Raw genomic sequence first — 71,611 nt, 5'->3', positions numbered from 1 at the left:
TGTTCAATGCCTATACTTCGAAAGAAGGAGTTGAGTTTCTCATACTCCCCTCCCCAATCACTTTGGAATGCAAGGATTTTTCTGTCAAATTGATGTTCAACAAGATTTTGGAATTCTTGAAAGATAGCAAAAACTTCAGAATTGTGTTTAAGGAGATATATCCAAGTAAACTTGCTATAATCATCAATGAAGCTAACATAATATTTCTTTCTTCCAAAAGAATCTCTTGCATGACCCCATACATCACTAAATATAAGCTCTAAAGGAGCATGAGAAACACTACTAGACTTCAGATTGGGAATTTGGTGACTCTTGGCACATTGACAAGCTTCACAAACGAACTCTCTATTTTCTCTACCTGACAATGGAAGATTGTCTTTATTAACAACTTGCTCAACTATAACAGAAGACAGATGTCCTAATCTTTGATGCCATCTTGCCAAGGAGGGCTTGATGACAGAGTAGACTTGATGATGATGCTTGCGACTAAAAAACCTTGATGTAATGGGATAGAGACCACCGATGCATCTTCCGTGATGAAGAAGTTCCCTCGTTGGCCGATCCTTGATGAAAAAAAATTGGATGAGTTTCAAAGAAGACATTATTATCAGCTGATAAACGAGACATAGATGCAAGATTTTTGTTAGCTTGAGGAACATGAAGGACATCTTAAAGAACAAGATCATGTTTAGAGGTAGGGGAATTAATGAAAGCACGACCAATATGATGTATGTCCATACCTCCACCGGTTGCAGCAGTATTCACTTGATCATTGACGTAGTATCTTTCATGAGTTGCAAGCTTTTCAAGCTCCCCCGTGATGTGATCGGTTGCTCCAGAGTCAGCGCACCACATGGTCTCTCCTTCTCCTGCTTGTTCTCTGAAGGCAACCATGGAAGTCTTGTAACCATGGAAGTCTTGTAACCATGGAAGTCTTGTAACCATGTTCTTCAAGTTGGAGGTCTTGTAACCATGGAAGTTTGTCCTCCAAGTTGGAGGGCTTCATCTCACTAGGGAAAGATAGATGAGAAAAGCTCTCTCAAAATGTAGTTCAATAATTTGTTAACCCTAGAAAGTGCAATACTTATGAAATATATAGTCGAACCACGAAGGGGTAAGTGGGTGGGGAAACTTACACGGTCAAGTGGCCTATGTGACTACGTGTGGCCAAGCCAGAAGTTCTGGGGTATCCAGAGAGTTTGCACACATTGGTGCCGTCAATGTGGTATGTTCCGTGACTCGCCAAAAGTTCAAAAGGATGAAATTTCCTGGATTTCCAGAATGTTTGACCGGGTTGGCACAACATTGGCCTAGAACTTATGGGGTCTTCAAGATCCTTCTTCTAGGTGCATTCCGGCATTTCCTCGTCCTCCTCTTCTCCTCCAACTCCTTGTTCCATGGTGTGGCTTTTCCTCCAGGCTCGCCATCAAAGCAATTATGCCTAAGCACACATAGAGGATCTCGTCATTGGTCCACTTCGTCTTGACGGTGGGTCCATGGTGATGTCGTTGGAATGGTCTGCATCGGTAACCCTCAAGATTGGGGTTCTCTAAGCATTTCAAAACACATGGATTTCAGAGGAAATAATTTGGCCAAGTTGAGAGGTTTAGGCACTATAAGATCATCTCTAATACCGCCCTATTTTAGGGCACAAAAAGTGAGTATTGTCAAAAAATTTGGACATGAAAAATGATTTTTTAGACACGAGCAAATGCCGCCTCCAACATCCGCCCTATAATATGGCACAACTACTCCAATAGGCCACAATTTGATTATACATGTGTGGTTATACAAAGTACGAATTTGGCTAATAAATTTAACATATGAATTTTTGCACCACAACTATGCAAGATCAGTACACACATAAAAGCAACTACACATGAAATTCAACTTCAAATCCGCATATAAAGTTCAAATGCAAATCACATAGTGCATGATGGGGTGCACGGCGGCCGCTTCACGGCATCTCCTCGAGGCTTTGGTGCGGCGGTGGCCTGCTTCGGTTGTAGCGCATCCTTTGCGATGGCAGCTACTGGTCGTGACACAATAAATCCACCACTACGGGCAGGGGCGACAGCCTTCATGGTGACGACAGAGGGAGTTGTGGCGGTGCTGGATGGGGCGCTGCAAACCATTGGGAGGAGGGTGGAAGCGGCGGGGAACCTTATGGCGTTGGCACTGCGTCAGAGAAGCCAAACATGGCGCGCAGTGCCCGAGGGGCGTGCGGAGGCGCCACGCCACGCGCGGGATTTGCGGTAGTCGTCCAAGTGCTATATATTTGTAGCACTTGGTGCTGCACTTTAGGATTGCCCAATTTTTTTCTCCAAATTTTCGCTTGGGTAGCTGTTGGATGCTTTTTTTACCATGAGTGCCTTAAAAACACTTGACGCCCTAAAATAGGGCAGCTATTGGAGATGCTCTAACTAAGATTATGTTAGAAACTTGGGTGTAAATCCTGTTTGATGGAATGAAATCACTTTCCTGGAAAAGAACACACTTGAATTTTTCTTTACCCAAGAGTCTTTTTTACCATTATTTTTTACCAAAGACTAGAGATGGTTCATTTTTTTACGGAAAACTTTTTTTGTCGTGATTTGACGGGAGACTTGAGGTGGTTCACTGTGTAAAGATGGGAGGAAGCGTTGAACCCTTGGTCTCGGGCCACTGTATATATTGAGAGATTAACGTGGGATACAAGTTTGGAAGGTCGCTAGGACTCTCCAGAGTTACACGAGAGAGAGGTAGAACATTACATCAGAGGGAGAAGAGATAGAAGTTTGAATACAACACATATATCTCTATTTATCTATCTAACATCCTCCCTAAATCTAAACCTATGAAACTCTGTCAAGATTTAGATTGTATATAAACTCGTTCATTCTCCTCGTGGAAAGTGGCTTGGTAAACCCATCAGCAAGTTGATCTCCTATGGGAACAAACCTGATGTCAAGTAGCTTTCGAGCCACCTGTTCTCTGACGAAATGGAAATCAACTTCTATATGTTTTGTTCGTGCATGGAAAACAGCATTTGCTGAAAGATAGGTTGCACCAATGTTGTCACACCATAACATTGCAGCTTGTGGAACTTTTATTCCAAGTTCACATAACAGAGTCTGAATCCACATGACTTCAGCAGTTGCATTTGCCAGTGCTTTATACTCTGCTTCAGTACTAGATCTAGAGACAGTGGCATGTTTTCTTGCACTCGATGATATAAGATTTGATCCTAAGAATACAACAAATCCACCTATGGACCTTCTATCATCAACACACCCTGCCCAATCTGCATCAGAATATGCACTCACTAGCATAGATGGTGACTTAGTAATTTTAACTCCAAGTCCCATTGTATACTTAAGATACCTCACAATCCGCTTAACAGCCGTCTAATGAACTGTACTAGGAGCATGCAAATACTAACATACCTTATTCACAGAATATGGAATATCTGGACGGGTTAAAGTCAAATACTGAAGTGCACCAACAATGCTTCTGTAATTTGTTGCATCCTCTGGACCAAGTACCTCTCCTCCCTCAACTGAAAGTTTTTCTAAAGTTGAGAGTGGTGTACTTACATGCTTACAGTGTTCTAGTCCAATCCTTTTTATAATATCAGTAGTATATTTTTCCTGTGTCAAAAGTATTCCATCTTTCACCTGTTTTACTTCAATGCCAAGGAAATAGTGAAGGTTGCCCAAATACTTTAATGCAAACTCCATATTAAGATCCTGAAGAAGACTTGTAGTAGCATCTGGATTGGAACTAGCAACAATTATGTCATCAACATAAACAAGAACAAATATTGTTGTACTGCCTTTGTTATAGAAGAATAGTGAGGTATCTGCCTTTGATGGAGTAAACCCAAGTTGTTGTAACTAAGTACTTAACCTTGAGTACCAAGCTCTAGGCGCCTGCTTTAATCCATACAAAGCTTTATCTAACCTGCAAACATGATGTGGTGTGCTTTTGTTTTCATACCATGGTGGTTGCCGCATGAACACTTCTTCCTCAAGAACATCATGAAGAAACGTGTTCTGTGCGTGCAAGGCCCTGACGAATCTACTCGTGATTACCTCACGCGTTGGGCCGAGCTCCGAAACTCCTGCGAGGGCGTGCACGAGGTGCAAGCTATTGAGTACTTTACGGCCGGGTGTAGAGAAGGCACCCTCCTCAAGCACAAGCTCCTTTGCGACGAGCCAGAAACCCTCGACGAGCTGCTGATCATAGCGGACAAGTATGCCACGGCCGACTCCTCCATGAAGGCGGATATTCAAATCAGCACAACTGGCAAAGTGGCTCCTCAAGCTCCAAGAACTTCGGCGGCAGACGCCGGCCGGCGACAACAGCAGGGCGACAACAAGTGCAAGGCCCCGCAGCCGGCTTCCAACAGCCGGCAGGTCGCGACCGTTGAAGCCTAGCAGCCAGAAGAGCAGCCCCCGCCCAAGCGACAGAAAGGCGGCAAGCCAAACTGGTTGCCGGCCTTCTCCTATGAGCAGACCTTGGATGGACCTTGCAAGTTCCACAGTGGCGCAAAGCCGTCGAATCACACCACCCGGAAGTGCCACTGGCTCACCAGGATCGCCAAGGGAGACGGCCTCCTGCCTCCCCCGCCTGCTGGGCAGCCACCTCCGCCTCCGCCCCAGCAGCCGGCTGTCAGGCCAGTTGGCGCAGTACAAGACGAATACCCTGAAGAGCATGGAGCCTATGTGGTGTTCACCAGTGTGGCTAATGATCGACGCAGCAGGCGGCTGCAGCGACAAGCAGTGAACACGGTAGCGTCAGAGACGCCAGAGTTCATGCACTGGTCTGAGAAGCCCATCAGCTGGAGCAGGGCTGACCACCTAGAGGTGATGCCGAGTCCGGGCTCCTACGCCTTGGTCCTGGACGCCACCTTTGCTACGGACAAACGAGCCACGCGTTTCTCGCGAGTTCTGATAGATGGGGGCAGAAGCATCAATATCCTGTACAAGGACGCCATGGAGAAGTTAGGAATCAAGCAAAGACAGCTTCAGAACAGCCGAACTGTGTTCCACGGCATTGTTCCTGGGCTTTCCTGCTCGCCAATCGGCAAGATCCTGGTGGACGTCCTCTTTGGGGACAAAGATCACTTCCGTAGAGAGCCCGTTTGGTTTGAGGTGGTGGATCTTGAGAGCCCATACCATGCGCTGCTTGGCCGACCTGCCTTGGCCAAGTTCATGGCGGTCCCCCACTACGCCTACCTCAAGATGAAGATGCCCAGTTCCAAGGGAATTCTGACTGTGGCTGGCGACTACCGAAAGTCGTCCGCTTGCACAGCAGAGAGCAGTCGGCTGGCCGAATCCTTGGTAATTGCAGCTGAGAAGCGGCTCCTTGAGCGAGTTGTGGCGATGGCCGGCAAGCAGCCTGAGGTGTCGCCCAACCCAAAAGAGTCGGAGACTGAGGGTTCGTTCAAGCCAGTGAAAGAGACAAAGAAGATACCATTGGACGCGGAGCACCCAGAGAGGTACGCCGTCGTAGGTGCAAACCTCGACAGCAAATAGGAAGGCGAGCTCGTCGATTTCCTCCGTGAGAATCGAGACATCTTTGCATGGTCCCCCAAGGACATGCCAGGTGTACCGACGGAATTCGCCGAGCACAAGTTACATGTCCGATCTGATGCAAAGCCGGTCAGACAGCCCCTGCGTCGCTTATCAGAAGAGAAGAGAAGAGTTGTCGGAGAAGAGATAGCCCGACTCCTAGCAGTCGGCTTCATTATGGAAGTGTTCTTTCCAGAATGGCTAGCAAATCCGGTCCTGGTACTAAAGAAGAACAAGCAGTGGTGAATGTGTATTGACTACATGAGCCTCAACAAGGCCTGTCCCAAGGACCCATTTGCTTTACCAAGAATCGATCAGGTGATAGACTCCACAGCCGGATGCGAGCTGTTGAGTTTTTTGGATGCATATTCAGGATATCACCAGATCAAGCTAAACCCGGCTGACAGACTGAAAACCGCCTTCATCACGCCATTTGGGGCCTTCTGCTACCTCACCATGACGTTCGGCTTAAGGAACACCAGCGCCACCTTTCAGCGTTGCATGCAGAAGTGCCTCCTCAAGCAACTCGGCAGGAACGCCCACGTTTACGTGGACGACGTGGTGGTGAAGACGGAAAAGCGTGGGACACTGCTGGAAGACCTCAAGGAGACCTTTGAGAACATGCGCCGGTTCCAGATCAAGCTCAACCCCGAGAAGTGTGTCTTCGGAGTACCAGCCGGCCAGCTCCTTGGCTTCCTGGTCTCTGAATGCGGCATAGAATGCAACCCAGTAAAAATCAAGGCCATTGAGAGAATGGAGGTACCCAGCCGACTACTGGATGTGCAGAAGTTCACCGGCTGCTTAGCGTCCATCAGCCGATTCATCAGTCGGCTGGGCGAGAAAGCTCTCCCCTTGTACCAACTCATGAAGAAGACCACTTTTTTCGAGTGGAACCATAAGGCGGACGAAGCTTTTCACCAGTTGAAGAAGATGTTGACTACTCCACCTGTCCTGGCGGCTCCGACTCCCAAGGAACCTATGCTCCTGTACATCGCCGCCACCAGCCGAGTAGTCAGCACGGTCATTGTAGTGGAGCGCAAGGAGGAAGGCAAGGCGCTGCCTGTCCAGAGACCGGTATATTACCTGAGCGAGGTACTGTCGACCTCCAAGCAGAACTAGCCCCACTACCAGAAGATGTGCTATGGCGTACACTTTGCTGCCAAGAAATTGAAGCCTTACTTTCAAGAGCATCCAATCACGATGGTCTGCACGGCCCCACTTGCCGAGATCATTGGTAGCCAAGATGGTTCTGGCCGAGTGGCCAAGTGGGCCATAGAGCTGGCTCCTTACACCATCCACTACCAGCCCCGCACCGCCATCAAGTCACAAGCACTGGCCGACTTCCTCGTCGACTGGGCCGAGACCCAGTACCTACCTCCAGCACCTGACTCCACCCATTGGCGGATGCATTTCGACGGCTCCAAGATGCACACTGGCTTGGGATCTGGCGTCGTCCTCACCTCTCCCAAAGGCGACAAGCTCAAGTATGCGCTGCAAATCCACTTCGCCGCCTCCAATAACGTCGCCGAGTACGAGGCGCTCATTCACGGGCTCCGCCTTGCCAAAGAGCTTGGCATCCGCCGGATCTTGTGTTATGGCAACTCGGACTTAGTGGTCCAGCAATTATCTGGCGACTGGGACGCGAAAGATGCAAACATGGCGAGCTACCGTTTCCTCGTGCAGCAACTCAGTGGGTATTTCGAAGGGTGCGAGTTTCTCCATGTCCCAAGAAACGACAACGACCAAGCAGATGCCTTAGCACGAATAGGCTCTACCCGACAAGCAATACCATCTGGCGTCGCCCTTCAACGCCTCCTTAAGCCGTCTATCAAGCCTTCACCAGAATCAGACTCCATTTTTGTGCCGGCTCCTCCCGAAGACGGCGGATCCGACTCCAGAGCTCCGGCAGTCAGAACGAGGATTTTTGCGGAAGACCCAAAAGCCGCCACAGCCAAACCCGGCCCGGGGACTGCGGTGGCAGACTCGAAGACTCCAGAACTCGGCCCAAGAACCACGCCAGTCGGCCTGGGGACTTCAACAACCCAGCAAGCAGCTGTTGACTCCACCCCGCCGGCTCCCAGCCCAACCGCCCTCGTCCAAGTCGCAGTTCTGGCAGTCGAAGAAGTAGAAGCAACCTCATGGGCCATCCCATCCTCAAATTTCTGGTGAACAAAGAGCTGCCGACCGATGAAACTTCAGCTCGGCAAATACAACGCCAGGCGGCAGCCTACACCATAGTCAACAGAGAGCTAGTCAGGCGCAGCGTCACTGGTGTCTACCAGCGTTGCGTAGAGCCAGAGCAAGGCCAAGCAATTCTCAAAGACATCCATCAAGGCGAGTGCGGCCACCATGCGGCTTCAAGAGCACTCGTCGCCAAAGCCTTTCGGCACGGTTTCTTCTGGCCAACTGCCTTGGAAGAGGCCAAGGAGCTGGTCCAAAGATGCAAAGGGTGTCAGAAGTTCAGCTCCAAGCCGCACCAGCCAGCTTCTGCACTCAAGACCATCCCCATTGCCTGGCCTTTCGCAGTTTGGGGTCTAGACATGGTGGGACCATTCAAAACAGCACGAGGTGGTTTACATCACTTACTTGTCGCAGTGGACAAGTTCACCAAGTGGATAGAAGCAAAGCCAATCAAGAAGCTAAACTGTCTGACTACCATAACTTTCATCTCCGATATCACAATTCGGTACGGCATACCACACAGCATCATCACCGACAACGGCACAAATTTCGCCAAAGGCGCCTTGGCCCGTTTCTGCACAACACAGGCCATCCGACTGGACCTAGCGTCCGTCGCCCACCCGCAGTCAAACGGCCAAGTGGAGCGAGCAAACGGCCTCATCCTGTCCGGCATCAAGCCTCGGTTGATCGAGCCTCTAGAGCGCTCGGCTGGCTGTTGGCTCAATGAGCTGCCAGCCGTCCTCTGGAGTCTGCGCACGACTCCAAACAAGTCAACCGGCTTCACGCCCTTCTTCCTCGTCTAAGGTGCCGAAGCCGTCATCCCAACAGACATAGAGTTCGACTCCCCACGAGTCACCATGTACACCGAGGAGGAAGCAGAAGAAGCACGACAAGACAGTGTCGATCTGCTGGAAGAGGGCCGGCTGTTGACACTCAGCCGGTCCAGCATCTACCAGCAGATCCTGCACTGATACCACAACAGGAAGGTCAGGCCAAGATCTTTCCAAGAAGGCGACCTTGTGCTCCGGCTGATCCAGCAAACAGCCGGCCAGCACAAGCTGTCGGTGCCTTGGGAAGGCCCATTTATCATCAGCAAAGTACTGGGCAACGATTCCTACTACCTGATCGACGCTTAGAAGCCCCGAGCAGGCAAGAGGGACGACTCTAGCAAGGAGACAGAGCGTCCATGGAATGCAAATCTCCTCCGAAGATTTTACAGTTGATGCAGTATGTACCACGCTACCTTTTGCATTAAAGTACCAAGACTTCGGGGCCCCCGAGGCGAGCTCGGGGACTGCCCTCTTTTGTCTATAAGATAAGAATTATGACTGCGAGTATGTTACTCCTTTTTATGCCGTTTGGCACCGGGCTTGACAAGTCGGCCAGGGGACTTGCCGCCTTGCACTATGAAATGCTTCGTGCAGTCGGACAAGTAGTGTGTAAACGCCTAAACCGTCTCCTGTCAGAAGCCGCAGCTCGTAGGGCGACTGTACGGTGGGCAGCAGTAAGGTAGAATGGGCATTCGCATGAAAAATGGCTAAGGACTCAAAGCATAAAACATAGCTCAAGACAGCTTCCAGCCTTTCTCGCAAACCGACTCTCGGATAGTCGGATTGCCGTCTTCTATCTATCTTGCTCAAAAAATCTTGAAAACGGCTAAGTACTTGCTTTCCCAAAGTAGCCTAGCACTTGATCCAGCGACAGTCTGCAGACCGGCTGTCCGATTGGCAAGGAAGGCAACTAAGAGAAAGCGGCAAAGAAAAAAAAGCCAAAAGAGCAATGAGCAAGAAAAGATATATATATATATATATATATTTACATAACATAGGCCCTTGGCCGAATTGTCGAGTAGAGGTTCAAAATACACCCCGCGGGTGGAATTGTGTGAATTAACAAAGTTATTCAAAGACTACTGAAGCAGAAAAAAAACAAAGATACAGCGGCAGCTTAGGAAGCAACAGACGGACTCGGAGGGTCGGAGGAGGCGCCAGCGCCAGGCGTCGGGGCGGCCGGCTGGCTAGTCTCAGCTTGATCGCCTCCGGCAGCAGTCGGGTAGGTTGCACGCGGCTCGTTGCTAGAAGCACGGTCGAGCTGAGGCTGGCCGTCTGCTCCGTCTTCTGGTGCCTCCGCCTCGCCTCCGTCCTCCGCCTCGCCCTCTTCCTCGACGCTGGAGCCAATCACCTCCGCCGAGTCCTCGCCGTAGTCTGGGTTCATCCCAAACCACTCCGGCGGTACCTCCTCGCCATCTTCAGACCGCTCGGGGACGAAGATGCTGGTGTCGGTGTACTCGGCGATCGCCGCAGCACGCTTGACGAGGGCGTCTTCCACGGCCGCCAGCTCCGGCTGGGCCTCCGACCGAAGCGTGGCCAGCCGGTCTAGGTCCAGCCCCGGATACCATGCCTTGACGAACTCCAAGGCCCGGCGCGCTCCAGCTCGGGCCGAAGAGCCCTTCCAGGCCTCAAGACGACTAGTCGCGACCTCCAGCCAGTCGGCCGTCAGGCTGGGGGTGCGCGGAGCCTGCATATCCGGCCACAGGGCGGCAATCGCCTGGGCACCGACACGCTGAAGCCAGCGCAGCATCCGGTGAGCCGGCCGGAGGCGAGCCTCGATGCTCACGATGTGCTCGTCAAGAGTTCAGGGGGCATCGGCGGCAATCTCTGCGCCCTCCGCCCTTCGACCTTCACGGTTAGCCTCGATGGCTTGGATGGCGGCCTGCGACTGCCCAGGGAAGAAGTCTGCAAAGACGCAAAGAAACGAAGAAGCTAGTCAAAAACCAGGAGTCAGCGCGACTTAAATCGGCAGCTCGAAGAAAGAAAATAAAGAGACTCACCATCAACGATGTCTTCAATCTCGTGGAAGCCGGAGGACAGCAGCACCTCCTTGTCAGACCAGGAGGAGCGCTCGCTCGTGAACTCGGCCAAGAGGGCGGTTTCCGTCTCCTCCGCCTCCCTCTGCGACTTCACAAGCAGCTCCTTCTGCTCGGCCAATTGAGTGGCCAGCAGATCGCGCTCCGTGGCGAGCTTGCTGCACTCCTCCTCTTTGGCGCGCAAAGAGGAATTCGCATCGCTCAGCTGCTGTTGAAGAGCAGCATTGGCCCCTGAGAAGAAGAAAGAAAGAAGGCCTCAAGCCACCAGTAAAGAAGGTTGCCGGGGAGATCCGGCCCGACTGCTCAGCAGTCGGCCCAAATCTCGGGGACTACAGCCCGCGGGTGCGCCAGCGCGCCCCCGCGAAGAAGGAAAAGGACTTACTCCGGCTCTCTGACAGATCGGCGGTCCGCTTGCCCAGCTCTTCAACGTTACGGTTGAAGGTAGTGATGCGGAGGTTGTGGTAATCCTGCGACGAACATTTCAGACAAAAAGTTAATACCCAAAGTTCATCAATTGGAGTTCCGGGCTGCCTGCTCAGCAGCCAGCCCGAAACTCGGGGACTACACCCAGTGGGTGCGCTGGCGCGCCCCCACAGAGAGGAACAAGAAAAACAAAGGCCAAAAGGAAAAACATACTCGGACGGCTGCCCGCGACGCCAGGTACGCCTTGGTGCAATTTTGGACAGCGTCGCCCTCGGCACGAAGCTTCGCCTGGACGTCCAGAAGCGCCTGGTTCAGCGGCCCTGTGCCGCCTCCTCGCACCCACCCAATGGGCGCGGCGCTCGTCGCCTCGGCGTCTGGGATCGCCGAGCTGGCAGCGCTGGTTTCCAGGGGACGGGGCGCCGAAGTCGCCTTCTCCAGACGGCGGCGCGTTGGCGAGCCAACATGGAGGAGTAGCCTCGCCACGGCCTCGTCTTCAATCGGCGGCACCGGAGGGCCCGCCGGCTGCTCGCCCTACGCACCTTCAGACGGCGGCGGAGGCGGCGGCGGAACATTCGCATCCGGCGTACAGGGGTCGCCGCCCTTCCCCTCCACGACGGGGTTCTCCCCGCCGGCTTCCCCAGTCTGCCCCGTGAACTCTGGAGGCGGCGGCGCAGAGTTCAATGGGGTGACGAGCACTGCTGACTGGCGGCGTGCGGCTTCCTCAGCCTGCTGCTTCGCCGCGGCGGCGGCTTCGGCCTCCGCTAGTCTTTTCTTAGTGGAGGCCTCCGCCCTGTCGGCCTCCGCCTTCTCCAGGCGGAGGGCCTCTTCTTCGTTGCGCTTCTCCTGCGCATTCCGCTCCGTCGTCTCCCGAAGGTCAGCAGCGGGGTCAATCCGCCGAGTGGTGGCGGACGTCTCCGCTGACCCCATGACGGAGGCGGCATTGACCCTCTCAAGAGAGAGGGGAGCCCTGAAGCAAGAGGGGCAAGCAAAGACTCAGACAAATCACGAAGAAAGAATAAAACTTTGAAGACAGAATACTTACACGGAGACCAACGGCGGCTTCTTCACTTCCTTACGGAAGCGGATGGCCTTCGCGGCCGCCTCGTCCCGCCGGGTCGCCGCAGCCGAACCCTTGGGCTTCTTCGGCCGACTGCCGAAAAAGGTCGGCACGGCCCTGCGCTTCTTCCCGCCGCCTAGAGCACCCGGCGCGACAGAAGAACCCGCGCCAGGCTGGCTGGCTCCTGGCCGATGGCGAGGGGCGACTTCTCCCTCGGCGTCGTCGTCAGGCCAGTCGGCGAAAGTGGCCGAAGGCCTGAAGTCGCCCGCTGTTCCTCCTCCGCCCTCGGCATCATATTCCAGAGCCGCCGCCCCCAGATCGGGGTCGTCGACGTCGCTCTCCGCCCGGTCGGCGAGGAACTCACGGGCCGGCCCCGAGGTGTCGGCTGGTGGGTGAAGGAGGGGATTCTAACCAAAGCCGACTGGTCAAAACAAAACTCGGCAAGAAGAAGACAATCCAAAGAAAGAAAAGAAAGGCGACTCACCATGGGCGGGGGGTTGGCGCGGGAATACGGCTCCTTGCCGAATCGCCAGTCCTCCAGGAGCCTGCTGTCCGAGAGATAGTTCACCATGAAGGCCACCTCTTCGTGACGCATGTCCTTGGTGCACATCCGACTCGGGTCGCGGTGCCCGCTCATCTGGCACATCATATGAGGGCGGCCTTGGAGTGGGAGAACTCGGCGCGAAACGAAGGCGGCCAGCAGATCCGGACCAGACAGACCCTCTGACTGCGTCAGCACTCAGAGTCGCGTGATGGCGCCGGCTCCCGCAGGCGTCAGCGACTTGGCCCGGTACGACCAGTTGGGCAGTCGCCCAGCCGGCGGGCCGGCTTCGAAAGCCGGCAAGTTGACCCAGTCTCCCCTCGCGGAGGCGTTCTTGACGTAGAAGTAGGATCTCTGCCACATCTTCATCGACTTGATCAGCGAGATGGAAGGGAAGGGATTATCAGCCCCCGACCTTCGCATGACGATGAAAGCGCCGCACTGAGCCGGCACGCCCGCGGCCTGGTTGCCGAGCTTGGAGAAGAAGAACTCCCCCCAGAGCTCGAGGGTGGGGAGGACTCCGAGGAAGCCTTCTCACATGGCCACGAAGGCGGACAGCAGCACCACTGCGTTGGGGGTGAGGTGGTGTGGCTGGAGGCCGTAGAACTCCAGGAAGGACCGAAAGAAACTGCTCGCCGGCAGCCCCAGCCCGCGCAGGCAGTGCAAGCGGAAGATGACCCGCTCGCCCTCCTGCGGTGCGGGGGAAATCTCCCCCTTCGGCGCAAGACGCACCTGCACGCGATCCTCGCCAGGAAGCCGACGGGTCCGGCGGAGCAACTCAATGTGGTCTTCATGAACTTCGGAGCCGTCCCAGGTGCCGGAGCGCACTGGGGGAGGCGCGGCGGCGGAGGAAGAACTCATCGCGAGCTATTGCTGCAGCATTCGCCGGAGCTTGGGCGTGCGGCGGAGCGAAGAAGAGAAGAGGAAGGAGGAGAGCGAGGAGCAGCAAGGAGGAAGAGAACGAGGAGTAGTGGGAAGGAGGGGCGCGCGTGCCCCCCTCTTCCCCCTACTTATAGCCTCGTGGGCTGCGAAGCCGAGGGGGCGGACGTGGGGATTTACTGCGCCCACAACCCCACGACCCCCATGATCCACGATAAAGTTACTGCGTGCAGTAACTCCACGGGAATCCCAACCGTCCACCGGGGCCGCAGCGGATCGGCTCGGGCGCCGAGGCACGGTAGTGGCGGGCCCCGCCTATGGGCCTGTCCCGTCGCGCGCGTAGGCTGGCAGGACGGCCTAGCCACGTGCCCTCGCGTGACAGGCCAAAAATGGGCGGCGGTCTGGAGGCTTAGCTAGCACGCCACTTAAAGCCCGCCGCGACGTTCGAAATACTGAGCGAGTCGGAATTGAGTGAGTCCGAGTTGAGCAAGTCCGACTACTTCTAGTTAGCCCGGCAGAAGTCAATCAAAGACCATGTGTTGAGCACCCGAAAAGAGAAATTGCTGAGGCTTCTCGGCCGATCGTCTGCGGCGCCTCACCAGCTTCGGGGACTACTATCGGAGTAATGGGCCACGGGTAGGCCAAGCCAAGTCCCATAACCTTTCAAGACATCGGGGCAGGCTGCGCCCCTCAAGACCCCAGGACGAAGAGCCGCCTCCTGAGGAGTCGACGGCAAGGCGGCCGACTGCCCGCTCACGGCCGAGTCCCAAGGACGACTTCCAGAGAAGCCGGCTTTGGGGAGTCAGCCTGTGACACCAACAAACCCCATGACCTCATCAAAGGGGACGGGGCAGGGGCGTGGCTACAGCAAAGCCCACCCCCGCCCCTCACCAAGGGCAGGCATGGCCACAGCACGCCGTACCCCGGAAGATCTCCGTGCGGCGTGGCACTGTTGCATGCCGGCCCTGACATCAGCACCGCAGGGCCGAATCCTGCACCCACGAGGGTTTGTCCGTACGGCCTGGAGGCAGCAAGGCCCACCAGTTAGTGAGACCTCGGGAGACGGCGGGAGAACCACCAGTCGGACCCGTCGGGAGTCGGCCCGGGGGAGTCGGCCGAGCCCTCCCCCAGGGCCCACGCGCCATTAATCAAGATGAGATGGGGAGTGGCAACAGTGATCGCCCGCCAGGCGGCGGGGCTGTTGCCACGACCTCATGGTCAAGCCCGCGTCATCAGAAGTACGGCTACAGTAATCAGCAGCCGGCAAGACCCGCCCGCGGCGGACGTGGCTTGTCGGCTCCGTACCCGGCCAGTCGGCGGGGCCTGCCAGTCGGTGGGCCCCAGCGGTCAGCAGAGAAGACGGAGGCCAAAGACACTGACGGCTAGGCCCGCGCCCAGCCGGATTACCATTGTACCCCTGGGGGTAGGCCTATATAAACCCCCAGGGCACCCATGCAAAGGGTGGGAACCCATTAGCTCTAGACCAGATCATATAGAAGGGAGAGAGCTAGCCTTGCCCTCTCCTACCACCAGAAAACAGCTCAAGGAGCAACCGTGTAAGCACTTTGCCATAGTGCTCATGCGGAGACCCCACAGAGCAGCAGTAGGGGTATTATCTCCCCGGAGAGCCCCGAAGCTGGGTAAGATTCGCCGGCGTGCATGTCTTCGCCTCATCCCATTTCCAGGCACCGGCGACGTTCTACTCGCCCCCACCATGATAAGCCATCCGTTGGCATATGTCGCACCAAACCCCCGACAGCACACATAAAATCATGCATGGAAACTATATTGTTGTCATTAGATGCACTGTTTTCATCCGAATTTTTTCTGTTGGACTTATCTCATGATCAGTGTCAATTAATTCACCCCCATGATCAGGAGAAGTCAAAGGATCAGAGATAAGTGAGATTTCTGCACGAAGAAGAGCGCCTGCATTGGGATGAAGTTGAGCAAACAGAAAAAGAGTTTCATCAAAAACAACATCACGAGAGATATAGGCTCGTCCCGTGGAAACTTCAAGACACTTGTAGCCTTTGTGAAGATTACTATAGCCAATGAAAACACACTGAGTTGACCGAAACTCGAGTTTGTGATGATTGTATGGTTGAAGATTGGCATAACAAGCACACCCAAATATTTTTCGGGAGTTGTAATCTGGTTTTTGATGATACAGATGCTTTAGAGGAGTTGAATTACTAATGACTTTGCTAGGGAGATGATTGATAAGATATGTGGCAGCAATAAAAGCCTCATCCCAATATTTGAGAGGCATAGAAGCATGAGCAAGTGGAGACAACCCTACTTCGACAATGTGACGGTGTTTGCGCTCGGCAAAACCATTCTGTTGATGGGCATGAGGACAAGAGACATGATGTTCAATGCCTATACTTCGAAAGAAGGAGTTGAGTTTCTCATACTCCCCTCCCCAATCACTTTGGACTGCAAGGATTTTTCTGTCAAATTGACGTTCAACAAGATTTTGGAATTCTTGAAAGACAGCAAAAACTTCAGATTTGTGTTTAAGGAGATATATCCAAGTAAACTTGCTATAATCATCAATGAAGCTAACATAATATTTCTTTCTTCCAAAAGAATCTCTTGCATGACCTGACCCCATACATCACTAAATATAAGCTCTAAAGGAGCATGAGAAACACTACTAGACTTCAGATAGGGAAGTTGGTGACTCTTGGCACATTGACAAGCTTCACAAACAAACTCGCTATTTTCTCTACCTGACAATGGAAGATTGTCTTTATTAACTACTTGCTCAACTATAACAGAAGACAGATGTCCTAATCTTTGATACCATCTTGCCAAGGAGGGCTTGATGACAGAGTAGACTTGACGATGATGCTTGCGACTAAAAAACCTTGATGTAATGGGATAGAGACCACCGATGCATCTACCGTGATGAAGAAGTTCCCTCGTTGGCCGATCCTTGATGAAAAAAAATTGGATGAGTTTCAAAGAAGACATTATTATCAGCTGATAAACGAGACATAGATGCAAGATTTTTGTTAGCTTGAGGAACATGAAGGACATCTTCAAGAACAAGATCATGTTTAGAGGTAGGGGAATTAATGAAAGCACGACCAATATGATGTATGTCCATACCTCCACCGGTTGCAGCAGTATTCACTTGATCGTTGACGTAGTATCTTTCACGAGTTGCAAGCTTTTCCAGCTCCCCCGTGATGTGATCGGTTGCTCCAGAGTCAGCGCACCACATGGTCTCTCCTTCTCCTGCTTGTTCTCTGAAGGCAACAAGGACATGGCGCTCTTCAGGCACATAGTCCTCATCATACCTATGCCAACACTCAAGCACTTCATGACCAGGTTTCTTGCAGAGCTGGCATCGGGGTCGAGGCCGTCCACCAGGTCGGCCGCCATTGTTGTTGTTGAAGGGGCATGCCCGATCTTCATAAACTAAAGGAACATGGTAAAACAACGAGGAAACATGCAAAGAGGAACGCTCAAGGACAAGATATACAAAGAAGTGCATTTTGCATCAAAAACAGTAAGGGAAACAAAGGAAACAAATGGATAGTTCTTCGCAAATCTCTAGGAAAGATGGGGTCTTGAGAGATAGTCTTCTCCAAATCCAAAAGGATGAGGAGGACTTTAATTGATAGAGGAATGTTCTTCAAGTTGGAGGTCTTGTAACCATGGAAGTTTGTCCTCCAAGTTGGAGGGCTTCATCTCACTAGGGAAAGATAGATGAGAAAAGCTCTCTCAAAATGTAGTTCAATAATTTGTTAACCCTAGAAAGTGCAATACGTATGAAATATATAGTCGAACCACGAAGGGGTAAGTGGGTGGGGAAACTTACACGGTCAAGTGGCCTATGTGACTACGCGTGGCCAAGCCAGAAGTTCCGGGGTATCCAGAGAGTTTGCACACATTGGTGCCGTCAATGTGGTATGTTCCGTGACTCGCCAAAAGTTCAAAAGGATGAAATTTCCTGGATTTCCAGAATGTTTGACCGGGTTGGCACAACATTGGCCTAGAACTTATGGGGTCATCAATATCCTTCTTCTAGGTGCATTCCGGCATTTCCTCGTCCTCCTCTTCTCCTCCAACTCCTTGTTCCATGGTGTGGCTTTTCCTCCAGGCTCGCCATCAAAGCAATTATGCCTAAGCACACATAGAGGATCTCGTCATTGGTCCACTTCGTCTTGACGGTGGGTCCATGGTGATGTCGTTGGAATGGTCTGCATCGGTAACCCTCAAGATTGGGGTTCTCTAAGCATTTCGAAACACATGGATTTCAGAGGAAATAATTTGGCCAAGTTGAGAGGTTTAGGCACTATAAGATCATCTCTAATACCGCCCTATTTTAGGGCACAAAAAGTGAGTATTGTCAAAAAAATTGGACATGAAAAATGATTTTTTAGACATGAGCAAATGCCGCCTCCAACATCCGCCCTATAATATGGCACAACTACTCCAATAGGCCACAATTTGATTATACATGTGTGGTTATACAAAGTACGAATTTGGCTAATAAATTTAACATATGAATTTTTGCACCACAACTATGCAAGATCAGTACACACATAAAAGCAACTACACATGAAATTCAACTTCAAATCCGCATATAAAGTTCAAATGCAAATCACATAGTGCATGATGGGGTGCACGGCGGCCGCTTCACGGCGTCTCCTCGAGGCTTTGGTGCGGCGGTGGCCTGCTTCGGTTGTAGCGCATCCTTTGCAATGGCAGCTACTGGTCGTGACGCAATAAATCCACCACTACGGGCAGGGGCGACAGCCTTCATGGTGACGACAGAGGGAGTTGTGGCGGTGCTGGATGGGGCGCTGCAAACCATTGGGAGGAGGGTGGAAGCGGCGGCGAACCTTATGGCGTCGGCACTGCGTCAGAGAAGCCAATCGTGGCGCAGTGCCCGAGGGGCATGCGGAGGCGCCACGCCACGCGCGGGATTTGCGGTAGTCGTCCAAGTGCTATATATTTGTAGCACTTGGTGCTGCACTTTAGGATTGCCCAATGTTTTTCTCCAAATTTTCGCTTGGGTAGCTGTTGGATGCTTTTTTTTACCATGAGTGCCTTAAAAACACTTGACGCCCTAAAATAGGGCAGCTATTGGAGATGCTCTAACTAAGATTATGTTAGAAACTTGGGTGTAAATCCTGTTTGATGGAATGAAATCACTTTCCTGGAAAAGAACACACTTGAATTTTTCTTTACCCAAGACTCTTTTTTACCATTATTTTTTACCGAAGACTAGAGATGGTTCATTTTTTTACGGAAAACTTTTTTGTCGTGATTTGACGGGAGACTTGAGGTGGTTCACTGTGTAAAGATTGGAGGAAGCGTTGAACCCTTTGGTCTCGGGCCGCTGTATATATTGAGAGATTAACGTGGGATACAAGTTTGGGAGGTCGCTAGGACTCTCCAGAGTTACACGAGAGAGAGGTAGAACATTACACAAGAGGGAGAAGAGATAGAAGTTTGAATACAACACATATATCTCTATTTATCTATCTAACATCCTCCCTAAATCTAAACCTATGAAACTCTGTCAAGATTTAGATTGTATATAAACTCGTTAATTCTCCTCGTGGAAAGTGGCTTGGTAAACGCATCAGCAAGTTGATCTCCTATGGGAACAAACCTGATGTCAAGTAGCTTTCGAGCCACCTGTTCTCTGACGAAATGGAAATCAACTTCTATATGTTTTGTTCGTGCATGGAAAACAGCATTTGCTGAAAGATAGGTTGCACCAATGTTGTCACACCATAACATTGCAGCTTGTGGAACTTTTATTCCAAGTTCACATAGCAGAGTCTGAATCCACATGACTTCAGCAGTTGCATTTGCCAGTGCTTTATACTCTGCTTCAGTACTAGATCTAGAGACAGTAGCATGTTTTCTTGCACTCGATGATATAAGATTTGATCCCAAGAATACAACAAATCCACCTATGGACCTTCTATCATCAACACACCCTGCCCAATCTGCATCAGAATATGCACTCACTAGCATAGATGGTGACTTGGTAATTTTAACTCCAAGTCCCATTGTATACTTAAGATACCTCACAATCCGCTTAACAGTCGTCTAATGAACTGTACTAGGAGCATGCAAATACTAACATACCTTATTCACAGAATATGGAATATCTGGACGGGTTAAAGTCAAATACTGAAGTGCACCAACAATGCTTCTGTAATTTGTTGCATCCTCTGGACCAAGTACCTCTCCTCCCTCAACTGAAAGTTTTTCTAAAGTTGAGAGTGGTGTACTTACATGCTTACAGTGTTCCAGTCCAATCCTTTTTATAGTATCAGTAGTATATTTTTCCTGTGTCAAAAGTATTCCATCTTTCACCTGTTTTACTTCAATGCCAAGGAAATAGTGAAGGTTGCCCAAATACTTTAATGCAAACTCCATATTAAGATTCTGAAGAAGACTTGTAGTAGCATCTGGATTGGAACTAGCAAAAATTATGTCATCAACATAAACAAGAACAAATATTGTTGTACTGCCTTTGTTATAGAAGAATAGTGAGGTATCTGCCTTTGATGGAGTAAACCCAAGTTGTTGTAACTAAGTACTTAACCTTGAGTACCAAGCTCTAGGCGCCTGCTTTAATCCATACAAAGCTTTATCTAACCTGCAAACATGATGTGGTGTGCTTTTGTTTTCATAGCATGGTGGTTGCCGCATGAACACTTCTTCCTCAAGAACACCATGAAGAAACGCGTTCTATACATCTAGTTGTCGTAAACTCCAACCTATAGAAATAGCAATAGGCAATACAAGTCTGATGTTAGCTGATTTAATAACAGGACTGAATGTGTCCTCATAATCAATCCCAAATATTTGTTTAAACCCCTTTGCAACTAGTCTAGCCTTGTATCTGTCTATGCTTCCATCTGCCTTTCTTTTGATCTTGTAAACCCATTTGCATTCAATCAAAATTTTTACCTTTTCCTAGTAGAACTAAGTGCCAAGTTTTATTTTTCATAAGTGCTTGATATTCTCTATCCATAGCTTCTTTCCACTCTTTATGTGCTAGTGCATCACTAAGACTTTCTGGTTCACCAATACTAGTGAGAAAAGCATGCTTGCGTTTGTCATACCTTATGGTGCCATATTTGTATTCCTTCGGCTTGAATATCCCAGACTGAGATCTGGTAGTTCTCTGAGACACCTCAGGTACGCTACCAGACGTTTTTGACACATCAACTATAGCAGAAGAATTGTTATTTTCGGAGACACACACCTCAGATGTAGCAAATTCTTGGATAGTAGGGTGAGCCACAGAAGATCCAGGCACATTACTCGGAGAGGATCGGCTGCCCTGGCGCTCCAGATCTGAGGAATCCAGGCCGGCAGAGGTGACCAACCTCGTACCGGGCGATCCAACCAGGGAGCTCTGTGTGGCATCCACCGAAAACGCCCGCTCTGGTGTGCGGCAGGTCACCTCGTGCGTGGGCCCCGCCTTGGTTGGCTTGTCCCCCGTGAGCCTGGCCAGCCCACGCGTGGCGGCTAGAGAGTCGTGAAGGCCGTCCACATCCAGGCCCGCGCATGCGCTAGCGGGGCCACCTGTTGCTGACGCTACTGCAGGATACTCCTCGGATCATGCGTCCTGGAGACTGCTGTTCTGGAGCAAATCTTCATGGGATCCAGTGCCGTTTTCGTCCTGTTCCGCACATGTCGGAGTAATGGGCCACGGGTAGGCCAACCCAAGTCCCATAGCCTTTCAAGACATCGGGGCAGGCTGCGCCCCTCAAGACCCCAGGACGAAGAGCCGCCTCCTGAGGAGTCGACGGCAAGGCGGCCGACTGCCCGCTCACGGCCGAGTCCCAGGGACGACTTCTAGAGAAGCCGGCTTTGGGGAGTTGGCCTATGACTCCAACAAACCCCATGACCTCATCAAAGGGGACGGGGCAGGGGCATGGCTATAGCAAAGCCCACCCCCGCCCCTCACCAAGGGCAGGCATGGCCACAGCACGCCGTACCCCGGAAGATCTCCGTGCAGCGTGGCACTGTTGCCATGCCGGCCCTGACATCAGCACCGCAGGGCCGAATCCTGCACCCATGATGGTTTGTCTGTACGGCCTGGAGGCAGCAGGGCCCACCAGTCAGTGAGACCTCGGGAGACGGCGGGAGAACCACCAGTCGGACCCGTAGGGAGTCGGCCCGGGGGAGTCGGCCGAGCCCTCCCCCAAGGCCCACGCGCCATTAATCAAGATGAGATGGGGAGTGGCAACAGTGATCGCCCACCAGGCGGCGGGGCTGTTGCCACGACCTCATGGTCAAGCCCGCGTCATCAGAAGTACGGCTACAGTAATCAGCAGCCGGCAAGACCCGCCCGCGGCGAACGCGGCCTGTCGGCTTCGTACCCGGCCAGTCGGCGGGCCCCAGCGGTCAGCAGAGAAGACGGAGGCTAGAGACACTGACGACTGGGCCCGCGCCCAGCCGGATTACCATTGTACCCCTGGGGGTAGGCCTATATAAACCCCCTAGGGCACCCATGCAAAGGGTGGGAACCCATTAGCTCTAGACCAGATCATATAGAAGGGAGAGAGCTAGCCTTGCCCTCTCCTACCACCAGAAAACAGCTCAAGGAGCAACCGTGTAAGCACTTTGCCATAGTGATCATGCGGAGACCCCGCAGAGCAGCGGTAGGGGTATTATCTCCCCCGAGAGCCCCGAAGCTGGGTAAGATTCGTCGGCATGCATGTCTTCGCCTCATCCCGTTTCCAGGCACCAGCGACGTTCTACTCGCCCCCACCAGGATAAGCCATCCGTTGGCATATGTCGCACCAAACCCCCGACATTTGGCGCCCACCGTGGGGCCTGGTGCACCGCCGTCCGGAGATCTGTTCTAGACGGGAACCCTTTTCCTCCCTGGCGAGCGCAGCCAGCCAGGCACGCCTGATGGAGTTTGGCCGATGCGCTAAGCGGCGTTGAGATTGCCTGCGCGGTCAGCTCCTTGGCCGAACTCGTCAGCGAGGTCTGCCTCTCTGACGAACCTGCATCCAACGCAGGCACGGACGACCCTAAGAACCTCCTCGCGGGCCTCCTCGATCAACTCCACGTTTTCGGCGAGCCTGGCGTAGTCTTGGAGTCCGTAGGCTCCACCGACCCGATGCTGGTCGACTCCGACATCGCGTCGCTCGACGCGTTCCCCACCAACATGGTGGTCTACGACGAACCTCTCCCCCACGCAGAGAGAGACAGAAGCACCGTCACTGAGGTGCTAGTCATCAGTCATGACGAGTTCCCCGGCGGAGGAGCGCCCGACTCACTCGGCGCGGCGCTGCAAGACCTAACCGCGCCCATTCCGGAAGACGCTGACGCAGAGATGTTGGAGGTGTGCCGCCTTTAGCTCGTTGAAGGCGCGAAGAAGCTGGCCAGCATGAGGCACTTGTTAGAATCCTACCAACGGGAGATGGATCGCGCCGTCGGCGGCTCGCCGGCCCCGGCGGAGCCCAGCCGCCTTGGCGCAGTCCGGCAGCACGGCGTAGCCATCGCCAACCTGTTTGGGGCAAGCCGCCCTGTGTACGCTACACCAGCAGAGAACATCCAAGCCGCCCAGGCAGCGGTGGACGAGCTGGACAATTTCGAGGGCGAAGAACGCCGCCTCATGATGGAGCGAGTCCAACGGCTTCTCGACGCGGTCGCCGCGCAAAACGAGGCCGGCTGCCGCGCGGAGGCGCCTCAACGGCCCAACGACGACCCTCACCGAGACCAAGGTGCGACATCTCGGACACCGACTGGCGGCGGCCGAGGAAGAAAAGACAAGGAGCCGACTGTCAGCCACAGTCGGACTCGCATTACCATAGAGCGCGACCGAGACGGCCGCCCAAGGGCAGTGGAACGACGGGACGACTGTCCGCCCCCCCCCCTTCCCGCAAGGAGAGGCGAGTCTCCCCGCCGCCTGTTGACCATCCGACTCTCGGTGACCGCCTTGGCCGCCGAGAGGGAGTTGGAGAGAACGACGCCCGCCATCGGATCGACCGACTCCATCGATCCTTAGCACTGGTAGAAGAAGACGAGCTGGGTCCGCCTTGTTTCGGGTCCCGCATTCGGGACGAGCCCTTTCCCAGAGGGTTCACGCTCCCAAGAGACACACCCAAGTATACCGGCTCCGTGAAGCCGGAAGACTGGCTAGTCGACTACTCCACGGCTGTCAGCATAGCAAACGGCAATAAGCGTGTCGCCGTAAAGTACGTTCCGCTCATGCTCCAGGGCACGGCCCGGACATGGCTGAACAGCCTAAAGCCCCGCAGCATCAACAGCTGGGTCGACTTCACCGAAGCGTTCGTCCACAACTTCACCAGCACGTACAAGCGTCCTCCCAAGCCTCGTCAGCTCTCCTTGTGTGTGCAAGGCCCTGACGAGTCTACTCGTGATTACCTCACGCGTTGGGCCGAGCTCCGAAACTCCTGCGAGGGCGTGCATGAGGTGCAGGCTATCGAGTACTTTACGGCCGGGTGCAGAGAAGGCACCCTCCTCAAGCACAAGCTCCTTTGCGACGAGCCAGAAACCCTCGACGAGCTGCTGATCATAGCGGACAAGTACGCCACGGCCGACTCCTCCATGAAGGCGGATATTCAAATCAGCACAACTGGCAAAGTGGCTCCTCAAGCTCCAAGAACTTCGGCGGCAGACGCCGGCCGGCGACAACAGCAGGGCGACAACAAGCGCAAGGCCCCGCAGCCGGCTTCCAGCAGCCGGCAGGTCACGACCGTTGAAGCCTAGCAGCCAGAAGAGCAGCCCCCACCCAAGCGACAGAAAGGCAGCAAGCCAAACTGGTTGCCAGCCTTCTCCTATGAGCAGACCTTGGATGGACCTTGCAAGTTCCACAGCGGCGCAAAGCCGTCGAATCACACCACCCGGAAGTGCCACTGGCTCACCAGGATCGCCAAGGGAGACGGCCTCCTGCCTCCCCCGCCTGCTGGGCAGCCACCTCCGCCTCCGCCCCAGCAGCCGGCTGTCAGGCCAGTCGGCGCAGTACAAGACGAATACCCTGAAGAGCATGGAGCCTATGTGGTGTTCACCAGTGTGGCTGATGATCGACGCAGCAGGCGGCTGCAGCGACAAGCAGTGAACACGGTAGCGTCAGAGACGCCAGAGTTCATGCACTGGTCTGAGAAGCCCATCAGCTGGAGCAGGGCTGACCACCTAGAGGTGATGCCGAGTCCGGGCTCCTACGCCTTGGTCCTGGACGCCACCTTTGCTACGGACAAACGAGCCACGCGTTTCTCGCGAGTTCTGATAGATGGGGGCAGCAGCATCAATATCCTGTACAAGGACGCCATGGAGAAGTTAGGAATCAAGCAAAGACAGCTTCAGAACAGCCGAACTGTGTTCCACGGCATTGTTCCTGGGCTTTCCTGCTCGCCAATCGGCAAGATCCTGGTGGACGTCCTCTTTGGGGACAAAGATCACTTCCGTAGAGAGCCCGTTTGGTTTGAGGTGGTGGATCTTGAGAGCCCATACCATGCGCTGCTTGGCCGACCTGCCTTGGCCAAGTTCATGGCGGTCCCCCACTACGCCTACCTCAAGATGAAGATGCCCAGTTCCAAGGGAATTCTGACTGTGGCTGGCGACTACCGGAAGTCGTCCGCTTGCACAGCAGAGAGCAGTCGGCTGGCCGAATCCTTGGTAATCGCAGCTGAGAAGCGGCTCCTTGAGCGAGTTGTGGCGATGGCCGGCAAGCAGCCTGAGGTGTCTCCCAACCCAAAAGAGTCGGAGACTGAGGGTTCGTTCAAGCCAGTGAAAGAGACAAAGAAGATACCATTGGACGCGGAGCACCCAGAGAGGTACGCCGTCGTAGGTGCAAACCTCGACAGCAAATAGGAAGGCGAGCTCGTCGATTTCCTCCGTGAGAATCGAGACATCTTTGCATGGTCCCCCAAGGACATGCCAGGTGTACCGACGGAATTCGCCGAGCACAAGTTACATGTCCGATCTGATGCAAAGCCGGTCAGACAGCCCCTGCGTCGCTTATCAGAAGAGAAGAGAAGAGTTGTCGGAGAAGAGATAGCCCGACTCCTAGCAGCCGGCTTCATTATGGAAGTGTTCTTTCCAGAATGGCTAGCAAATCCGGTCCTGGTACTAAAGAAGAACAAGCAGTGGCGAATGTGTATTGACTACACGAGCCTCAACAAGGCCTGTCCCAAGGACCCATTTGCTTTACCAAGAATCGATCAGGTGATAGACTCCACAGCCGGATGCGAGCTGTTGAGTTTTTTGGATGCATATTCAGGATATCACCAGATCAAGCTAAACCCGGCTGACAGACTGAAAACCGCCTTCATCACGCCGTTTGGGGCCTTCTGCTACCTCACCATGACGTTCGGCTTAAGGAACACCGGCGCCACCTTTCAGCGTTGCATGCAGAAGTGCCTCCTCAAGCAACTCGGCAGGAACGCCCACGTTTACGTGGACGACGTGGTGGTGAAGACGGAAAAGCGTGGGACACTGCTGGAAGACCTCAAGGAGACCTTTGAGAACCTGCGCCGGTTCCAGATCAAGCTCAACCCCGAGAAGTGTGTCTTCGGAGTACCAGCCGGCCAGCTCCTTGGCTTCCTGGTCTCTGAACACGGCATAGAATGCAACCCAGTAAAAATCAAGGCCATTGAGAGAGTGGAGGTACCCAGCCGACTGCTGGATGTGCAGAAGTTCACCGGCTGCTTAGCGTCTGTCAGCCGATTCATCAGTCGGCTGGGCGAGAAAGCTCTCCCCCTGTACCAACTCATGAAGAAGACCACTTTTTTCGAGTGGAACCATAAGGCGGACGAAGATTTTCACCAGTTGAAGAAGATGTTGACTACTCCACCTGTCCTGGCGGCTCCGACTCCCAAGGAACCTATGCTCCTGTACATCGCCGCCACCAGCCGAGTAGTCAGCACGGTCATTGTAGTGGAGCGCAAGGAGGAAGGTAAGGCGCTGCCTGTCCAGAGACCGGTATATTACCTGAGCGAGGTACTGTCGACCTCCAAGCAGAACTACCCCCACTACCAGAAGAAGTGCTATGGCGTACACTTTGCTGCCAAGAAATTGAAGCCTTACTCTCAAGAGCATCCAATCACGGTGGTCTGCACGGCCCCACTTGCCGAGATCATTGGTAGCCAAGATGGTTCTGGCCGAGTGGCCAAGTGGGCCATAGAGCTGGCTCCTTACACCATCCACTACCAGCCCCGCACCGCCATCAAGTCACAAGCACTGGCCGACTTCCTCGTCGACTGGGCCGAGACCCAGTACCTACCTCCAGCACCTGATTCCACCCATTGGCGGATGCATTTCGACGGCTCCAAGATGCGCACTGGCTTGGGATCTGGCGTCGTCCTTACCTCTCCCAAAGGCGACAAGCTCAAGTATGCGCTGCAAATCCACTTCGCCGCCTCCAATAACGTCGCCGAGTACGAGGCGCTCTTCACGGGCTCCAGCTTGCCAAAGAGCTTGGCATCCGCCGGATCTTGTGTTATGGCGACTCGGACTTAGTGGTCCAGCAATTATCTGGCGACTGGGACGCGAAAGATGCAAACATGGCGAGCTACCGTTTCCTCGTGCAGCAACTCAGTGGGTATTTCGAAGGGTGCGAGTTTCTCCATGTCCTAATAAACGACAACGACCAAGCAGATGCCTTGGCACGAATAGGCTCTACCTGACAAGCAATACCATCTGGTGTCGCCCTTCAACGCCTCCTTAAGCCGTCTATCAAGCCTTCACCAGAATTAGACTCCATTTTTGTGCCGGCTCCTCCCGAAGACGGTGGATCCGACTCCAGAGCTCCGGCAGTCGGAGCCAGGATTTTTGCGGAAGACCCAAAAGCCGCCACAGCCAAACCCGGCCCAAGGACTGCGGTGGCGGACTCGAAGACTCCAGAACTCGGCCCAAGAACCGCGCCAGTCGGCCTGGGGACTTCAACAACCCAGCAAGCAGCTGTTGACTCCACCCCGCCGCCTCCCAGCCCAACCGCCCTCATCCAAGTCGCAGTTCTGGCAGTCGAAGAAGTAGAAGCACCCTCATGGGCCCATCCCATCCTCAAATTCCTGGTGAACAAAGAGCTGCCGACCGATGAAACTTCAGCTCGGCAAATACAACGACGGGCGGCAGCCTACACCATAGTCAACAGAGAGCTGGTCAGGCGCAGCGTCACTGGTGTCTACCAGCGTTGCGTAGAGCCAGAGCAAGGCCAAGCAATTCTCAAAGACATCCATCAAGGCGAGTGCGGCCACCATGCGGCTTCAAGAGCACTCGTCGCCAAAGCCTTTCGGCACGGTTTCTTCTGGCCAACTGCCTTGGAAGAGGCCAAGGAGCTGGTCCAAAGATGCAAAGGGTGTCAGAAGTTCAGCTCCAAGCCGCACCAGCCAGCTTCTGCACTCAAGACCATCCCCATTGCCTGGCCTTTCGCAGTTTGGGGTCTAGACATGGTGGGACCATTCAAAACAGCACGAGGTGGTTTCCATCACTTACTTGTCGCAGTGGACAAGTTCACCAAGTGGATAGAAGCAAAGCCAATCAAGAAGCTGAACTGTCTGACTACCATAACTTTCATCTCCGATATCACAATTCGGTACGGCATACCACACAGCATCATCACCGACAACGGCACAAATTTCGCCAAAGGCGCCTTGGCCCGTTTCTGCACAACACAGGGCATCCGATTGGACCTAGCGTCCGTCGCCCACCCGCAGTCAAACGGCCAAGTGGAGCGAGCAAACGGCCTCATCCTGTCCGGCATCAAGCCTCGGTTGATCGAGCCTCTAGAGCGCTCGGCTGGCTGTTGGCTCAATGAGCTGCCAGCCGTCCTCTGGAGTCTGCGCACGACTCCAAACAAGTCAACCGGCTTCACGCCCTTCTTCCTCGTCTAAGGTGCCGAAGCCGTCATCCCAACAGACATAGAGTTCGACTCCCCACGAGTCACCATGTACACCGAGGAGGAAGCAGAAGAAGCACGACAAGACGGTGTCGATCTGTTGGAAGAGGGCCGGCTGTTGGCACTCAGCCGGTCCAGCATCTACCAGCAGATCTTGCGCCGATACCACAACAGGAAGGTCAGGCCAAGATCTTTCCAAGAAGGCGACCTTGTGCTCTGGCTGATCCAGCAAACAGCCGGCCAGCACAAGCTGTCGACGCCTTGGGAAGGCCCTTTTATCATCAGCAAAGTACTGGGCAACGATTCCTACTACCTGATCGACGCTCAGAAGCCCCGAGCAGGCAAGAGGGACGACTCCGGCAAGGAGACAGAGCGGCCATGGAATGCAAATCTCCTCCGAAGATTTTACAGTTGATGCAGTATGTACCATGCTACCTTTTGTATTAAAGTACCAAGACTTCGGGCCCCTCGAGGCGAGCTCGGGGACTGCCCTCTTTTGTCTATAAGATAAGAATTATGACTGCGAGTATGTTACTCCTTTTTATGCCGTTTGGCACCGGGCTCAACAAGTCGGCCCGGGGACTTGCCGCCTTGCACTATGAAATGCTTCCTACAGTCGGACAAGTAGTGTGTAAACGCCTAAATCGTCTCCTGTCAGAAGCCGCAGCTCGCAGAGCGACTGTACGGTGGGCAACAGTAAGGTAGAATGGGCATTCGCATGAAAAATGGCTAAGGACTCAAAGCATAAAACATAGCTCAAGACAGCTTCCAGCCTTTCTCGCAAACCGACTCTCGGATAGTCGGATTGCCGTCTTCTATCTAACTTGCTCAAAAAATCTTGAAAACGGCTAAGTACTTGCTTTCCCAAAGTAGCCTAGCACTTGATCCAGCGACAGTCTGCAGAGCGGCTGTCCGATTGGCAAGGCAGGTAACTAAGAGAAAGCGGCAAAGAAAAAAAGCCAAAAGAGCAATGAGCAAGAAAAGATATATATATATATATATTTACATAACATAGGCCCTTGGCCGAATTGTCGAGTAGAGGTTCAAAATACACCCCGCGGGTGGAATTGTGCGAATTAACAAAGTTATTCAAAGACTACTGAAGCAGAAAAAAAACAAAGATACAGCGGCAGCTTAGGAAGCAGCAGACGGACTCGGAGGGTCGGAGGAGGCGCCAGCGCCAGGCGTCGGGGCGGCCGGCTGGCTAGTCTTAGCTTGATCGCCTCCGGCAGCAGTCGGGTCGGTTGCACGCGGCTCGTTGCTAGAAGCACGGTCGAGCTGAGGCTGGCCGTCTGCTCCGTCTTCTGGTGCCTCCGCCTCGCCTCCGTCCTCCGCCTCGCCCTCTTCCTCGACGCTGGAGCCAATCACCTCCGCCGAGTCCTCGCCGTAGTCTGGGTTCATCCCAAACCACTCCGGCGGTACCTCCTCGCCATCTTCAGACCGCTCGGGGACGAAGATGCTGGTGTCGGTGTACTCGGCGATCGCCGCAGCACGCTTGACGAGGGCGTCTTCCACGGCCGCCAGCTCCGGCTGGGCCTCCGACCGAAGCGTGGCCAGCCGGTCTAGGTCCAGCCCCGGATACCATGCCTTGACGAACTCCAAGGCCCGGCGCGCTCCAGCTCGGGCCGAAGAGCCCTTCCAGGCCTCAAGACGACTAGTCGCGACCTCAAGCCAGTCGGCTGGGGGTGCGCGGAGCCTGCATATCCGTCCACAGGGCGGCAATCGACTGGGCACCGACACGCTGAAGCCGGCGCAGCATCCGGTGAGCCGGCCGAAGGCGAGCCTCGTTGCTCAGGATGTGCTCGTCAAGAGTTTAGGGGGCATCGGCGGCAATCTCTGCGCCCTCCGCCCTCCGACCTTCACGGTTAGCCTCGATGGCTTGGATGGCGGCCTGCGACTGCCCAGGGAAGAAGTCTGCAAAGACGCAAAGAAACGAAGAAGCTAGTCAAAAACCAGGAGTCGGCGCGACTTAAATCGGCAGCTCGAAGAAAGAAAATAAAGAGACTCACCATCAATGATGTCTTCAATCTCGTGGAAGCCGGAGGACAGCAGCACCTCCTTGTCAGACCAGGAGGAGCGCTCGCTCGTGAACTCGGCCAAGAGGGCGGTTTCCGTCTCCTCCGCCTCCCTCTGCGACTTCACAAGCAGCTCCTTCTGCTCTGCCAATTGAGTGGCCAGCAGATCGCGCTCCGTGGCGAGCTTGCTGCACTCCTCCTCTTTGGCGCGCAAAGTGGAATTGGCATCGCTCAGCTGCTGTTGAAGAGCAACATTGGCCCCTGAGAAGAAGAAATAAAGAAGCCGTCAAGCCACCAGTAAAGAAGGTCGCCGGGGAGATCCGGCCCGACTGCTCAGCAGTCGGCCCGAATCTCGGGGACTACAGCCCGCGGGTGCGCCAGCGCGCCCCCGCGAAGAAGGAAAAGGACTTACTCCGGCTCTCCGACAGATCGGCGGTCCGCTTGCCCAGCTCTTCAACGTTACGGTTGAAGGCAGTGACGCGGAGGTTGTGGTAATCCTACGACGAACATTTCAGACAAAAAGTTAATACCCAAAGTTCATCAATTGGAGTTCCGGGCTGCCTGCTCAGCAGCCAGCCCGAAACTCGGGGACTACACCCAGTGGGTGCGCTGGCGCGCCCCCACAGAGAGGAACAAGAAAAACAAAGGCCAAAAGGAAAAACATACTCGGACGGCGGCCCGCGACGCCAGGTACGCCTTGGTGCAATTTTGGAGAGCGTCGCCCTCGGCACGAAGCTTCGCCTGGACGTCCAGAAGCGCTTGGTTCAGCGGCCCTGTGCCGCCTCCTCACACCCACCCAATGGGCGCGGCGCTCGTCGCCTTGGCGTCTGGGATCGCCGAGCTGGCAGCGCCGGTTTCCAGGGGACGGGGTGCCGAAGTCGCCTTCTCCAAACGGCGGCGCGTTGGCGAGCCAACTTGGAGGAGTAGCCTCGCCACGGCCTCGTCTTCGATCGGCGGCACCGGAGGGCCCGCCGGCTGCTCGCCCTGCGCACCTTCAGACGGCGGCGGAGGCGGCGGCGGAACATTCGCATCCGGCGTACAGGGGTCGCCGCCCTCCCCCTCCACGACGGGATTCTCCCCGCCGGCTTCCCCAGTCTGCCCCGTGAACTCTGGAGGCGGCGGCGCAGAGTTCAATGGGGTGACGAGCACTGCTGACTGGCGGCGTGCGGCTTCCTCAGCCTGCTGCTTCACCGCGGCGGCGGCTTCGGCCTCCGCTAGTTTTTTCTTAGTGGAGGCCTCCGCCCTGTCGGCCTTCGCCTTCTCCAGGCAGAGGGCCTCTTCTTCGTTGCTCTTCTCCTGCGCATTCCTCTCCGTCGCCTCCCGAAGGTCAGCAGCGGGGTCAATTCGTCGAGTGGTGGCGGACGTCTCCGCTGACCCCATGACGGAGGCGGCATTGACCCTCTCAAGAGAGAGGGGAGCCCTAAAGCAAGAGGGGCAAGCAAAGACTCAGACAAATCACGAAGAAAGAATAAAACTTTGAAGACAGAATACTTACGCGGAGACCAACGGCGGCTTCTTCACTTCCTTACGGAAGCGGATGGCCTTCGAGGCCGCCTCGTCCCGCCGGGTCGCCGCAGCCGAACCCTTGGGCTTCTTCGGCCGACTGCCGAAAAAGGTCGGCACGGCCCTGCGCTTCTTCCCGCCGCCTGGAGCACCCGGCGCGACAGAAGAACCCGCGCCAGGCTGGCTGGCTCCTGGCCGATGGCGAGGGGCGACTTCTCCCTCGGCGTCGTCGTCAGGCCAGTCGGCGAAAGTGGCCGAAGGCCTGAAGTCGCCCGCTGTTCCTCCTCCGCCCTCGGCGTCATATTCCAGAGCCGCCGTCCCCAGATCAGGGTCGTCGACGTCGCTCTCCGCCCGGTCAGCGAGGAACTCACGGGCCGGCCCCGAGGTGTCGGCTGGTGGGTGAAGGAGGGGATTCTAACCAAAGCCGACTGGTCAAAACAAAACTCGGCAAGAAGAAGACAATCCAAAGAAAGAAGAGAAAGGCGACTCACCATGGGCGGGGGGTTGGCGCGGGAATACGGCTCCTTGCCGAATCGCCAGTCCTCCAGGAGCCTGCTGTCCGAGAGATAGTTCACCATGAAGGCCACCTCTTCGTGACGCATGTCCTTGGTGCACATCCGACTCGGGTCGCGGTGCCCGCTCATCTGGCACATCATATGAGGGCGGCCTTGGAGTGGGAGAACTCGGTGTGAAACGAAGGCGGCCAGCAGATCCAGACCAGTCAGACCCTCTGACTGCGTCAGCACTCGGAGTCGCGTGATGGCGCCGGCTCCCGCAGGCGTCAGCGACTTGGCCCGGTACGACCAGTTGGGCAGTCGCCCAGCCGGCGGGCCGGCTTCGAAAGACGGCAAGTTGACCCAGTCTCCCCTCGCGGAGGCGTTCTTGACATAGAAGTAGGATCTCTGCCACATCTTCACCGACTTGATCAGTGAGATGGAGGGGAAGGGATTGTCGGCCCCCGACCTTCGCACGACGATGAAAGCGCCGCACTGAGCCGGCACGCCCGCGGCCTGGGTGCCGAGCTTGGAGAAGAAGAACTCCCCCCAGAGCTCGAGGGTGGGGAGGACTCCGAGGAAGCCTTCGCACATGGCCACGAAGGCGGACAGCAGCGCCACTGCGTTGGGGGTGAGGTGGTGTGGCTGGAGGCCGTAGAACTCCAGGAAGGACCGAAAGAAACTGCTCGCCGGCAGCCCCAGCCCGCGCAGGCAGTGCGAGCGGAAGATGACCCGCTCGCCCTCCTGTGGTGCGGGGGAAATCTCCCCCTTCGGCGCAAGACGCACCTGCACGCAATCCTCGCCAGGAAGCCGACGGGTCCGGCGGAGGAACTCAATGTGGTCTTCATGAACTTCGGAGCCGTCCCAGGTGCCGGAGCGCACTCGGGGAGGCGCGGCGGCGGAGGAAGAACTCATCGCGAGCTATTGCTACAGCGTTCGCCGGAGCTTGGGCGTGCGGCGGAGCGAAGAAGAGAAGAGGAAGGAGGAGAGCAAGGAGCAGCAAGGAGGAAGAGAACGAGGACTAATGGGAAGGAGGGGCGCGCGTGCCCCCCTCTTCCCCCTACTTATAGCCTCGTGGGCTGCGAAGCCGAGGGGGCGGACGTGGGGATTTACTGCGCCCACAACCCCACGATCCACGATAAAGTTACTGCGCGCAGTAACTCCACGGGAATCCCAACCGTCCACCGGGGTCGCAGCGGATCGGCTCGGGCGCCGAGGCACGGTAGTGGCGGGCCCCGCCTATGGGCCTGTCCCGTCGCGTGCGTAGGCTGGCAGGACGGCCTAGCCACGTGCCCTCGCGTGACAGGCCAAAAATGGGTGGCGGCCTGGAGGCTTAGCTAGCACGCCACTTAAAGCCCGCCGCGACGTTCGAAATACTGAGCGAGTCGGAATTGAGTGAGTCCGAGTTGAGCAAGTCCTACTACTTCTAGTCAACCCGGCAGAAGTCAATCAAAGACCATGTGTTGAGCACCCAGAAAGAGAAACTGCTGAGGCTTCTCGGCCAATCGTCCGCGGCGCCTCACCAGCTTCGGGGACTACTGTCGGAGTAATGGGTCACGGATAGGCCAAGCCAAGTCCCATAACCTTTCAAGACATCGGGGCAGGCTGCGCCCCTCAAGACCCCAGGACGAAGAGCCGCCTCCTGAGGAGTCGACGGCAAGGCGGCCGACTGCCCGCTCACGGCCGAGTCCCAGGGACGACTTCCAGAGAAACCGGCTTTGGGGAGTCGGCCTGTGACACCAACAAACCCCATGACCTCATCAAAGGGGACGGGGCAGGGGTGTGGCTACAGCAAAGCCCACCCCCGCCCCTCACCAAGGGCAGGCATGGCCACAGCACGCCGTACCCCGGAAGATCTCCGTGCGGCGTGGCACTGTTGCCATGCCGGCCCTGACATCAGCACCGCAGGGCCGAATCCTGCACCCACGAGGGTTTGTCTGTATGGCCTGGAAGCAGCAAGGCCCACCAGTCAGTGAGACCTCGGGAGACGGCGGGAGAACCACCAGTCGGACCCGTTGGGAGTCGGCCCGGGGGAGTCGGCCGAGCCCTCCCCCAGGGCCCACGCGCCATTAATCAAGATGAGATGGGGAGTGGCAACAGTGATCGTCCGCCAGGTGGCGGGGCTGTTGCCACGACCTCATGGTTAAGCCCGCGTCATCAGAAGTACGGCTACAGTAATCAGCAGCCGGCAAGGCCCGCCCGCGGCAGACGCGGCCTGTCGGCTCCGTACCCGGCCAGTCGGCGGGCCCCAGCGGTCAGCAGAGAAGACGGAGGCCAGAGACACTGACGGCTGGGCCCGTGCCCAGCCGGATTACCATTGTACCCCTGGGGGGTAGGCCTATATAAACCCCGCAGGGCACCCATGCAAAGGGTGGGAACCCATTAGCTCTAGACCAGATCATATAGAAGGGAGAGAGCTAGCCTTGCCCTCTCCTACCACCAGAAAACAGCTCAAGGAGCAACCGTGTAAGCACTTTGCCATAGTGATCATGCGGAGACCCCGCAGAGCAACAGTAGGGGTATTATCTCCCCGGAGAGCCCCGAAACTGGGTAAGATTCGCCGGCGTGCATGTCTTCGCCTCATCCCGTTTCCAGGCAACGTTCTACTCGCCCCCACCATGATAAGCCATCCGTTGGCATATGTCGCAACAAACCCCCGACAGCACACATAAAATCATGCATGGAAACTATATTGTTGTCATTAGATGCACTGTTTTCATCCGAATTTTTTTCTGTTGGACTTATCTCATGATCAGTGTCAATTAATTCACCCCCATGATCAGGAGAAGTCAAAGGATCAGAGAGAAGTGAGATTTCTGCACGAAGAAGAGCGCCTGCATTGGGATGAAGTTGAGCAAACGGAAAAAGAGTTTCATCAAAAACAACATCACGAGAGATATAGACTCGTCCCGTGGAAACTTCACAACACTTGTAGCCTTTGTGAAGATTACTATAGCCAATGAAAACACACTGAGTTGGCCGAAACTCGAGTTTGTGACGATTGTATGGTCGAAGATTGGCATAACAAGCACACCCAAATATTTTTCGGGAGTTGTAATCTGGTTTTTGATGATACAGACGCTCTAGAGGAGTTGAATTACTAATGACTTTGCTAAGGAGACGATTGATAAGATATGTGGCAATAATAAAAGCCTCATCCCAATATTTGAGAGGCATAGAAGCATGAGCAAGTGGAGATAACCCTACTTCGACAATGTGACGGTGTTTGCGCTCGGCAGAACCATTCTGTTGATGGGCATGAGGACAAGAGACATGATGTTCAATGCCTATACTTCGAAAGAAGGAGTTGAGTTTCTCATACTCCCCTCCCCAATCACTTTGGACTGCAAGGATTTTTCTATCAAATTGATGTTCAACAAGATTTTGGAATTCTTGAAAGACAGCAAAAACTTTAGATTTGTGTTTAAGGAGATATATCCAAGTAAACTTGCTATAATCATCAATGAAGCTAACATAATATTTCTTTCTTCCAAAAGAATCTCTTGCATGACCCCATACATCACTAAGTATAAGCTCTAAAGGAGAATGAGAAACACTACTAGACTTCAGATAGGGAAGTTGGTGACTCTTGGCACATTGACAAGCTTCACAAACGAACTCGCTATTTTCTCTACCTAACAATGGAAGATTGTCTTTATTAACTACTTGCTCAACTATAACAGAAGACAGATGTCCTAATCTTTGATGCCATCTTGCCACGGAGGGCTTGATGACAGAGTAGACTTGACGATGATGCTTGCGACTAAAAAACCTTGATGTAATGGGATAGAGACCACCGATGCATCTACCGTGATGAAGAAGTTCCCTCGTTGCCCGATCCTTGATGAAAAAAATTGGATGAGTTTCAAAGAAGACATTATTATCAGCTGATAAACGAGACATAGATGCAAGATTTTTGTTAGCTTGAGGAACATGAAGGACATCTTCAAGAACAAGATCATGTTTAGAGGTAGGGGAATTAATGAAAGCACGACCAATATGATGTATGTCCATACCTCCACCGGTTGCAGCAGTATTCACTTGATCGTTGACGTAGTATCTTTCACGAGTTGCAAGCTTTTCAAGATCCCCCGTGATGTGATCGGTTGCTCCAGAGTCAGCGCACCACATGGTCTCTCCTTCTCCTGCTTGTTCTCTCAAGGCAACAAGGACATGGCGCTCTTTAGGCACATAGTCCTCATCATACCTATGCCAACACTCAAGCACTTCATGACCAGGTTTCTTGCAGAGCTGGCATCGGGGTCGAGGCCGTCCACCAGGTCAGCCGCCATTGTTGTTGTTGAAGGGTCATGCACCATTGTTGTTGTTGGAGCGTCCACGTCTGTTGTTGCTGTTGCTGCCTCGGCCCCGCCCTTGTTGGCCTTGGTGACCATGACCTCGGCCACCATAGCCATGGCCATGAGTCAAGGCTTTTACCGAAGATTGACGCAGATTTCCTTGTTGCAGCAATTGATGCGGGCTTCAAAACTAAGAAGCTGGTTGTAGAGCTCGGCGACGGTGACAGGCTCGACGCGGGCGGAGAGGGCCGAGACAACCGAGTTATACTCCATGTCCAGGCCCTTCAGAACGAAGGAGACGATCTCGCCATCGCCGAGCGGAGATCCGGTGCAGGCGATCTCGTCCGTCAGGGCTTTGATCTTGGCGAGGTACTCTGGCATCCCCATGTTGCCCTTCTGAAGATTAGCAAGGGCGATACGAGTATTGACGAGCTGCGACTGTGTTTGCGCAGCGAAGAAGGCGTGGATGGCGCTCCACACCTCGGTCGGCGTCTGGAGAGTTACGACCTATGGAAGAACCTCACGTGATAGAGATCCCATAAGGTAACCTTGTACATGTTGCCTCTGGGCGTACCAGATCGTCCTGGCATAGTTGAAGACCTGCTCTTCCTTCCCATCCTTGGTGATGGTGATGGTGGCAGGGGGCGCCTTGTTTGCGGCATCCAGGAAGTGCTCCATCTAGGCCCCCTTGATCTGGGGTATCACGATGGCTTTCCAGAGAAGAAAATTCGTCCTCGTTAGCTTCTCTAACGGAGGCAACCCGAGGGAGCTAGCGCCGTTGCTGGAGGTGGAAGAAGATGCGTAGGAGGAACCGGCGAACTGGGTAGTCAGGGCGCTCATGGTGGATGTGGTGAGGGTGGAGACGGTAGAGGCGGCGATGGATGCATCGGTTCCTGCCGTGGCTTTGATCTACATCGAATACAACAGCTAGGTTGGTTTCCTCTCGGGCTAATGGCTTTCTCTTAGGTTGCTAGATGCGATGAGGATAGGCTTTGATGATCATGTAAAGATTGGAGGAAGCGTTGAACTCTTTGATCTCGGACCGCTGTATACATTGAGAGATTAACGTGGGATACAAGTTTGGGAGGTCGCTAGGACTCTTCAGAATTACACGAGAGAGACAGAAGATTACACGAGAGGGAAGAGATAGAAGTTTGAATACAACACATATATCTCTATTTATATATCTAACACACTGTATAAAGAGGTTTTGAGTCCCACCAAGTGGTTTGCTTAGTAGGCAATACAAAAGGGGTTTTGAGACCCAATTATTTTTTCTTTTTTAAGATTAAAAAAACTACGTACTCGCTCTGTGAAAGAATATAAACGCTAGTTTGTATTTCTTTAGGGAGGGAGTATCATTTAGTACAACATTTTACTTTCTTGAGCCTCAGTTACATCACAAAGCCGTTTTGCCCCCATCGAAATAACATCTGGATGATGTCAGAAATATAAAAAATCGAAATAGCATCTGGAGCGCCGCTCCCTGCCTCCGCACCTCCAGTCCAGCGAAACGGCGGCCGGCGACCGAGGCGCGGCTTCCTTTCCTGGCGCACGGCCATCCCCCCATCCGCTCTCCACTCCGGGAACGGCACAGGTAGCGATCCCTATCGCTCCTTGTTTCCTCCTATGCATGGCGGAACTTGTTCTTGTGTCGGGAGAAGTGGAAAATGACGGCTAGATGCTGGAGGTCAGCGGCGATGAGGGGTCGGAGATGCGGTGAGCCGCGCGGCGTGGGATTTGGGATGGTGAAGGCCTAGTTTTTTTTCCTTCTCTCTAGACCATAAGACCCATCTTGCGTGGATCGCTTTACAATGGAACCCCGACTAGAATATCCTTCTTCTGCAATATATCTCAGGCTTCTCAGCTGACCCCAATCTTTCTGGCTCATCATACGATGGCAGGAATGCCCTCCGATTCCCATGTATCTCGGTGCAATTCCCATGGAGTAGTTTATATTTAAAGAAAATTTGGGGCTTCAGCCGAACCCACATCCACATGCCCCTCAAGCCATTCCCCCATTGTTCGTTTGAGCTGGCACCACGGGATTTTGTTTTTTGTTCCCGGGACTATGTCAGGTGTCGATGCATCTATTTCCTAATTGCAGGCATTTCAGATGTTAGGATACTGTGCTAGGCTGCTAAGGTACTAGCTGTCTTTATCATGTTAAAGAAGAACATGGAAGGTGGCCTGACAGCACACTTTTAAGTTCAATTACTACTATGATCCATTCACAATTATCTTTCATATAGTATGGCTGTTCGATCGATGACAACTTATTTTGTTTGATAAGTTTGTGTTAGAATCGGATCGAACACTTACTGCAACTTGCAAACAAACCTTGTAGTTGACATGTCCAAGGACAAACCCTTGATAGATTCAGATAAGAAAAATCTAGGGTGCGATGGTGTACTCTCATCGGCTTCAATGTGTTTTCATTGCATCACGTTAGGCTAAAACTAGTCATGTAATCTTTCTTCTTCCTGTGAACTGTGGCCATTTTTAGTGGCAGGAAACAATCTGAATCAAGGCAAGGATTTTTGTCGTGATGTCCTTCCTGAGACTGTTACCTCAAAGGTTGCCCCAGTTTGTTAGGTACTTGCATCCCACCTTTAAAATTTGAGCAAGTTTGTGCTATATCGCAAATATCCCAGATTATCGTGGAATGTCATATCTGTTTTAATTTGATTTCTTGATGATCATGCACAGTCAGGTGGAGCGAGATGTTGAGACTGTAATCAATGTTCTGCAGCCAGGTCCAACAGGAATCGTGGAGCATAAATTCACTGATGCAGAGATCCGCGAGGCGAAAGGCACAGTAAGGAGCGCAGTCCAGAACTGGCGAAGGAACTGGAATTTGGAGAGAAATCTTGCCACTGGTTCTTTTGGTAAATCGAAGTAACTCTCTGCATCATGACTTGGTGCAGCACCAACACTGAAAATGAAAGTGTGTCGTGGTTGCAACTGTTGGCCTTGGTGTAGTTGGTATGTTTTTCTGTCAGTGGACCCATGCAATTGATGGTGATATCCTTCCATGATCTATTATCAGTGAAAGTACACGTTGTTTTGAGTTTCCTAAATTGTTCCTCTAACATCTGAGGTTCTTAGTAAATTGGTTTAGCCTGGAAAGGACTGCTGAACATCTCTGTAAAAGAAGGCGGTCAAGTGGTTCAGGGAGCAGTTTGCACCTGTTTATATCACAGTTGAATTCCGTTTGTTGAAAATGAGTAAGCTGTCTTGCCACTCGGATGTTGTAGTCCGAACCAGAGAATAATTGATTGATTCACATGTGTGCTTTCGCCCTAGGGTATTTTCCATTTCGTTCCAACTATTTTTCTGGAATACGTCTGAGTCAGCTTATCATCATCATTATCATCTATTAAGAGAGGAAAAACTAAGCGGCCATTACGTTCAAACGTAAAAATATTCGAGTGCATAGTTCAAAAGTTGGATGATTTTCGGCGTGGATCCACATATGCTCCGTAAGACCAATGAGTAGTTGCACGTGCACATGGGTATCTCCATGTTGTCGATGCATCTCTAGGAAGTTCACAACATGTGTTGCATTTTGCTCTGGGAGTCAGACATGTACTTCCGGGCTTCTCAAAATCATGGGTGCGGGCAATCCATCGCCCTCATCCTTTATAATCATGTTATGCAAGATTACACATGACATGTACTTCCGGGCTTCTCAAAATCATGGGTGCGGGCAACCCATCGCCCTCATCCTTCATAATCATGTTATGCAAGATTACACAACATGTCATCACTTGCCACAATGTCTCTGGATCCCACATCTTAGCACCTCCACGAACAATACCCAAACGAGTTTGCAGAACTCCAAATGCCCTGTATACATCATTCCTAGCAGTTTGTTGCATTTGTGCAAGGAGCTTGCATTTGTTACCTCGGGGATCGGGTTTAGTCTTCACATACGCCTCACACTGATGATAGATAGCATCAGCGCCATGGTGTAGTTGTGCCTGTGGACGGTGTACTCGCATGCCGGAGCATCGCCATCACAAAGTCTCTTGAACAACGGAGATCCCTGAAGCACACTGATGTCGTCGTCAGAACTTGGCATGACAAAGAAAAGGCAAATCCACAAGTCATTTGATGTCATTGTTTTAAGTATGATGATGGCCTTTTTGGTGTGACCATTGCCTGCGCAAAAATGTGAGGCAGTTCTTTCATTGCTAATGCACACAATGGATTGAACCGAGCATACTGGGAAACCTCTTACTCTCCAATTGCCAATAACTTTTATATATCCTCAGCATTTGGGTCTCTCAAGCATTCCGGTCCAAACAGGCAAACACCTTCACCATGGTGTAGAAAAATTACACCATGGCCTCAATGTATGTGCCCTCTCCCCATCCGGACGACCTCACCAACGGCGTCTTCGGTTGTACCATATGCAAGCATCCTCGGAGTAGAGACATGTGTTTCTGCATGGGAGAGAACAATAGTTGTCCGCAACAATCCTTCCTTAGCGTGAAGTAAGGATAATATGCTTTCACACCATTCACTATACACGAGAACAAATGACCACTCCATATGCGACGCCAAAAAGAATTCTCATGGAATACCGAGTTGGGTTTGAACTAGTCGTCGTAGAGATTCCGCTGGCCTTTTATCGCGGGCAACAACTATCCTGCCCGACATCTGAACCCTTGAAGTTAAGAACATGCTCCTTCTTTCTTATCCATTTCTTCAAGGATGCTCATCATCACCAACATGTCATCGTCTTCATCGTGATCGATGTACGAATCCAATAAATCAATGAACTCCTTTGGGGAAGCAAACTCATCGTCCGGTGAATCCATTGCCTGCCTACAAATGAGAAAAAGAATCTAAAAACAGCTATAACATTTCGTCATACACATGGCAGGTGAGGTGTATGTTCAACGGAGTAGGATCTATCGGGGTCAGCGTGCGGGGCGGCAAGGACGTTCGGGAGGGATGAGGGTCGATGGCGGCGGCGCATCGGGCTAGGGATGACAACATAGCTAGGGTGGGGACAACGACGGAGCTAGGCAAGGGGCGACGTGAACAAGGACAAAAGTGGATGTAGAGGGCAGGTCGGGTGAGGGTGGAGGTCAATTTGGGAGCATTTGATTTAGGCCAGACATGTCGGATCTGACATGGCAAACGCGTCCAAACGGCCTCAAATTCACTCCACATATGGGTTGGGTTCAAGGGTTGCTAGGAAACTGTGACATCCCGACTTAATAGGAATGATAGACTACTCATACCAACAAGGAATTTCTTCTTTTTCGGGAGCCCATCCGAAAGAAACCTTAAAGTTAAGCGTGCTTGGCTTGGAGCAATTTGAGGATGGGTGATAAACTGGAAAGTTGATCCCGTGTGCGCACGAGTGAGGACATAGTATGCAGGAAAGACTATAGTGTTGGTATGTGGGGCCAGTCTAGATCCTAGTTGGCAGTCAGGCGCAACGAGTAGGAACTGGTGGGTGAACCACTAGATTTGTCCGAGGCGCTACATTTGGTATCAGAGCCGACCCTTGCAGTTACACGGGTGTCGCGGGTCAGGGGTACTGGACACACAGATGTGTACCAAAAGGGAATGTTTCTGTGGGCTGACGAGGATGTATGTTTCTTTGAGTGGGGGTGTATGTGATATCCTAACTTAATAGACATGATAGACTACTAATATCAACAAGGAATTTGAGGACCATCAAATTTATGGGTGCTTGGCTTGTAGCAATTTGAGGACGGGTGACTGATTGAGAAGTTGATTCTGGGTACGCACAAGTAAGACTAGTGTTGGTCTATGAGACCAGTCTAGACACCCGACGATGGTATGGCTGGTGTGCTACAGCAACTCGACCTTATGGGCTAGGTTTGGGGGGAGGGTCCGATTGGATGACCTTTTTTTTGGCCCGGACAGTGTCCAGGCCATCCATCGGACATATGGGGGCAGAGTGGGGTTCCGGTTGGAGATGCTCTTAGATGATGTAAATATTTCTTTCTCAACCACATCTGGGAGTGCGTTTGTGCATTAATAGGTCGACGCAATGTTACAATCTAAAAGCATTCTATTGTAAATGTATGTTTTCTGTTGCTGCTACCGGTTCTATCTCTTTCTATATTTGGAACTAGTGGGTCGGCTTGCACATTTGCACCTCTAGATTGTTACTTTTTTTATCTTAGAAAACTATTTCCTCTTGATATTTGGGTGTTCATTTTTTGGGCGTTGAAATCACATTTTTTTTTTGCGAATAACATTGAAATCACAATTGTTGATCATTAAATATCGTTACACTGATTGTCCTTTTATATTTCTTTAAAAGCTTTTATTTTGGCATGTAAGTAATATGAATATGTCTTTTAAAATCTACCTTCTATGTACTATCTCAGGCTGGGGCAACTTTTGCATGAGGGTTATTTCACCAACTACTCCCTTTATCGCGTCTTTTGGGAATTTGGGTTATAATCTGAAATAGATTTGATAATTATAAAAATCCACCTAGAGGATGAAGATGCATTTTGAATCTCTCCCTTTTTGCTACTTGATGACAACATAGCTCAAAGCTTTGCATGTGATATAAAATATGAGTATGAGACTTTGAAAATCATATGATACAGAAGAGCTCCCCCTAAATTTGTGCCTTATTAGGAATTTGCTTTTGAAATGGCACTATCATTTGGGCGCACGAGGAACTCTACTATATCACATGGATCCGCTGGATGTGTAAATGAATTTAACTATGCTCTCTACTAATGATATCGAAAGATAGGTTATGGACGGCCGATAGACTTCAGCATTAGGGTTCGCCAAATTATGGGTTTTGCCCTCTTTGCAACCAAGTCCAAAAACGCAAAAACTGGCAGCGCATCTCCTTTACCAATACTGATACACGACTAGAGTGGTATGATATCAAGGCTTGGTTCGGGCTCAATTACATCGTGCCTAGTGATTGTGCCAATATGACTTTGGTGAAGGACCAAAGTCATATTGGCACAATCCTTACAAAATCACAAGGTACAAGGATGTCGCTTCTTTAATGATGCTCATCTCTTGGAAAGTTTGGAATGAGCGAGCGAACCGCAACACCGCCGCCCCATGATGAGGACGTGCACAAGATCAAAGAGTGCCAAGCAACGGAAGTAATTACTTTTCATTTCCCGCTCTGTGTGTTATATTTTTAATCAATGAAAATGGAAATCTTTTTGCCTTGTTTCAAAATAATAATACTAAAAGATAAAACAGAGCATCATGCCGGATAGAAACATCAGGGAATATCATGAGTGGCAGTTTAGTTTCCGACCACCAGAATCCATACAATGATATATAAAAAGACAGGCAAATCGATTGCCCACTCAATAACAAAACCGAGTAGCTGATAAATCAAGATCGATCAGGTTAAGATCGATCAGGTTGCCTAGATGGCAAGCAAATCAAATCTCCAATCTCCTCGCTCCATGGCGAAGGCCCAACTCCCAAGACAGCAGCAACAACTAGAACTGGGACTTGTCGAGGCTGTCGAAGTAGGGATGGTCCATTGCCGCTTTAGCTGAGATCCTGTTCGCTGGATCAAACTGAAGCATTTTCTGCAGTTCACCGAAGCAAGAAACTATTAGCTCAGATACAAACATCCTCAAGGACAGACATACGAAATTGGCGTCTTATGTTTCCCTTAATTTACCCCTAACAGGTCGAGTCCTTCAGGCTCCAGTGTTGGAACTGCACGTGACAAATGTTGTGGCTTCCACTGTGGATAGTCATGCCAGTCTCTCAGAGCACATACTCCAGGCCACTTCTCTTCATTAGGAGTCCCCAACAACCTTTTCAGAAGCAGGTTTCAGTCAAATGATTAGATGCATACAGAATGAAATAAACTGTCAGATGTTGTAGTAATAAGTACTTCAATCGACTTCCCAAGTCAGAAGTTATTTATCCATTGGAACAAGGAATAATGGACAGAACAAGAACACTTCACTAGGATCAGGCATACTAATACACCATCCCATCAACCAACCAGACAAAGTACTGCATATTGGTGGTGCTCATGCAAATAAGAAAATAAAGTACCTGAAAATGTGAAGCAGCTGTTGCAACTCAGAGTCGCCAGGAAAAAGAGCTTGTTTTCTGACCATTTCAGCTGCATTAGAAAGTTACAATATCAAAATGGGAAGACCTTGGCAATCTCAGAATAGTGTCAAGTCAAAGAAAGCAAGGGAAGAACTTGAAGCACAATATGGTGTGTTTAGTTCAGATAACACAAGGACTGTGGAAAACTGGAGCTTATTTCTTTTCTAACAAAAGCATCTAGTACAATGTTTATCAAATGCTTCTTTGAAATGGTATCCTTGACAAGATGAGGCCTCTAAAATTAGTGCTACAGATCATGCTAAATCTTTTGTTTGATGTAAGATAAACTATACTTTTGTTTCTGCTTAACTGATTGTGATCAAGTGTGGCAAGTCATATGCTATTGTATTTTGCTTGGGAAGTTGAACGTAGATTGCATTCAGTATAAAAATAAGACATACAGTAATCATGAAATTAGATCAATTAGCAAACGCTTTCTGTAGTAAATTGCACTGCTTCATAAGATGCATGAAAAAAAATACTATTTTTTGTCTTGATGCAAGATAAAACGTATGCTCTCTTTTACTGGAGTACTTCTAGTAAATTGTGCTGCTTCATAAGATGCATGGAAGTATCAAACTTTTTTGTGTTTGATGCAAGATAAACTATTTATTCTCTTTTACTGATTATTGCACAAGTGTGACGATTTATCTGCTAATGCATTTTCGTTATGGAGGTTGTACATGGATTGTACTATTTGTTCTGAATACAAGGATAAGGCATTTCATACCAAAGATGCAACCGATGGACCAAATGTCAACACCAGTTGAGTAATGTGTGGCTCCAAGTAAAACTTCAGGAGCTCTATACCAGAGTGTCACAATCTACAACACAAAACAGACGACATGATGAGGAACTTACTAGAGCATGTTCAGTAAAATCGTATGAACTTTGTTGCTAAGCGGTACCTCATGGGTGTAACTTTTCATGGGAACAGTAAAAGCTCTGCTTAGCCCAAGATCAGCAATTTTCAGTACCCCTTTCTCCTTGTCGATCAACAAGTTTTGTGGCTTTAAATCCCTATGAAATCAAGCAGAATAGGATTAACCACATAGCTGCAAATGTAAATGTTGTATCGAGCTGACAATTCCAGCAACAAAGACCACACAACAAAGGTCTGACCTGTGAAGGACGCCATGGCCATGGCAATGCGCAGTTCCTTTGCATAACTGGTACAAGAAACTCTGCAAGAGGACAAAGAAAGTTACTTTGTCATTTTCATTCCGAAGTAATCAGGCGCATGGTCACGCGCAATAGAAGCTAATGGCGAGAATCAAAATATGAAACGGAGAATTCCATGCAGTTCCGATCCTGTGACGACTGTGGATCCAAACTGAATTGCGCGTGAAGAAAATTTACTGCAGAGACAAGTACAAGGTTTGTATGGAAACAACAATGGTGGATTGATGGTGCGTTATCTGTTTCCAAAGCAAGCTCAGCGTTCTTTCACTTTAGGAATGAGACAGATTTCTCTATTCGATCTCAAAATAGAAACTGAGTGATCATCACCAGCAAGGTACTGTAAATGCTGACAGGTTACATTCCTAATTTGTCGTTGCAACTATATATGCACGAATTTACGAAAAATTAGGCCTTTCTAGTTACAAGCATGAGGCCTTAGGTTGACGCGTTGATCTGATTCTTGTACGATCTGTCCGTCCTCCACAGCACCATCAATCAGTGCTTCAAATTACTTGTTGTCCACTTACGATTCACACCGTCATCATTTGACACGATTATAATACTGTAAATCGAGATGCACGGATCGGTTGGTTTTGATCGCAAAGCCGCCGCGCTTCAAGGTAGCAGATTTCCGTGGGGAGGTAACTATAGGAATCGGTACGCAAGAAGATGGTAGTACAGTATACTGAAGAAAAAGGTCGTGGTTGCGAAGGAGATGGTAGATAGATATACCTTGACGACCTGGGTGGGGAGCGGCCTGGGCGAGGGCCCCTTGCGGAAGCCGTCGACGAACTTCTTGAGGTCGGTGTCGAGGAACTCGAAGACGAGGTAGAGGACGGTCTTGCCGCAGGGCTTGGTGACCTGCTCCACGGAGAGGAGGCGGACGACGTAGAGGGAGGCGGAGAGGAGGCGGAGGAGGGAGATCTCGCGCAGCGCCGTGGGCGGGATCCCCTCCTCGTCCATCTCGAGGCGGGTCTTCTTGAGCGCCACCAGCTGCCCCGTCGCCGCCACCCGCGCCTTGTACACCTTGCCGTAGGTGCCCTCCCCCACCTTCTCCAGCTTCTCGTACTTCTCCATGGATCGCCGCCGCCGGATCGGGTGGTCCTTGGGGTGTGGTGTGGTAGGGGGGTGGGTTTGAAATGGGGGGAGGGAGGGAGGAGGCCGAGGCGGCGAGGGTGGGAAGAAGAAGGGAACGCGAATGCGGGGCTGGCCGCGGGAGCGTGCTGGGCAACGGTCGAATTGACGAGGGGCGCGGGGCGGAATTGTTTAGCGGCGGCGGTGGCGAATGATGGGCGGGGCCCGGGCGCACATGGCAGGGTGTAAAGTGCGGTGCGATGCGGCGCGGCGCGTGTGTGCTGGCCTTGGCAACGGCTAGGCGACCGATCGTCACTCACTGGCCTGGATCTCAGGGAAATGAAGGTCCGATTCTCAAGATTTTAGAACAATCGGCAAAAAAAAATCATCTTTGATTTCGTCCCATTGCTTTGTTTAGTACTCCGTAATGCTCTTATATTTCTTTACGAAGGGAGTAATAATTAGGATCGAGATATTTTAGTTCAGCGACTATCCCTTTGCCGGACAAAGATAACGAGTCTTTTTGAGGCAAACAATTACAACTTGCTCAAAAAGATCCATGGTCGATGGGTGGAGACAACTGGCGAAAGAGCGGTTGGAGATGGTATGGTCTGGCATCTTCAGTTATCGGCCACATAAGGACTACTCACTTGACGGTGACTGCTGGCACACGAGGATTCATGATCAATTACCAAGTACAACGGGCAAAAGAACGGTTAAAGATGGTGTCGTTTTGCGTACATTGATGTGCCATAAATTGGCCTCCAACTCTCAGCCAGTGTGATTCCAGCAATGTGCACCTCTCGACTGGACGCACGCATCAATTAGGGGCCACTCAAAGCACGGAAGCTTCAAGTGGACGGAACACTTCCACTGGCTCATAGCCGGACAAAACACTCCAGCTATGAGACAGTCAAAGTTGGTGTCGTTTTGCATCTCCATTGATGCACCACAAATTGGCCTCCAGCTATGAGCTAGTGTGATTTCAGTAAAGTGCACTCCTCGATTGGGTACATGTTTCAATTAGGAGTCACTCAAAGGACCGAACCTTCCAGTGATGAAACAACCCCAAGCAGTGGCAGAGCTTGGGCCGAAAACCTAGGGGGGTGGGGATGAGCTGAGGGGCGACTAATGGACTTTGGTGTTATTTTATCTAGAAATTGAGGCCTCATACTAAGGGATATAAAGCAAATTTCTTATGGGTCAGGGTTGAGGGGGGGGGCATGGCCTAGGTTGGCCCATGAGAAACTTCGCCGCTACTCCCATGTAAGGAAGGCATCCTATTTCATGTGTAGATTGGAGGAAAGCAAACACACGCCCACGCCCCTCCTGCACGCGCACACTTTGGATTGACCCATCACTATTAGGGAAAAGCCTAGCAGTAGAGCGGGTATAAGGCGCTACAGCTAACGTTTAGCAGTAGCGCTTTCAATACCAGCACTACTGCTAAGTGTTTTAGCAGTAACATTTTCCTGTCCAGCACTAAAGAGCGCTACTACTATATTTTCTCATATCTTTTTTTTTGCTATGTATTTGTGATGTTTTTGTACAGGTTTCATATCGTATTCTAATCATATCATAAACATGCAATATGCTCATCATATCATACATATAATAGTCTCATCATATCATCCAACATAAATTATGTCGTCACATCATAATCACGATATAGCTATACAAGTTACATGACATGTCTCATCATACATGATGTAGTACTTCTTGAGGCGTCGGTTCATATCCATCTCTCGCACTAGCGTGAACCTAAGCTAACTACTGGCTGTCGCTTGGAAACCGGAAACTGGTACACCTAGGCCTGACACTCCGGCCACTTGCCGTATACTCCTGGCGTAGCACTTCTTGGTCATCGATGATCTATGCACCTGCATCGTCACATGAGTTGATGATATGCAACATATATAGTTGAGCAACAGAAAGAGATAGACTTGGCAAAAATAGAAGCAACATATCATAAGCATAAATAACAAAGTTCATCGTACCCAAAATGCCCTAACTAGAGTGATATTCGCTAGTTGAGGAGGACGGTTTAATTACATCACAAATAAAGTTTCGTCGTGCATAACTCAAAGTTTCTTCATAGAGAAAGTATGGACTAAACGGACACATTGTCATATATCGTCAATCACTCCAACATGTCATGCCATCCATCCAAGTCAGGGAGACAGTCCCCGAGCGAAGTGAAAGGCTTCAGATCGAGACGCTGAGTGGCTACGCGTGTTCGGACGTCTTCCCGTGACATTTGCCCTTCTTCATAGAACATTCCTGTTTTTTCGAGGACCTCCTTCATGATGATTTGGGCAAGTTCATGTTGGATGTGATAGAACTCAACTCAGAGTCGATGATCCGGGATATCTCCTAGGTTCTTTGCCCATTGCAGAATATGGGCATCGCCGGATCTAGGTGACATGCGAAGGTTCTGCTGATCTCGTCTGTACTCCAGCATGTGGTGGAGGACATAGAATCCATCACTGAGAGTACCACTTGGTTGCTGGATGCAGCAGAAGTCAGTCTTATGGCCGAAGTAGGGCGCGCGGTTCCTTGTCTTCCTAAGCGTGATCTCTCCACCCCATATGTCATATGTAAAGATAGCAATGTCGAGAACAGACTTGATGTGGGTGTAATCCTTTTTCTTCATGTTCTTCGACGAGTCCAAGTAAAGAGTGTGGGAGAATCCAGGGTAAAGGATGATGAGGACGGCGCGCCGGTCGCTGCGCAAAATAAGTACACCTCAAATTAGCCTCCACGCATGCAAATAAAATGATTGAAATCGAATGAAGGATATCCGCGCGGATGACTTACATGGGATGATAAGGAACGAGAGTCGTTTTCTTGTCCTTATTGTCGACCATGAAATCGGCGATGTAGTTACTCGCGTATTCACGGTGCTTTTCACAGTATGCCAAGAAGCTCCCGTGCATGAAGTACGGGTCAGCGACACAGATATAAGGTATCTTCTCAATTCGGATGATGTAGTTCATGTACAAGGCAAAAAGGCGGACAAACGTAAAATCCATCTTTTTGAAGTGAAACATGTTAAAGATGTAATCGAATCGAAGGAATAACTTTTCCGCGGGGAATGTGTCGACGTACAACCTTTGCTGCGGCACGTTAACCACGTAGAGCGGGTATCCTGGATTTTGCGAGGCGATCAGGCTTTTCTCTCTTCGCAATACATCGTCATGAAGTCTCCTGAGATCGCCGTATATGGCCTCTACAGCTGCCTTAGGTAGGACTGGTTCACCGGGGATATGGTATTTCGCCGGACGCATGACAGGTATACGGTTTTGAACCCGAGGCTGCGGAGGCGGCTGGATCATAGAAGCAGCTTTGTTGCCTTTCCTCGCTCTCTTCCTATGCTTCTTTGCTACTAGAAGGTCGTCTATAATACGTTCAGCCTTCGGTAATTCAAGCACCGACTCATGACGCTCAAACTCTGAGTACACATACTGCTGAGCCATCAATCCTCGTTGTCATAGGCGCAAGTATTGAGATACTGTAGAGTGTCATCGTCATCCTCATCGATGGCATTGATATCATGGATTGCTTCTTCGACGATGGCGACGTCATCAGAGACTAATGGAGCCTCTTCCTTACCCCATTCGCTATCACCCAGCATGACAGGCGACGCTAATTGGGTAGGTGGGGTGTTGATGTTCATACCTTGCTGAGGCTGCGTGGTCGTGGACTCTTTGGCCACAATAGGCACTACAAAAAAATACACTTCCGTGATAATACGTGTTTGTTACAGTAGGTCACGTTTTCCTTCATGCATGTACATCTATGACAAATTTATGACAGAATCAAGATAGTCATACTTGTGTTGTCGTAGAAGTGTTCCATGACATTACCAAAATTACCATCACGGAAGTTTCCACTTCCATGACGATAAATCGCGCGTCACAGAAGTGCTTTCATCAAGGGTGACCGACACGTGGCATCCACCGTAACGGAACACCATTAAGCTATCGGGTCCGGTTTTGGATCCGATAACCCGTTAACAGCCCTGACCAATGGGGATTTTCCACGTTTAAAATCATCATTGGCTGAAGGGAACATGTGTCGGTTCGCCGCTGGGACAGATGTTATCCACTCATTGGACCCAAAGCGCCTATGATACATCGACGCGTGGCACGGCCCAACAGAGGCCCATTCCTGTGAAAAGGCCGGCCCGTTTGACTTGGTCAAAAGGTGGCGGCCCGGCCCATGGCAAGCCTGTTAACGGCCTGTTCGCATATAGCCCATTTACAACCCGCTAACCCAGGGCCCGTTTACAGCCTATCCAAATTAGGCCCAGTAGCGTCATCTGGGTCGTCCAATATAATTCCAGCCCGTTTTAACTTCCGGCCCATGTATGACCCATGACGTCTCTTGGCCCATATGAGGCCCTTAGTAACCCTCGACCCATTAACGGCCCGTGGTAAAACTGGCCCGTTATGAACAGTGTATCACTTTATACCCATTAACGGCCCATTATACCGTTGGGCCGTTTCCAGCCCATGTTATCTTTCGGCCTTCTCAGGGCCCATTTATTCTTGGGCTCAATTCGAGCATTCATTTACTTTCGGCCCATTACTGTCATTTTCTGCTTGTGGGCCAAATTCAGCCCGTGGTTACAGTCGGCCCGTTTGTGGCCTGTTAATACATTGGGCCATTTTCATAGCGTCATCAAATACGGCCGATTAACGACGGCCCGTTATGGTCGGCCCATGAATGGGCGATTTCAACTCTAGCCCATTTACGGCCATAATGTGGTCTGTTATTGGCCCATGTTTGGCCAACCGATCATACGGCTCGTAGAAGACCCATTGATGATACGGCCCGTAGAAGGCCCATTGTGTCTACGGCCCGTATAAGGCCCATTGTTTCTATGCCCCGTAGAAGGCCCATTGTTTCTACGGCCCTTAGAAGGCCCATTGTTTCTACAGCCCGTAGGAGGCCCATGTTAACTACAGTAAATATGTAGCCCATGGTTAATGTGGCTTAGTTTTTAAAAGTAGGCTATTGCGGCCACTAGCAAACTGTGGAAAAAGAACTGCACTGACTACAAGAAAACAAACAAACAAGACAATAAGGAAATAAATAGGCAAGCAACTTACGCTAGGCTATCACGGCTATTACACATATTACATCCACTGGGCATCAAAGTTCGCCACGAGTGCAAATATAGGGAACAAAGCAGCATATAAACGCCGCAGCAAAACAAGTCCAGAACTGAAACCACTTCAGAAGAGCTCAAGAAACAATATCCTGGGTACCCATAATGCTGGCAAGATGCTTAGCAAGTTTATTAACTTTCTCTTGTTTGGCGCTTAAATCCTCCACACTTGCTGTTGCACCAGAAAGTATGCATTTGAATTCTGCAGGGACTTCCTCTGTCCTTCGGCTTCCTATCACATAACATCTGACCAATGTCTTTCAACTTGAAGTTGAGACTCAAGAAGCCGAACTGATTCAGGCAGCGAGTTCGAAGAGCTGGTGCCAGCAGTAGTAGCCAGTAACTCGAACACTACATCAAGACAGGACTTTGGGGTTGTCTGAGTGTCTTCAATATAGTTTTTATCAGCTTTCTTGGAGACCAGCAGGGATGTCTCACTATCTTGAATCTTATCTGCATTACTTTCTGTACCATTGCATAACGGGGTACTCTTCTCCAATATTTTATCCGCATTCTAAAAGAGAAACAAACAAACACATCACAGGTTTACAATGTAGTATATGAAACTCGTTTTGGTAAACCAGTTTAGTAGTAAGGTGGACAAGAAAACAGCATGAAACAAACATATATCTATGTAGTATGGTCACTGTATGGTTTATATCATTCTAGTTTATGTTTCCAAATCAAGATAGATACAGTTCGAATCATATCTATTTAAGACAAAGCAGCTTAGACAGAATATAAGTGTGGGAAACTACACAGCAATAACAACACTTGTAAGGTGCATGGCATGAGAATATAACAGTTTATTCAATTGAAACTGAAATCAACATAGAGCAAGTTACAACAGCAAACACGTTAAAGAAACAGGTTTAAAACAGACCTGTTGCGCCATTGGAGTTTCAATTGCATCCTTTAAATTTGAAATTAGTTGGTATGAGTAAATACAGTGATGCAAGAGTAAAGTAGTATGAACCATAGCTACGGAACCTGACCTGAGAACAATTCTTCTTCTGCTTTAAGTGTTGACTTGGGGTTCGAAGTGGTGGTCCTCGTGCTTTGGGCACTGCAGTTGCCTTACTAACTGCTCGTGTTTGGGTGCTCTGTGGTGGAGACGGTGCCGTGTCAACGGGAACTGGGTTACTATCTGCTGGGGTTGGGGTTAGAAGGGGTGTAGCCGGTTCTTTGTCCAACTAGGTAGGGGTACAATCTGCGTGAGTCTGGGTTATGTGTGGTGGGGCTGGTTCTTGGGCAAGTACAACTGTGGTTCTATCTCCATCGACAGGTAGCATGATCTTTTCTGAAGACCGTGTTTTTACTCCCACAGATACTGCCATCACCCCCTCCAATTGAAATGGCTGATAAACAAGAAAAGTAATTGAATGTACAGAGATTGTAAGATAGACAGGTGCAATGGATAGTAAGGAAGAAAATAGGGCATGAAATAATTCACATTTATGTTGTCTAACCAAACAGAATAGCACGGCATAATTTCACATATATGATGGCTAATTAAACAGGATAGCATGACACAATTTCACATGTATGATGGCTAAATAAACAAAATAGAATGACATACTTCAAAATATGATGACTATGTAAACAGGATGACATGATATAACTATACGATGTGTAAGTGGTTGGCATGCCATAAATCACAAACATGCCGTTGATGGAAACATGATGGCATGATATAATTCATGGATAGAATGACATAATTCAAAATATGATGACTATGTGAACAGGATGAGATGATATAACTATATTATGTCTTTAGAAAATGGGTTGGCATGCCATAATTCAGATACATGCTGTCTATGTAAACATCATGGCATGATATAATTCAAATATATGATTTATATACTAAGGAAGAGAGCAGAGGGCAATCGCATATATGATGTGTCAACTAAGGAGATGGCATTCAATATCGTGTATATGATGTAAAATCTAAGCATTGCAATACAACATATGCATGATATGAGTAATATAACCCTGCCAAGTTTGAGCATACACCTCAGGGGGATAATAGGACTGGTCATCTGCCTCTGAATCCTCCTCTGAAGAGCTATCTATAACCAGCAAGATATCTTCTTCACCAGGTAGCATTGTCTGCTCTGAAGGCCTTGTTTTCACTCCAGATTTCTCCATCTCCAATTCAAATGGCTGATGCACAGGAAGAGCAGTTGAATATACAAACATTGTCGACAGAAGCAATGAGAAATACAAAAAAAGGACGGCATGATATAATTCACATATATGACGCTTGGCTAAACAGCATGACATTGCATAACTCACACATATAATGCCTTGCAACAATATAGCATTGCATAATTCACATATATAATGTCTTGCAACAAGATGGCATTGCATAATTCACATATATGGTAATTAGACACTAAACAGGTGGCATTCACACAAAGCATGTCTAAACTAAGCAAATGACATAGCAATGCAAGATACCATACGGACGATATGAGCATCATAACCCTGCCAAGTTAGAGCATGCACCTCGGAGGGAAATAAGACTGGTCATCTATCTCTGAATCCTCCTCTGAGGAGCTATATGTAACCAGCAAGACATGCGCTTTGTCAGATAGCATTGTCTGCTCTGAAGACCTTGTTTCCACTCCAGATTTTCCATGACCGTGCCGAATGGCTGATGCACAGGAAGAGTAATTGAATGTACTAAAACTGTTGACAAATTTAACATTTAATAAAAAATAATGTCATGATATAATTCACATATAAGATGACTGGCTAACCAGGGTGGCATTGCAAAATTCACATATATGATGCCTGGCTAAACAAGATGGCATTGCATGATTCACATATACGATAAAGAAACTAAATAGATGGCATTGACACAAAGCATGTCTAAACTAAGCAGATGACATCTTTGATGTATACAGTAAGCAATGCAAGGCACCATATGCATGATATTACCAACATCAGCATGTCAAGTTAGAGCGAAGACCTCATGGGGTAAATAGGAGTGGTCTTCTGCTTCTGAATCCCCCTCAGGACATTTATCTTCCTCTTGATTGCGATTCGAAATGGGTGGAGGGGGGGCTGCCTTTGCGCCCACCATGGAGTGACGTCTGCATGAAATTTTATTGCCACGCAAGGCTCGTCTTTTTTGCTCTACATGTTCAGTTCCATTGTGTACAATAACTGACATGTATAGGAATAGAACATAGTGAGATTATGTAAGAAGTGCATGCAAAAATCCAGAGTGATGGTAGCAAACTATGGATAGACCCAAAACAAATGATAGTAGGTAGATAATAGCTTTAGTTAAAAAATATAGATAATGGCTCCTTTAATGTTTTTTTGCACCCAACATGAAACTCATAGTAGACACCCGAGATTAACCAGATAGTAGACAGATAGTACTGATTGCTGCCCCAATTTGTACCCCACAACCATTTAAAAACTCAAGTTTCAGCATAAGTTTGGACCTGAGTCGGAGTCTAATAGGTGAACATGATGATAAAGTAGCATGTCATCATATTAAGCGATGCATAACGTAAGCAGAAACGGAAGAGTGCGACCTCTCTTGTAACATCCCAAAATTCTAAATTTTGGAATGTTATAAACAAATAGATAGATTTGATTGATTGTTTGATTGATTGCGTGAAATTGAGTGAAATTCAAATTCTTTTGAAAGTTAAATGAGAGGGAATAAAAGGACTTTCCCAAACTTTCATAATTGCTTTCTGATCTCCATGAATTCAAATTCTTTCAAACACAAAACCCTAGAGAGAAGATGACATGACTTCTTCCATTTAAAAATGAAAAGGATTGTTGAAAATATTTGAAATTCATTTGGAAATATTCCAATTCTGAAACTTTATGCGACTCAATGATTTTCACGAGAGAAGATAAAATGACTTCTTCAAATTAGATGAAATATGAGTTGGGAGTTTCAAAGAATTAAATTCAAAGTTCTTTTGAATTTATTTTTCAAATTGGAATACATTAGATCGTCATGCATATCCTATTTTCTTGCATTTTGGTCGATCCTAGAAATTTCACGCAACTCAAGGACCTTCGGAGAGAGTTGGAGATTTCGTTATTGAGAGTTTTCTCGAATTTGAAAAGAGGGTCATTTGATTTATTTATATCATCTTCAATTATTTTTCCGACGTCAAAAATATAAGAGAGGGAATAATATGACTTTCCCAAAATATAGGGAAAATGAAGATTTAATAAATAGATCAAATTTCGTTTTCCGGTGTGTGTTTGTTTTTCTTTGGATAGGGAAAAATGCGCGTTTTCGAAAATTGCATTTTAGGCCCGGAGAAAAGTTCATTTTGTTCGGCTCATTTTTAGGAGTCGGGGAAAATTTACTTTAAGTTTTTCGGAGTTCGTTTAGTTCACTTTTTGTTTTTTTTCTGCGCGCGGAACCGTTTAAAAAAAATCCAGCAGCGCGCCTTAGGCCAAAGGCCCAAGCCGCCGCAAGCCAAGCCGCCGGCCAGGAGGGCCAAAGGCCATCGCCGCGCCAGGCGCAAGGCGCCAGGGAGCCGCCGCCTTTTCTTTTTGGAAATCCTAGTAGGACTTTGGTCCTACTTCCGTATATTCCTTTTCTATTTCTAGATCTTTTCCTTCCCTCTTTTCTAACCCTATTCCTAGTCTATTTCTTGTCCCCTACCCCAAGTTTTCTCACCCCTCCCTAATATAAATACCCCAACACCCCCCCCTCTAAACACATCAAACCAAACCCCTCTCCTCCCCAAGCCGCACCCAACCCCGCGCCCTACACTGCCGCCGCGCCACCTCACCACCGCGCCGCCGCCTTTGTGCCCTAGCGCCGCCGCCGCCCTGCGTCACCGCCGCCGCCGCACCTTGCCGTGCCGCCGCCGCCCTGCGTCACCGCCGCCGCCGCCTTGTGCACCGCCGCCGCCGCCCAACGCCGCCGTTCGCCGGAGGTACCGCGCCGCGTCTCTTTTCTTCCCCGGTTCGATTTTTCTTCTAGAAGATCGTTCCGTTTTCTCTCCGATTCGTTTTCTTTCTGGTTTTTCGCTAAACCGTTCCGGTGTTCTAGATCGGTTTTTCGTTTCGATCTCTTTTCCCGAAACCCTAGATTAGTTTTCGTTCTTCTTTCGGACCGTTCGTCTCAACGAACGTGATCACCGATTATTCCCGGTTAACGACGTCCGTTCGTATAACCGTTCTTCTTTTTTTTTTCTCGTCGGATTTATTCCGCGATCGCGATCTCAGATCCGATCTTCGTTCTAGTTTATCTTCTCGCTCGTTTATCGGAATCAGGTGATTCAAGCGCCTGGAGTTTCATCTCGAAACCGCCATTCCGTCTAATCAACTTAAACAAGTTTTGCCCCAGTAAAATTTGACCTAGATTCAACTTGCTAGAACCGAGTTGTTTTCTTCCGCCGTTTGTTTTCCGTTTCTTTGTTCGGTTCGTTCTTTATTTGCAACCGGAGTTCTTAAGTTGGACTTTCAGGTTCGTTCTCTCGTTCGAGTTTTACTTGTGCATTAGATGAGTACTTATTGTGTGGTTACTATTGTTTGCTTACGATAGATTGACCGGAGTGTGACGAGTAGATCTATCACGAGTTTTGAGTGCGAATCATCTTCATCAACATTGCAGGCAAGTAAAACTTTGATCATACCTTTTCTACAACCCATGTTTTATTGCATTAGATCAATCCTCTCACACTGCATGATTAGGATCTAATTAAATTGTGGGATGGGAAGTAGATGAGGTAGTACCTATTACCTGTATTATTATGAAACCTTTGGGAGTTACTTCTACGTTTGCTTATTATGCCATGCTATGCTAGTAGACGTGGATTGGGTGAGTGATATCCATGACAGATGTGAGATGATAATTTTAATGGTTTATTTAAGGTGGCAACTTAAACACACATCTGGGTGGATTGAGGCACCTGATGTCTATCAGGACTTGCCTGTTTTTTTTTTGGACCGCCACCCAGGCTCAAAGGGATCATAAGATCTTTCATGCTAGAAACTTCCGTGTGCAGCCACAAGCCATTATGGGCTCTGGCATAGTTGACTAAGTAGTGCGAACTCTTACGGGGTGGACTAGCAGATGTAGGGGATGTAGGTGTACCGGTCTACCCCACATGTAAGGTGCTAGCGCTTCTGAAAGACTATGTCTCGGTCATCCGTCTTCTCAAACACCATGTAGTGCGAGAAACCAAACGGAGGCGATCGAGTCTTGTGGGGAAACGTGCGCAAACCTCTGCAGAGTAACAAACTAATCATGATTAGCCGTGTCCCCGGTTATGGACAACTTGAGTATCTAGTACTTGAATATCATTGTGAATCTCATCACGTTACTTCTAATTAATGTTGTTGGGTTTTAATTATTTTTAATTGGGATTGAGAATGCTGTCAACCATTCTCAATGTTCAACAACCACCATGATAGTTAAATAAATTTATTCCTTTGCAGTAGGGAAAAATTGGCTTTACGCAAAAACCTTATAACCATAGAGCTTTTCCACCAGCCAAATATGCATGTAGTGATAGCCTTTATTCATTATTCTCTATGGTGTGAATTTGCCAGTACATTCAATGTACTGACCCGTTTCGGGCTGCAACGTCTCATGTTGCAGGTTTCTTACGACGAGTAAGTGATATGTTAGGGTTACGAATTCTACACTCAACTTTGCCGTTGGTGTTAATGGGAAACCACAACCTTGTTGCTTCCGCTATATGGATTGAGGTAATAGTATTTACGTTACTTTATACATGTGATTTACCTCTGTTATAAATCCTTCGAGTACTGTGTGTGTCAGCATACTGATCCAGGGATGACACATAAGCACAGAGACTTGATCCATTTGGGTCGGGTCGCTACAAGATGGTATCAGAGCACATGTTGACTGTAGGACGTGACCCTAGAAATTGGCAAGCCCATAGCAAAGATTTTTCTCTACAACTTTCCCTTTCAAAAAGATCTTTTACCTCTCTTCTCTTCTGAGCTTATTCAAAAATTCCCTTTAGTGAGACCATACCCCTTTCCCTTTTGGCCACCCGAAGATTTGACTGATGAGACCATTCCAAGATGTACAAGATATCGGACAACCGAGACCATTCGGAAGGAAGGGGATTTTACCATACATTATGATAATGGAAACTACAACGGTTGAAGACTCCGAAGACTAGGAGAATCTGAAGGCTCTGAAGAATCCCTAGATTTGTATGGCCTAGGAAGGCTACCCTTATGGAACTTGGCAGACTATGGAAGCTGTCAATACCCGAGATCAAGGTGTATGGGAGAAAGACCGAAACAAGGAGCATGAGAACTCAAAGTTCTGTTAAGAAAAACCCTAAGGCAGAAGATATCAACTATGGAATGATAGCTCATGAATGACAAGAGCAGAAACATGGTTATCCGTGATGTCATCGCCCGCTGATGCTACTGTCACCGTGCTGAGTTAAGGATGCATTTCTTCAGAATGGATTTGATGGAAGAAGGCTGATGGAGCACCTAATAGTAAGATGAAGTTTTAACCTTAGCCGGTGTAACACCAGGGTCGGGAGTAGTACATCAAGAAGTTTAAGGTGGAGCTACAAGAAGCCGTATTTTGACAAGGAGCATTTCGTGAAGAACTCAAGAACCAAAAGCTGAAAATAGCCAATCTGGAGGAGCTACAACCTCGAGATACCGGAGATTTATCAGGAACGGAAGGACAGTATGACCATGGCTCATGCCAAGGATGTTGAAACCTAGAAGTTTGGAATGCAATTCCAGAATATTCAAGGATGTCACGAGAGACTTCGCGTCAACAGAGAGGATCTGGCAGAAGAAATTGAGAAGGACAAACACGATCGGAAGAAGCCATCGAAGACAGGAACAAGACTTGAAGAGTTGGCGATTTTGAAGATTTATTGACCTTTAGAAGACCAAACCCCTATTATATACCTACGTTAGATGCGACGTTTGTGAGCTGTCATTTGTTTGATGTTTTTTGACAGCCACAACAAAAATCTGTCTTTTTCAAAACTTTTGTTTGTATTGTGTGTATCCCTCTCTATCTCTCTTATCTTACCCCAAACCCATGGACCCAATAGAGGATGAATGGAGATGAGCTTGTATTTTCGGGACCGATGAGTCAATTGGAGACAGACCGATGGATTCAGAACATGGAGGATCGCATGGAGAATAACCCTATAGTCGAAAAGGATATGGCCCAGCATGCTCTTCAATGCTTTGAAAGAGGTGCTGCTACTTGGTGGAGGATGTACCAAACCATCAATGGATGGCAAGGAGTAACCACTTGGAAAGAATTTAAGTTGACTTTGCTAAAGTCTCAGTTTGTGTCCCAGAAGTTGAAGCCTTATGGAAAGGACATGAAGAAACCTTATGCATGCAAGATTTGTGGAGAAATCGGACACACCCATAAAGAACCCAAGGATGAATGCCCTAATTGTGAAGGAAGTCACCCAGCTGAAGAATGCCCAACTAGGCAGATTACTTGTTTCTTGTGTGAAGGGATTTCCCACTACCCTGCTCAGTGTCACATTTACCCCTTGGTACAAAGAACCATCCAGCAGAAGAAAGAAGCAATGAAAGGAGCCCTTATGGAAGCTTTAAAAGAACTTGTGATGAAGGAAGAGGTGGAGGACACACCCAAAGAGGAACCAATTAAACCCTGTACCAAGTCTTGCTATTCAAGTGGAGAAGAAGGACACATCCCCCAAAATTGTATGAATGGGGATCTAGTGGAATTCCCGGCTGAGGAAGTAGAGTATGACCCATAGGAAATAGAAGCCCTGATTGGAACGGAAAAGTCCAGAAAGAGAAGTAGATTGGATTCCAGGAAGGACCTGAGTCATATCACCTGTTATAAGTGCAAGGAGTCAGGGCACTACCTCCACAGTTGCCCAAAAAGGAAGCCAAGAACCCAAGGAGGCTATATAATCACAAGAAAACCTCGAAAATTGTCAGATGTAATATGTTTCCGTTGTAATAAAGCAGGGCACCTTGCCAGAGATTGTCCGAAGGAGAAGGAGACTTGTGATAAATAGTTGAGTTTGTAACAGAAGAAATATAGTCGTAGTAGTGAGGACATTTTCCTTTATATTGAGGTGTTGAGTTGAGGCATGTAATGGAAAAACAGGAGATTGTAATCATTGGAGAATGAATAAAGTAGCAACGTGGGTACTGATATGGATTTTATAAGTTATTACTCTATGAAGAAGGATTTTGACCATTTTGAGGATAAGAGAAATATGGTCTATGGAAGATTTGTGCATTTTAAGGGTGGTAGTACCCTGTAATGGATTTCGGACAAAATGAATACGAGTTTTGTCTCGATATGTGTGATGCCCCAAGAATATGTGGGATGAAGTTGGAGACCGACAGTTGTTTGGACCAAAGGAGTCGGAAGAGAATGTTAAGTTTATTCGAGATCGACTGAAGGTAGCTCAGTCCAGACAGAAGAATTATGCAGACTTAAAAACACAAGGAGGTAGTCTATGAAATTGGAGATAGAGCATGTCTCCATGTGTTCCCTCTGCGAGGAGTTAAACGGATTGGAGTTAAGGGACAGTTAGCCCCGAGATTTGTAGGACCATACCGAGTTTTGGAGCGTATGAGAGAAGTGGCTTACAAGTTGGAATTACCCGATGTACTGTCAGGAGTTCAGGATGTGTTTCACGTTTCCCAGTTGAAGAAGTGCCATGCAGAGATGGCCAATATTCCCGTGTAAGGACGCTTGACCGCGGAAAGGATAATGATGTTCCACGAAGTGGAATATGGACTTCATAAGTATAAGATTTTATCTCGGTATGAGGGATATTCCATGAGGATGAAGAGATGAATTACTATTGGATATAAAGGAGGTATGATGTTGGAAATATGGATCAATGGAAACTCCATGATAAGTCAGAGTAATCATGTCCTAATGTTGGTGCCAATGGAAGGAAGGAAGATGATACAATTGGATGGATTTAAGAATACTAGGAAGTTGGAAGATGGAATAATGATAAGTTGCCCAATGATAAGTTCAAGGATTACAAGTGATGAGATGTGCCATAACCCACAGGCCCCAGGACCTGCCAAGAAGCAAGCACACCCTTGCTGAAGGAAAAACCCTGGAAGAGGATATGCCCTTATCGATAGACGATTTTATAGGAGTAACGCAAAACCTGAGAGTTGTGAAGGAACGATAGATGGTTGTTTGGCTTGCAGAATCTATGGATTTATCCGAACTTGGTTCGTCGACAAGAGAAATTCTGCAATGCTTGTGAGGGTGACCGAGTGTTAGAATGCGAGATTCGCTAAACTGTATACAAGGTAATGATTTGGGTGCGGGATGGATTGATCACCATACCGACTTACTCTTATTATTCGCCTTGTTATATGGGATGGTAAATCTGAGTGACTTGCCTATAGTAGAGAGACGACGATATTAAACCTTGTTAAACCTTAGAATGGTATAAGAATTTTTCCCTTGTACACGGCAGCTTTGCCAACCGTAGGTTATACGGTGAGGATCAACCCAGACCCATTTCCTGCAGGAGAAACCATAAATTGTTGACCACCATGAGATATCGATAGTTGTTTAGTTTTGGCGCCAGACCCGTCAGCTAAGAAGACCCAATCTCGAAATAACCTGACCAAGAGGAAAGGACAAAAGACTTGTGGTAAGGTTATGCCACTACAGGAAGAGCCCGGATAAGGAATTATCCTGAAGATCTAAGAAGACCGACGCTGTCAAGAATATGGATGAAGTATATGAGTTTTGATGGAAGTGTAACCATGCTTCTAAGGGTGGTAGCACCCCAGACCCCGTGTGATGATCGATGGATTTTGAGAAGCCCCCAAACCCTAACCTTTTCTTTCTAGCCTCTCCGAATCTCGAGGACGAGATTCATTTTAAGGGTGGTAGGTTTGTAACATCCCAAAATTCTAAATTTTGGAATGTTATAAACAAATAGATAGATTTGATTGATTGTTTGATTGATTGCGTGAAATTGAGTGAAATTCGAATTCTTTTGAAAGTTAAATGAGAGGGAATAAAAGGACTTTCCCAAACTTTCATAATTGCTTTCTGATCTCCATGAATTCAAATTCTTTCAAACACAAAACCCTAGAGAGAAGATGACATGACTTCTTCCATTCAAAAATGAAAAGGGTTGTTGAAAATATTTGAAATTCATTTGGAAATATTCCAATTCTGAAACTTTATGCGACTCAATGATTTTCACGAGAGAAGATAAAATGACTTCTTCAAATTAGATGAAATATGAGTTGGGAGTTTCAAAGAATTAAATTCAAAGTTCTTTTGAATTTATTTTTCAAATTGGAATACATTAGATCGTCATGCATATCCTATTTTCTTGCATTTTGGTCCATCCTAGAAATTTCACGCAACTCAAGGACCTTCGGAGAGAGTTGGAGATTTCGTTATTGAGAGTTTTCTCGAATTTGAAAAGAGGGTCATTTGATTTATTTATTTCATCTTCAATTATTTTTCCGACGTCAAAAATATAAGAGAGGGAATAATATGACTTTCCCAAAATATAGGGAAAATGAAGATTTAATAAATAGATCAAATTTCGTTTTCCGGTCTGTGTTTGTTTTTCTTTGGATAGGGAAAAATGCGCGTTTTCGAAAATTGCATTTTAGGCCCGGAGAAAAGTTCATTTTGTTCGGCTCATTTTTAGGAGTCGGGGAAAATTTACTTTAAGTTTTTCGGAGTTCGTTTAGTTCTCTTTTTGTTTTTTTTCTGTGCGCGGAACCGTTTAAAAAAAAATCCAGCAGCGCGCCTTGGGCCAAAGGCCCAAGCCGCCGCAAGCCAAGCCGCCGGCCAGGAGGGCCGAAGGCCATCGCCGCGCCAGGCGCAAGGCGCCAGGGAGCCGCCGCCTCTTTCTTTTTGGAAATCCTAGTAGGACTTTGGTCCTACTTCCGTATATTTCTTTTCTATTTTTAGATCTTTTCCTTCCCTCTTTTCTAATCCTATTCCTAGTCTATTTCTTGTCCCCTATCTCAAGTTTTCTCACCCCTCCCCAATATAAATACCCCAACACCCCCCCCTCTAAACACATCAAACCAAACCCCTCTCCTCCCCAAGCCGCACCCCACCCCGCGCCCTACACCGCCGCCGCGCCACCTACCACCGCGCCGCCGCCTTTGTGCCCTAGCGCCGCCGCTGCCCTGCGTCACCGCCGCCGCTGCACCTTGCCGTGCCGCCGCCGCCCTGCGTCACCGCCGCCGCCGCACCTTGCCGTGCCGCCGCCGCCCTGCGTCACCGCCGGCGCCTTGTGCACCGCCGCCGCCACCCAACGCCGCCGTCGCCGCCGTTCGCCGGAGGTACCGCGCCGCGTCTCTTTTCTTCCCCGGTTCGATTTTTCTTCTAGAAGATCGTTCCGTTTTCTTTCCGATTCGTTTTCTTTCCGGTTTTTCGCTAAACCGTTCCGGTGTTCTAGATCGGTTTTTCGTTTCGATCTCTTTTTCCGAAACCCTAGATTAGTTTTCGTTCTTCTTTCGGACCGTTCGTCTCAACGAACGTGATCACCGATTATTCCCGGTTAACGACGTCCGTTCGTATAACCGTTCTTCTTTTTTTTCTCATCGGATTTATTCCGCGATCGCGATCTCAGATCCGATCTTGGTTCTAGTTTATCTTCTCGCTCGTTTATCGGAATCAGGTGATTCAAGCGCCTGGAGTTTCGTCTCGAAACCGCCGTTCTGTCTAATCAACTTAAACAAGTTTTGCCCCAGTAAAATTTGACCTAGATTCAACTTGCTAGAACCGAGTTGTTTTCTTCCGCCGTTTGTTTTCCGTTTCTTTGTTTGGTTCGTTCTTTCTTTGCAACCGGAGTTCTTAAGTTGAACTTTCAGGTTCGTTCTCTCGTTCGAGTTTTACTTGTGCATTAGATGAGTACTTATTGTGTGGTTACTATTGTTTGCTTACGATAGATTGACCGGAGTGTGACGAGTAGATCTATCACGAGTTTTGAGTGCGAATCATCTTCATCAACATTGCAGGCAAGTAACACTTTGATCATACCTTTTCTACAACCCATGTTTTATTGCATTAGATCAATCCTCTCACACTGCATGATTAGGATCTAATTAAATTGTGGGATGGGAAGTAGATGAGGTAGTACCTATTACCTGTATTATTATGAAACCTTTGGGAGTTACTTCTACGTTTGCTTATTATGCCATGCTATGCTAGTAGACGTGGATTGGGTGAGTGATATCCATGACAGATGTGAGATGATAATTTTAATGGTTTATTTAAGGTGGCAACTTAAACACACATCTGGGTGGATTGAGGCACCTGATGTCTATCAGGACTTGCCTGTTTTTTTTTGGACCGCCACCCAGGCTCAAAGGGATCATAAGATCTTTCATGCTAGAAACTTCCGTGTGCAGCCACAAGCCATTATGGGCTCTGGCATAGTTGACTAAGTAGTGCGAACTCTTACGGGGTGGACTAGCAGATGTAGGGGATGTAGGTGTACCGGTCTACCCCACATGTAAGGTGCTAGCGCTTCTGAAAGACTATGTCTCGGTCATCCGTCTTCTCAAACACCATGTAGTGCGAGAAACCAAACGGAGGCGATCGAGTCTTGTGGGGAAACGTGCGCAAACCTCTGCAGAGTAACAAACTAATCATGATTAGCCGTGTCCCCGGTTATGGACAACTTGAGTATCTAGTACTTGAATATCATTGTGAATCTCATCACGTTACTTCTAATTAATGTTGTTGGGTTTTAATTATTTTTAATTGGGATTGAGAATGCTGCCAACCATTCTCAATGTTCAACAACCACCATGATAGTTAAATAAATTTATTCCTTTGCAGTAGGGAAAAATTGGCTTTACGCAAAAACCTTATAACCATAGAGCTTTTCCACCAGCCAAATATGCATGTAGTGATAGCCTTTATTCATTATTCTCTATGGTGCGAATTTGCCAGTACATTCAATGTACTGACCCGTTTCGGGCTGCAACGTCTCATGTTGCAGGTTTCTTACGACGAGTAAGTGATACGTTAGGGTTACGAATTCTACACTCAACTTTGCCGTTGGTGTTAATGGGAAACCACAACCTTGTTGCTTCCGCTATATGGATTGAGGTAATAGTATTTATGTTACTTTATACATGTGATTTACCTCTGTTATAAATCCTTCGAGTACTGTGTGTGTCAGCATACTGATCCAGGGATGACACATAAGCACAGAGACTTGATCCATTTGGGTCGGGTCGCTACATCTCTTGCGGACCCGTGTAGTCCTCAAGGTCATCTACTCAGTTGATGATGGTAATGCGGTTGTCGTGGCTGTCAGCGGCGGGGAAGAAGATCTGAGGCGGCGAAAGACAGTCTGGAGAGCGGATCCCTGCTGTGGTGAACCCTTCCGTCGTTGGAGCAGCTGAGCTGGGGTGGAACACAGCACCGCAGGATCACGACAAACCACACAAGGTTTTCTTTGACACATATTTGTAACAGAAGTAATTGTGTAAGGGCTTGTTTGAATTTGAGGATTCTAACAATGCAGGGATAGGAAATAGACAGGAATAGGATAGGAATGCACGTGCAAAACAGATAATTAAAAAACACAGGATTTCTGCCAATCTGGGTGTTTGGTTCACAAGAATTGGAACATCACAGGATGCAAAGAAGCATGTTGAGATTAAGTCAAACCACAAGAAGTGTACAACCTCTTTGGCGAAGCCATGTCGATCTCAGCGTGATTGGATTGGCCGGTGAGGATGCTCCGACTGACTTAACTGTCGGAGGAGGGGAAGAAGATCTTAGGCTTTTGGAGATGGAGCCCGAGGTACTGCTCGGCTGTGATGGAGGGTTTCGTTGTTGGAGCAGCTCCGGTGAGTTGTACGACGCCGAGGCTGAAGCAGGACAAGAGAGACAACGTTTACCCGAGTGGAATTCTAATAGCATCTCAATAGATGACGTAAAATACATAACCACAAAGTGCTAGATGTATACATCAGCCGCTCATCTCTGAACTTAACTGTTGAAACTGAATTTAACTGTTGAAACTAAACTTATCTGTCGAAACTGAATTTTGCTGTCGAAACTGAATTTTACTGTCAAAACTGAACGCACTAGAGGTGAGGCTACAAGTTAGTCCACTGACTTTTTCATCTCTAGTCAGTCAATTTTGCAGCCGTTGGATACGAAATCAAGGGCATGCAGTTCATCTTCAACCTCCACCCCCCTGAGCCGCCAGCCACCACCGGCCAAACAGCCGCTCCCCGTCGCCCGCGGCCGGCGGTGCGCCGCCCTGCCTGCCCCGAAAACACTCCCCACCACCGGTCCGCCGCCGCCCCGGCCATCCCTGTAGGCCCCCCGTGCCGAGCTTTTTCTCCGGCGATCCCCATGCCACCGCCGGCGACCACCGCCCCCACCCTGAACCCTAAGATAGGTAGTGGGGTACCTCTCCGGCGAGCCCTCCTCCCCGCTGCGGCTGGTTCTTCCTTAACTTCGGCGAGCCCCCCCCCACCCCATGAAAATCGACTGACCCAAAAGTCGATTTAGTTGACTGAAGTGTAGCTAAATCAGAGCAGCATTGCAAGCAAGAGCAAGAGCGAGAGCAGCAGCGCGAGCAAGAGCAAGAGCAGACCAGGCAGGGGACCGAGAGCAAGAGCACAGCTGCAGCGCGAGCGAGAGCTAAAGCAGCAACAGCTCCTACTGATGTGGATGTCGCCGCCGAGGGAGCAACGCCGTGGAGGAAGTGGCCGGCGACGCCAGCGTGGATGGAGTCGCGCCGTGTCGGCTCGGGACCGAGCGCCGGCAGCACCGTGAGATCGAATCAAGAAGAAAATGAGGCGATTAGTGTACAACCTCTTTGGTGGCGCCGATTAGGCCACAGCTTCATCCGAGGAAACGGTGATGATGATGCTCTTCCGGTGGTGCAGGTGAAGACGGCGGTGTGGGAATGGAGGTGGCGCGAAAGACAAGGGAAACGTCGGGGCAGCTCCTTGGAGGTGGAGGACGGGGTGGCTGAACCGGCGGGACGACCAGATCGATGACGGATCCTCATCCGGTATGGTGGATGAGGGATGTCGAGGTGTTGCTGTGGACAACGTCGTCGAGGAAGAGGCTCCGGCTGGGTGGCGGACGGAAGAGGGTGTGGGGCTTCGCGGGTTTTGCCGGCCTCGGTGTACGAATGGGTGGGCGGATGGGATGGGAGTGGGGAACCATGGCTTAGGGATGCGCTTGTCCGAAATGTGGGTAAGTTACGAAAGTACCCCCACTGATTTGAGGCGGTTCTTTCAGTTCAGGGGTATCACGGGCATTTCGCGTGTTGGGATTTCACAGGAGGTGGGAGTTTTCGCGCGCGTTGTAATTTTGGAATAGCAAGGCGCGGGATGAGATGGAGGGAGTTGTCGGAGCACAGCGAGACAAAGATATATCTTAAATATTTCGGGCTAACAAGGCGCGGGTTGAAGAGGCGAGAGTTTCGCAGCACGATAGACAGAGACGCTAGCTTGAAATTTCGGCATAATAAGGCGCGGCTTGAAATTTCGGGAGAACAAGCTTAACGTGTACCCAAAAAAGACAATTTATACTAGTATGATATACTACGTATAATGTGTTTAACACGCACAACACACACATACACCATTTAGACTAGTAAGGTACGCGTGCATTGCACGCATGAGATTTGGCAACCAAATTATGAATAAATACCACATTATAGCATGTAAGTTTTGAGTCATATATGCATGATGTAGATGTTCGTTTAATTCTTATAGTTCATTTCATTCAAAATCATCTAGTTTTTATAAGAAAGCTAATCTATTTTAAGATTCATGGAATTGTGTGTTGTAAGGCATAAAGTAAAAACAAATCATGTAGAAAAACATTTGGGCAATTATGATACAGAAGATTCTAGAACAAAGACGAAGTGCTTGTGTTTTGAGATTTGTGCATTATGCTTAAGTTCAACCATAGAGTCTTCTAGATTGTACATGTGGCAAAATCTGGTGGAATCTAGATGATATCCAATGGCCAGTAGTGCTCAAATTTGCCAGCTCTGCACCATCGGATTGGCCTCATCCAACGACCATCTTTCAAAGTTAAAGTTATCTGCACACTATATAAAAATATATAATATAATATATATAGGGGTATAGATATAGATATGTGATGCGAAAGCCACCCATCATCTCCAATTATAATAGTTTGTCCATGCATGGATGCAATGTGGCCAAACGATGTCTGCCATCGGTATCTCAAATTCAAACCAATCTGACCTTGTTCAATGTGTATACATTGCAACATGCTCGTTTCCAAACCGCACCGCGCAGATCTCCGTTATATTCATGCATGCATGGGTTTCAAACATCATGATCTCTTATTCAAATATTTGAATTTAACTTTACATTGATTATGACCTCACCTAGTCTTTTACACCCACACATTGGTCTTCTCTTTATAATTGTACCACTAACTTTCTCTCATGCATGCATGCACACACACTACCAGTCGACATTATCCATCGCACACATGCAATCTTTTTCTTCAGGTCGGTCTCCCATGAAGGCACACACACACATCCCCTCTCCATCATATCTGGCATTCTTTATCTCTAACGTGCATGCGCAACGATCGATGTTCCTCTATGTGTGTGTGTGTGTATAGCTAGGTCTTTCATAGTTTTCCACATAAACCGATCAATCTATATATCTAGTGAGGTCTCACCCTCTTTCCCACGTCCACATCGATCAATCTATACCTCTCTATATAGGATTACATATATAGATAATACACCCACATTAATTATATATCCAACGCCCCCTCTCATTATCCATGCTTTCCGCTTCATCTCTCAGACGCGCGCACAATGGCCAAGACAGGGGGCAGCAAGGGCCCTGCCCCCCTAACATCACTATATATCGAGGCTAATATGAATGTGATCATTAGACAATTGCTGGTAAAAATGGTTTAAGTTGATGAATTGGCCCTCCTCGTAAAGGATTAGCAATGCTTGGCCCCCTAGCTCATGGGACATTTTTCATGGCTCCACCACTACGCGCAACAGCACATGTTCTCGCCCCCTCTCTCTAAATATCGATCTCGCAGTTGTGCACTCCTTCATAGTCTCCCTCCACTTGGCCCCTCGCCCTCGCACCATCTTTTAGCGCCCCACCGGATTTTGCCAAGCAGACTCCATGGTTGAACTTAAGCATAATGCACAAATCTCAAAACAACAGTGGTTCTCCTTTGTTCTAGAATCTTCTGTATCGTAACTGCCCAAACTTTTTTTCTAGTTGAATTTTCATTCTTTGTTTGTACTTTGTGCTTTACAACGCACAATTCCATGAATCATAACATAGATTAAGGTCTTCTTTGATTCAAAGGATTCTCGAAGGAATTTTGAAGGATTCTAATCCTTAGGAATTTTTCCTATCTTGGTTGTTTGATTTGTAGGATTGTAAACCATAGGAATTTTTTCATATGATTCATTTGCACTAGATTTCATAGGAAACATCCCATCCACTCAAACCTCTTTGAAAGAATTCTATGTTTTTCCTATGCACAATCAAACACTCGTACCATCCTGTAGGATTCAAGACGATATTCCACTCTAATCCCATGTTCTTCCTATTCCCACGTTTTGGAAATCCTACGAATCAAAGAGGCCCTAGGTTTTTTATAAAAAACTAATTGATTTTGAATGAGATGAATTATAAGAATTAAACGAAGGTCTACATCAGGCATATATGACTCAGAGCTTACATGCTACAGTGTGGTATTTATTCGTAATTTGGTTGCAAAATCTGACACGTGCAATGCACGTGTACCTTACTAGTACTTCGAGTATGTGCAAAACACAATGGCACGCTACACAATGTCTCTCTTATAGTTCATGAAGCCACGTGGGCATGTGGCAGATGTGGAGGCGTTGTCGCGACATCCTTGTGTGGATTGATCACAGCGACATGTTGCTGGTTCCAGAAGAATGTACTCGTCCTCCCTGAGCCGCACTGGCGGTACATGCACGAAGCGAAGATGTGCACGCACACCACGCACGCACTCATTCCCTCACACGCACACGCGGGTACACGGGCGGACGCAATCTTGTACCAAGATCCACCCCATGTGATAATTTGACGCATGTAAAGTCCTTCAGTTCATTGATGATCAATTAATATAGCGCATGCAAATTGAGTGGACGTGAGGGCGGAAGAAAGACATTACTACTCCACTGCGCGCATGCGAGTAGTTAAATCATGGGTTGCTAGTAGTACTTCCATTGGTCTCCTTCGTATTTTGTGCCAATTTTTGACAGTAACATAATATTTACACATCTGAGCAGTGCAGTATACTTGAAATTTATGTTCCACTAAACTCATAGGGAGCCGTTTCGGGCCTCGAAACCAAAAACCATCAATTAAATCTTTACCTTGTTCCCATCA

The 71,611-nt window shown here is 49.4% G+C and overlaps 2 protein-coding genes and 1 pseudogene across 3 annotated transcripts; 1 reads left to right on the top strand and 2 right to left on the bottom strand.

Moving 5' to 3' along the window:
- Nucleotides 1–36,857: 36,857 nt before the first annotated feature.
- LOC125511853 (small nucleolar RNA Z247) lies at nt 36,858–36,996 on the bottom strand (annotated as a pseudogene).
- Nucleotides 36,997–38,052: 1,056 nt separating this feature from the next.
- Nucleotides 38,053–39,949, top strand: LOC125555926 (uncharacterized). Of its 2 annotated transcripts, none has more exons than XM_048718731.2 (3): nt 38,053–38,272; nt 39,188–39,270; nt 39,385–39,949. In XM_048718731.2, the coding sequence occupies exons 2-3, from the start codon at nt 39,224–39,226 to the stop codon at nt 39,575–39,577; spliced, it is 240 nt and encodes a 79-aa protein (XP_048574688.1). In that variant the 5' UTR covers nt 38,053–38,272; nt 39,188–39,223; the 3' UTR covers nt 39,578–39,949. The 2 variants fall into 2 exon arrangements, with proteins under 2 accessions (XP_048574688.1, XP_048574687.1); XM_048718730.2 differs by having other exon boundaries at nt 38,064–38,272; nt 39,182–39,270.
- Nucleotides 39,950–43,920: 3,971 nt separating this feature from the next.
- LOC125508727 (cyclin-dependent kinase B1-1) lies at nt 43,921–47,057 on the bottom strand. The gene is made up of 7 exons (XM_048673512.2): nt 46,705–47,057; nt 45,913–45,974; nt 45,699–45,810; nt 45,521–45,614; nt 44,731–44,800; nt 44,345–44,483; nt 43,921–44,249 (listed from the first exon to the last, which is right to left on the bottom strand). The coding sequence occupies exons 1-7, from the start codon at nt 47,047–47,049 to the stop codon at nt 44,157–44,159; spliced, it is 915 nt and encodes a 304-aa protein (XP_048529469.1). The 5' UTR covers nt 47,050–47,057; the 3' UTR covers nt 43,921–44,156.
- Nucleotides 47,058–71,611: the final 24,554 nt, after the last annotated feature.

The sequence above is a fragment of the Triticum urartu genome, chromosome 5A (genome assembly GCF_056163025.1).
Source record: "Triticum urartu cultivar PI428250 chromosome 5A, HENAU_Tu73, whole genome shotgun sequence".
NCBI lineage: Eukaryota > Viridiplantae > Streptophyta > Magnoliopsida > Poales > Poaceae > Triticum > Triticum urartu.
This window is presented reverse-complemented; position numbering and strand designations above follow the sequence as displayed.

What these genes read in the sequence shown, in the direction of transcription:
- LOC125555926 (XM_048718731.2), top strand. Translation starts at nt 39,224, where the DNA reads ATGTCCTTCCTGAGACTGTTACCTCAAAGGTTGCCCCAGTTTGTTAG. An exon ending in AGGTTGCCCCAGTTTGTTAG is followed by an intron (nt 39,271 to 39,384) that starts GTACTTGCATCC and finishes GATCATGCACAG; the next exon opens with TCAGGTGGAGCGAGATGTTG.
- LOC125508727 (XM_048673512.2), bottom strand. Translation starts at nt 47,049, where the DNA reads ATGGAGAAGTACGAGAAGCTGGAGAAGGTGGGGGAGGGCACCTACGGC. An exon ending in TCCCCACCCAGGTCGTCAAG is followed by an intron (nt 45,975 to 46,704) that starts GTATATCTATCT and finishes GTCCTCTTGCAG; the next exon opens with AGTTTCTTGTACCAGTTATG. An exon ending in GTCCATCGGTTGCATCTTTG is followed by an intron (nt 44,801 to 45,520) that starts GTATGAAATGCC and finishes TTTCTAATGCAG; the next exon opens with CTGAAATGGTCAGAAAACAA.